The sequence below is a fragment of the Macaca mulatta genome, chromosome 9 (assembly GCF_049350105.2).
Source record: "Macaca mulatta isolate MMU2019108-1 chromosome 9, T2T-MMU8v2.0, whole genome shotgun sequence".
Classification (NCBI taxonomy): Eukaryota; Metazoa; Chordata; class Mammalia; order Primates; family Cercopithecidae; genus Macaca; species Macaca mulatta.
The window spans coordinates 43,882,136-43,954,224 of record NC_133414.1 but is presented as its reverse complement, the minus strand read 5'-3'; positions in this window follow the sequence as shown (position 1 = coordinate 43,954,224).

Below are 72,089 nucleotides of genomic sequence, written 5' to 3'. Positions count from 1 at the left end.
TCAAAGGGATCCGAAATATCTGCTGTCAGATTCCACAGAAATAAGGCTAGCAAAGAGATCCACGAAATACACATGTAACTCTGTGAGATGAATTAACAGAACACTAAGCAGTTTCTCAGAAAGCTTCTTTCCAGATTTCCTGTGAGAATATTTCCTTTTTCACAATAGCCCTCTATGGGCTTCCAAATATCACTTTGCCTATTCCACAAGAACTGTCTTAGCGAAAGGCTTCTTGAGGGGAAAGCTGTAACTCTGTGAGATGATTTCACAGAACACAAAGAAGTTTCTCAGAAAGCTTCTTTCTCTTTGTTATCGGAGGATATTTCTTTTGGCCCTATAGTCTTCAGAGGGATCCGAAATATCTGTTGTCAGATTCCACAGAAATAAGGCTAGCAAAGAGATCCACGAAATACACATGTAACACTGTGAGATGAATTAACAGAACACTAAGCAGTTTCTCAGAAAGCTTCTTTCCAGATTTCATCTGAGGATATTTCCTTTTTCACCATAGCCCTCTAAGTGCTTCCAAATATCACTTTGCCAATTCCACAAGAACTGTCTTAGCGAAAGGCTTCTTGAGGGGAAAGCTGTAACTCTGTGAGCTGATTTCACAGAACAGAAAGAAGTTTCTCAGAAAGTTTCTTTCTCTTTGTTATCGGAGGATATTTCCTTTGTCCCTATAGTCTTCAATGGGATCCGAAATATCTGTTCTCAGATTCCACAGAAATAAGGCTAGCAAAGAGATCAACGAAATACAGATGTAACTCTGTGAGACGAATTTACAGAACACTAAGCAGTTTCTCAGAAAGCTTCTTTCCAGATTTCCTGTGAGGATATTTCCTTTTTCACCATAGCCCTCTATGGGCTTCCAAATATCACTTTGCCAATTCCACAAGAACTGTCTTAGCGAAAGGCTTCTTGAGGGGAAAGCTGTAACTCTGTGAGATGATTTCACAGAACACAAAGAAGTTTCTCAGAAAGCTTCTTTCTCTTTGTTATCGGAGGATATTTCCTTTGGCCCTATAGTCTTCAAAGGGATCCGAAATATCTGCTGTCCGATTCCACAGAAATAAGGCTAGCAAAGAGATCCACGAAATACACATGTAACTCTGTGAGATGAATTAACAGAACACTAAGCAGTTTCTCAGAAAGCTTCTTTCCAGATTTCCTGTGAGAATATTTCCTTTTTCACAATAGCCCTCTATGGGCTTCCAAATATCACTTTGCCTATTCCACAAGAACTGTCTTAGCGAAAGGCTTCTTGAGGGGAAAGCTGTAACTCTGTGAGATGATTTCACAGAACACAAAGAAGTTTCTCAGAAAGCTTCTTTCTCTTTGTTATCGGAGGATATTTCCTTTGGCCCTATAGTCTTCAGAGGGATCCGAAATATCTGTTCTCAGATTCCACAGAAATAAGGCTAGCAAAGAGATCCACGAAATACACATGTTACACTGTGAGATGAATTAACAGAACACTAAGCAGTTTCTCAGAAAGCTTCTTTCCAGATTTCATCTGAGGATATTTCCTTTTTCACCATAGCCCTCTATGTGCTTCCAAATATCACTTTGCCAATTCCACAAGAACTGTCTTAGCGAAAGGCTTCTTAAGGGGAAAGCTGTAACTCTGTGAGATGATTTCACAGAACACAAAGAAATTTCTCAGAAAGCTTCTTTCTCTTTGTTATCGGAGGATATTTCCTTTGGCCCTATAGTCATCAATGGGATCCGAAATATCTGTTCTCAGATTCCACAGAAATAAGGCTAGCAAAGAGATCCACGAAATACACATGTAACTCTGTGAGATGAATTAACAGAACACTAAGCAGTTTCTCAGAAAGCTTCTTTCCCGATTTTCTGTGAGGATATTTCCTTTTTCACCATAGCCCTCTATGGGCTTCCAAATATCACTTTGCCAATTCCACAAAAACTGTGTTAGCGAAAGGCTTCTTGAGGGGAAAGCTGTAACTCTGTGAGATGATTTCACAGAACACAAAGAAGTTTCTCAGAAAGCTTCTTTCTCTTTGTTATGGGAGGATATTTCCTTTGGCCCTATAGTCATCAATGGGATCCGAAATATCTGTTCTCAGATTCCACAGAAATAAGGGTAGCAAAGAGATCCACGAAATACACATGTAACTCTGTGAGATGAATTAACAGAACACTAAGCAGTTTCTCAGAAAGCTTCTTTCCAGATTTCATCGGAGCATATTTCCTTTTTCACCATAGCCCTCTATGGGCTTCCAAATATCACTTTGCCAATTCCACAAGAACTGTCTTAGCGAAAGGCTTCTTGAGGGGAAAGCTGTAACTCGGTGAGATGATTTCACAGAACACAAAGAAGTTTCTCAGAAACCTTCTTTCTCTTTGTTATCGGAGGATATTTCCTTTGGCCCTATAGTCTTCAAAGGGATCCGAAATATCGGTTCTCAGATTCCACAGAAATAAGGCTAGCAACGATATCTACGAAATACACCTGTAACTCTGTGAGATGAATTAACAGAACACTAAGCAGTTTCTCAGAAAGCTTCTTTCCAGGTTTCATCGGAGGACATTTCCTTTTTCACCATATCCCTCTATGGGCTTCCAAATATCACTTTGCCAATTCCACAAGAACTGTCTTAGCGAAAGGCTTCTGGAGTGGAAGCTCTAACTCCTTGAGATGATTTTACAGAACACAAAGAAGTTTGTCAGAAAGCTTCTTTCTCTTTGTTATGGGAGGATATTTCCTTTGGCCCTATAGTCTTCAGAGGGATCCGAAATATCTGTTCTCAGATTCCACAGAAATAAGGCTAGCAAAGAGATCCACGAAATACACATGTAATTCTGTGATATGAATTAACAGAACACTAAGCAGTTTCTCAGAAAACTTCTTTCCAGATTTCATCTGAGGATATTTCCTTTTTGACCATAGCCCTCTATGGGCTTCCAAATATCACTTTGCCAATTCCACAAGAACTGTCTTAGCGAAAGGCTTCTTGAGGGGAAAGCTGTAACTCTATGAGATGATTTCACAGAACACAAAGAAGTTTCTCAGAAAGCTTCTTTCTCTTTGTTATCGGAGGATATTTCCTTTGGCCCTATAGTCATCAATGGGATCCGAAATATCTGTTCTCAGATTCCACAGAAATAAGGCTAGCAAAGAGATCCACGAAATACACATGTAACTCTGTGAGATGAATTAACAGAACACTAAGCAGTTTCTCAGAAAGCTTCTTTCCAGATTTCATCTGAGGATATTTCCTTTTTCACCATAGCCCTCTATGGGCTTCCAAACATCACTTTGCCAATTCCACAAGAACTGTGTTAGCGTAAGGCTTCTTGCGGGAAAGCTGTAACTCTGTGAGATGATTTCACAGAACACAAAGAAGTTTCTCAGAAAGCTTCTTTCTCTTTGTTATCGAAGGATATTTCCTTTGGCCCTGTAGTCTTCAAAGGGATCCGAAATATCTGCTGTCAGATTCCACAGAAATAAGGCTAGCAAAGAGATCCACGAAATACACATGTAACTCTGTGAGATGAATTAACAGAACACTAAGCAGTTTCTCAGAAAGCTTCTTTACAGATTTCCTGTGAGAATATTTCCTTTTTCACAATAGCCCTCTATGGGCTTCCAAATATCACTTTGCCTATTCCACAAGAACTGTCTTAGCGAAAGGCTTCTTGAGGGGAAAGCTGTAACTCTGTGAGATGATTTCACCGAACACAAAGAAGTTTCTCACAAAGCTTCTTTCTCTTTGTTATCGGAGGATATTTCTTTTGGCCCTATAGTCTTCAGAGGGATCCGAAATATCTGTTCTCAGATTCCACAGAAATAAGGCTAGCAAAGAGATCCACGAAATACACATGTAACACTGTGAGATGAATTAACAGAACACTAAGCAGTTTCTCAGAAAGCTTCTTTCCAGATTTCATCTGAGGATATTTCCTTTTTCACCATAGCCCTCTATGTGCTTCCAAATATCACTTTGCCAATTCCACAAGAACTGTCTTAGCGAAAGGCTTCTTAAGGGGAAAGCTGTAACTCTGTGAGATGATTTCACAGAACACAAAGAAATTTCTCAGAAAGCTTCTTTCTCTTTGTTATCGGAGGATATTTCCTTTGGCCCTATAGTCATCAATGGGATCCGAAATATCTGTTCTCAGATTCCACAGAAATAAGGCTAGCAAAGAGATCCACGAAATACACATGTAACTCTGTGAGATGAATTAACAGAACACTAAGCAGTTTCTCAGAAAGCTTCTTTCCAGATTTTCTGTGAGGATATTTCCTTTTTCACCATAGCCCTCTATGGGCTTCCAAATATCACTTTGCCAATTCCACAAAAACTGTCTTAGCGAAAGGCTTCTTGAGGGGAAAGCTGTAACTCTGTGAGATGATTTCACAGAACACAAAGAAGTTTCTCAGAAAGCTTCTTTCTCTTTGTTATGGGAGGATATTTCCTTTGGCCCTATAGTCTTCAGAGGGATCCGAAATATCTGTTCTCAGATTCCACAGAAATAAGGCTAGCAAAGAGATCCATGAAATACACATGTAACTCTGTGAGATGAATTAACAGAACACTAAGCAGTTTCGAAGAAAGCTTCTTTCCAGATTTCATCTGAGGATATTTCCTTTTTCACCGTAGCCCTCTATGTGCTTCCAAATATCACTTTGCCAATTCCACAAGAACTGTCTTAGCGAAAGGCTTCTTGAGGGGAAAGCTGTAACTCTGTGAGCTGATTTCACAGAACAGAAAGAAGTTTCTCAGAAAGTTTCTTTCTCTTTGTTATCGGAGGATATTTCCTTTGTCCCTATAGTCTTCAATGGGATCCGAAATATCTGTTCTCAGATTCCACAGAAATAAGGCTAGCAAAAAGATCCACGAAATACACATGTAACTCTGTGAGGTGAATTAACAGAACACTAAGCAGTTTCTCAGAAAGCTTCTTTCCAGATTTCATCGGAGCATATTTCCTTTTTCACCATAGCCCTCTATGGGCTTCCAAATATCACTTTGCCAATTCCACAAGAACTGTATTAGCGAAAGGCTTCTTGAGGGGAAAGCTGTAACTCTGTGAGATGATTTCACAGAACACAAAGAAGTTTCTCAGAAAGCTTCTTTCTCTTTGTTATAGGAGGATATTTCCTTTGGCCGTATAGTCTTCAAAGGGATCCGAAATATCGGTTCTCAGATTCCACAGAAATAAGGCTAGCAAAGAGATCCACGAAATACACATGTAACTCTGTGAGATGAATTAACAGAACACTAAGCAGTTTCTCAGATAGCTTCTTTCCAGATTTCATTGGAGGATATTTCCTTTTTCACCATAGCCCTCTATGGGCTTCCAAATATCACTTTGCCTATTCCACAAGAACTGTCTTAGCGAAAGGCTTCTTGAGGGGAAAGCTGTAACTCTGTGAGATGATTTCACAGAACACAAAGAAGTTTCTCAGAAAGCTTCTTTCTCTTTGTTATCGGAGGATATTTCCTTTGGCCCTATAGTCTTCAAAGGGATCCGAAATATCGGTTCTCAGATTCCACAGAAATAAGGCTAGCAAAGAGATCCACGAAATACACATGTAACTCTGTGAGATGAATTAAGAGAACACTAAGCAGTTTCTCAGAAAGCTTCTTTCCAGATTTCATTGGAGGATATTTCCTTTTTCACCATAGCCCTCCATGGGCTTCCAAATATCACTTTGCCAATTCCACAAGAACTGTCTTAGCGAAAGGCTTCTTGAGGGGAAAGCTGTAACTCTGTGAGATGATTTCACAGAACACAAAGAAGTTTCTCAGAAAGCTTCTTTCTCTTTGTTATCGGAGGATATTTCCTTTGGCCCTATTGTCATCATGGGATCCGAAATATCTGTTCTCAGATTCCACAGAAAAAAGGCTAGCAAAGAGGTCCACGAAATACACATGTAACTCTGTGAGATGAATTAACGGAACACTAAGCAGTTTCTCTGAAAGCTTCTTTCCAGATTTCATCTGAGGATATTTCCTTTTTCACCATAGCCCTCTCAGGGCTTCCAAATATCACTTTGCCAATTCCACAAGAACTGTCTTAGCGAAAGGCTTCTTGAGGGGAAAGCTGTAACTCTGTGAGATGATTTCACAGAACACAAAGAAGTTTCTCAGAAAGGTTCTTTCTCTTTGTTATGGGAGGATATTTCCTTTGGCCCTATAGTCTTCAAAGGGATCCGAAATATCTGTTCTCAGATTCCACAGAAATAAGGCTAGCAAAGAGATCCACGAAATACACATGTAACTCTGTGAGATGAATTAACAGAACACTAAGCAGTTTCTCAGAAAGCTTCTTTCCAGATTTCATCTGAGGATATTTCCTTTTTCACCATAGCCCTCTATGGGCTTCCAAATATCACTTTGCCTATTCCAGAAGAACTGTCTTAGCGAAAGGCTTCTTGACGGGAAAGCTGTAACTCTGTGAGATGATTTCACAGAACACAAAGAAGTTTCTCAGAAAGCTTCTTTCTCTTTGTTATGGGAGGATATTTCCTTTGGCCCTATAGTCTTCAAAGGGATCAGAAATAGCTGTTCTCAGATTCCACAGAAATAAGGCTAGCAAAGAGATCCACGAAATACACATGTAACTCTGTGAGATGAATTAACAGAACACTAAGCAGTTTCTCAGAAAGCTTCTTTCCAGATTTCATCTGAGGATATTTCCTTTTTCACCATATCCCTCTATGGGCTTCCAAATATCACTTTGCCTATTCCACAAGAACTGTCTTAGCGAAAGGCTTCTTGAGGGGAAAGCTGTAATTCTGTGAGATGATTTCACAGAACACAAAGAAGTTTCTCAGAAAGCTTCTTTCTCTTTGTTATCGGAGGATATTTCCTTTGGCCCTATAGTCTTCAGAGGGATCCGAAATATCTGTTCTCAGATTCCACAGAAATAAGGCTAGCAAAGAGATCCACGAAATACACATGTAACACTGTGAGATGAATTAACAGAACACTAAGCAGTTTCTCAGAAAGCTTCTTTCCAGATTTCATCTGAGGATATTTCCTTTTTCACCATAGCCCTCTATGTGCTTCCAAATATCACTTTGCCAATTCCACAAGAACTGTCTTAGCCAAAGGCTTCTTGAGGGGAAAGCTGTAACTCTGTGAGATGATTTCACAGAACGCAAAGAAATTTCTCAGAAAGCTTCTTTCTCTTTGTTATCGGAGGATATTTCCTTTGGCCCTATAGTCATCAATGGGATCCGAAATATCTGTTCTCAGATTCCACAGAAATAATTCTAGCAAAGAGATCCACGAAATACACATGTAACTCTGTGAGATGAATTAACAGAACACTAAGCAGTTTCTCAGAAAGCTTCTTTCCAGATTTCCTGTGAGGTATTTCCTTTTTCAAAACAGCCCTCTATGGGCTTCCAAATATCACTTTGCCAATTCCACAAGAACTGTCTTAGCGAAAGGCTTCTTGAGGGGAAAGCTGTAACTCTGTGAGATGATTTCACACAACACAAAGAAGTTCCTCAGAAGGCTTCTTTCTTTTGGTATCGGAGGATATATCCTTTGGCCCCATAGTCTTCAAAGGGATCCGAAATATGTGTTCTCAGATTCCACAGAAATAAGGCTAGCAAAGAGATCCACGAAATACACATGTAACTCTGTGAGATGAATTAACAGAACACTAAGCAGTTTCTCAGAAAGCTTCTTGCCAGATTTCATTTGAGGATATTTCCTATTTCACCATAGCCCTCTATGGGCTTCCAAATATCACTTTGCCTATTCCAGAAGAACTGTCTTAGCGAAAGGCTTCTTGAGGGGAAAGCTGTAACTCTGTGAGATGATTTCACAGAACACAAAGAAGTTTCTCAGAAAGCTTCTTTCTCTTTGTTATCGGAGGATATTTCCTTTGGCCCTATAGTCATCAGAGGGATCAGAAATATTTGTTCTCAGATTCCACAGAAATAAGGGTAGCAAAGAGATCCACGAAATACACATGTAACACTGTGAGATGAATTAACAGAACACTAAGCAGTTTCTCAGAAAGCTTCTTTCCAGATTTCATCTGAGGATATTTCCTTTTTCACCACAGCCCTCTATGTGCTTCCAAATATCACTTTGCCAATTCCACAAGAACTGTCTTAGCGAAAGGCTTCTTGAGGGGAAAGCTGTAACTCTGTGAGATGATTTCACAGAACACAAAGAAGTTTCTCAGAAAGCTTCTTTCTCTTTGTTATGGGAGGATATTTCCTTTGGCCCTATAGTCTTCGAAGGGATCCGAAATATCTGTTCTCAGATTCCACAGAAATAAGGCTAGCAAAGAGATCCACGAAATACACATGTAACTCTGTGAGATGAATTAACAGAACACTAAGCAGTTTCTCAGAAAGCTTCTTTCCAGATTTCATCTGAGGATATTTCCTTTTTCACCATAGCCCTCTATGGGCTTCCAAATATCACTTTGCCTATTCCACAAGAACTGTCTTAGCGAAAGGCTTCTTGACGGGAAAGCTGTAACTCTGTGAGATGATTTCACAGAACACAAAGAAGTTTCTCAGAATGCTTCTTTCTCTTTGTTATCGGAGGAAATTTCCTTTGGCCCTATAGTCTTCAAAGGGATCCGAAATATCTGTTCTCAGATTCCACAGAAATAAGGCTAGCAAAGAGATCCACGAAATACACATGTAACTCTGTGAGATGAATTAACAGAACACTAAGCAGTTTCTCAGAAAGCTTCTTTCCAGATTTCATCTGAGGATATTTCCTTTTTCACCATAGCCCTCTATGGGCTTCCAAATATCACTTTGCCTATTCCACAAGAACTGTCTTAGCGAAAGGCTTCTTGAGGGGAAAGCTGTAACTCTGTGAGATGATTTCACAGAACACAAAGAAGTTTCTCAGAAAGCTTCTTTCTCTTTGTTATCGGAGGATATTTCCTTTGGCCCTATAGTCATCAGAGGGATCCGAAATATCTGTTCTCAGATTCCACAGAAATAAGGCTAGCAAAGAGATCCACGAAATACACATGTAACTCTGTGAGATGAATTAACAGAACAGTAAGCAGTTTCTCAGAAAGCTTCTTTCCAGATTTCCTTTGAGGATATTTCCTTTTTCACCATAGCCCTCTATGGGCTTCCAAATATCACTTTGCCAATTCCACAAGAACTGTCTTAGCGAAAGGCTTCTTGAGGGGAAAGCTGTAACTCTGTGAGATGATTTCACAGAAAACAAAGAAGTTTCTCAGAAAGCTTCTTTCTCTTTGTTATCGGAGGATATTTCCTTTGGCCCTATAGTCTTCAGAGGGATCCGAAATATCTGTTCTCATATTCCACAGAAATAAGGCTAGCAAAGAGATCCACGAAATACACATGTAACTCTGTGAGATGAATTAACAGAACACTAAACAGTTTCTCAGAAAGCTTCTTTCCAGATTTCATCTGAGAATATTTCCTTTTTCACCATAGCCCTCTATGGGCTTCCAAATATCACTTTGCCAATTCCACAAGAACTGTCTTAGGGAAAGGCTTCTTGAGGGGAAAGCTGTAACTCTGTGAGATGATTTCACAGAACACAAAGAAGTTTCTCAGAAAGTTTCTTTCTCTTTGTTATCAGAGGATATTTCCTTTGGCCCTATAGTCTTCAATGGGATCCGAAATATCTGTTCTCAGATGCCACAGAAATAAGGCTAGCAAAGAGATCCACGAAATACACATGTAACTCTGTGAGATGAATTAACAGAACACTAAGCAGTTTCTCAGAAAGCTTCTTTCCAGATTTCCTGTGAGGATATTTCCTTTTTCACCATAGCCCTCTATGGGCTTCCAAATATCACTTTGCCAATTCCACAAGAAATGTCTTAGCGAAAGGCTTCTTGAGGGAAAAGCTGTAACTCTGTGAGATGATTTCACAGAACACAAAGAAGTTTCTCAGAAAGCTTCTTTCTCTTTGTTATCGGAGGATATTTCCTTTGGCCCTATAGTCTTCAGAGGGATCGGAAATATCTGTTCTCAGATTCCACAGAAATAAGGCTAGCAAAGAGATCCACGAAATACACATGTAACTCTGTGAGATGAATTAACAGAACACTAAGCAGTTTCTCAGAAAACTTCTTTCCAGATTTCATCTGAGGATATTTCCTTTTTCACCATAGCCCTCTATGGGCTTCCAAATATCACTTTGCCAATTCCACAAGAACTGTCTTAGCGAAAGGGTTCTTGAGGGGAAAGCTGTAACTCTGTGAGATGATTTCACAGAACACAAAGAGGTTTCTCAGAAAGCTTCTTTCTCTTTGTTATCGGAGGGTATTTCCTTTGGCCCTATAGTCTTCAAAGGGATCAGAAATATCTGTTCTCAGATACCACAGAAATAAGGCTAGCAAAGAGATCCACGAAATACACATGTAACTCTGTGAGATGAATTAACAGAACACTAAGCAGTTTCTCAGAAAGCTTCTTTCCAGATTTCATCTGAGGATATTTCCTTTTTCACCATAGCCCTCTATGGGCTTCCAAATATCACTTTGCCTATTCCACAAGAACTGTGTTAGCGAAAGGCTTCTTGAGGGGAAAGCTGTAACTCTGTGAGATGATTTCACAGAACACAAAGAAGTTTCTCAGAAAGCTTCTTTCTCTTTGTTATCGGAGGATATTTCCTCTGGCCCTATAGTCATCAGAGGGATCCGAAATATCTGTTCTCAGATTCCACAGAAATAAGGGTAGCAAAGAGATCCACGAAATACACATGTAACACTGTGAGATGAATTAACAGAACACTAAGCAGTTTCTCAGAAAGCTTCTTTCCAGATTTCATCTGAGGATATTTCCTTTTTCACCACAGCCCTCTATGTGCTTCCAAATATCACTTTGCCAATTCCACAAGAACTGTCTTAGCGAAAGGCTTCTTGAGGGGAAAGCTGTAACTCTGTGAGATGATTTCACAGAACACAAAGAAATTTCTCAGAAAGCTTCTTTCTCTTTGTTATCGGAGGATATTTCCTTTGGCCCTATAGTCATCAATGGGATCCGAAATATCTGTTCTCAGATTCCACAGAAATAAGGCTAGCAAAGAGATCCACGAAATACACATGTAATCTGTGAGATGAATTAACAGAACAGTAAGCAGTTTCTCAGAAAGCTTCTTTCCAGATTTCCTGTGAGGATATTTCCTTTTTCACCATAGCCCTCTATGGGCTTCCAAATATCACTTTGCCAATTCCACAAGAACTGTCTTAGCGAAAGGCTTCTTGAGGGGAAAGCTGTAACTCTGTGAGATGATTTCACAGAACACAAAGAAGTTTCTCAGAAAGCTTCTTTCTCTTTGTTATCGGAGGATATTTCCTTTGGCCCTATAGTCTTCAGAGGGATCCGAAATATCTGTTCTCAGATTCCACAGAAATAAGGCTAGCAAAGAGATCCACGAAATACACATGTAACTCTGTGAGATGAATTAACAGAACACTAAACAGTTTCTCAGAAAGCTTCTTTCCAGATTTCATCTGAGAATATTTCCTTTTTCACCATAGCCCTCTATGGGCTTCCAAATATCACTTTGCCAATTCCACAAGAACTGTCTTAGCGAAAGGCTTCTTGAGGGGAAAGCTGTAACTCTGTGAGATGATTTCACAGAACACAAAGAAGTTTCTCAGAAAGCTTCTTTCTCTTTGTTATCGGAGGATATTTCCTTTGGCCCTATAGTCTTCAGAGGGATCCGAAATATCTGTTCTCAGATTCCACAGAAATAAGGCTAGCAAAGAGATCCACGAAATACACATGTAACTCTGTGAGATGAATTAACAGAACACTAAGCAGTTTCTCAGAAAGCTTCTTTCCAGATTTCATCTGAGGATATTTCCTTTTTCACCATAGCCCTCTATGGGCTTCCAAATATCACATTGCCAATTCCACAAGAACTGTCTTAGCGAAAGGGTTCTTGAGGGGAAAGCTGTAACTCTGTGAGATGATTTCACAGAACACAAAGAAGTTTCTCAGAAAGCTTCTTTCTCTTTGTTATCGGAGGATATTTCCTTTGGCCCTATAGTCTTCAAAGGGATCAGAAATATCTGTTCTCAGATACCACAGAAATAAGGCTAGCAAAGAGATCCACGAAATACACATGTAACTCTGTGAGATGAATTAACAGAACACTAAGCAGTTTCTCAGAAAGCTTCTTTCCAGATTTCCTGTGAGGATATTTCCTTTTTCACCATAGCCCTCTATGGGCTTCCAAATATCACTTTGCCAATTCCACAAAAACTGTCTTAGCGAAAGGCTTCTTGAGGGGAAAGCTGTAACTCTGTGAGATGATTTCACAGAACACAAAGAAGTTTCTCAGAAAGCTTCTTTCTCTTTGTTATCGGAGGATATTTCCTTTGGCCCTATAGTCTTCAAAGGGATCAGAAATATCTGTTCTCAGATACCACAGAAATAAGGCTAGCAAAGAGATCCACGAAATACACATGTAACTCTGTGAGATGAATTAACAGAACACTAAGCAGTTTCTCAGAAAGCTTCTTTCCAGATTTCCTGTGAGGATATTTCCTTTTTCACCATAGCCCTCTATGGGCTTCCAAATATCACTTTGCCAATTCCACAAGAACTGTCTTAGCGAAAGGCTTCTTGAGGGAAAAGCTGTAACTCTGTGAGATGATTTCACAGAACACAAAGAAGTTTCTCAGAAAGCTTCTTTCTCTTTGTTATCGGAGGATATTTCCTTTGGCCCTATAGTCTTCAGAGGGATCCGAAATATCTGTTCTCAGATTCCACAGAAATAAGGCTAGCAAAGAGATCCACGAAATACACATGTAACACTCTGAGATGAATTAACAGAACACTAAGCAGTTTCTCAGAAAGCTTCTTTCCAGATTTCATCTGAGGATATTTCCTTTTTCACCATAGCCCTCTATGGGCTTCCAAATATCACTTTGCCAATTCCACAAGAACTGTCTTAGCGAAAGGCTTCTTGAGGGGAAAGCTGTAACTCTGTGAGATGATTTCACAGAAAACGAAGAAGTTTCTCAGAAAGCTTCTTTCTGTTTGTTATGGGAGGATATTTCCTTTGGCCCTATAGTCTTCAGAGCGATCCGAAATATCTGTTCTCAGATTCCACAGAAATAAGGCTAGCAAAGAGATCCACGAAACACACATGTAACTCTGTGAGATGAATTAACAGAACACTAAGCAGTTTCTCAGAAAGTTTCTTTCCAGATTTCATCTGAGGATATTTCCTTTTTCACCATAGCCCTCTATGGGCTTCCAAATATCACTTTGCCAATTCCACAAGAACTGTCTTAGCGAAAGGCTTCTTGAGGGGAAAGCTGTAACTCTGTGAGATGATTTCACAGAACACAAACAAGTTTCTCAGAAAGCTTCTTTCTCTTTATTATCGGAGGATATTTCCTTTGGCCCTATAGTCTCCAATGGGATCCGAAATATCTGTTCTCAGACTCCACAGAAATAAGGCTAGCATGGAGATCCACGAAATACACATGTAACTCTGTGAGATGAATTAACAGAACACTAAGCAGTTTCTCAGAAAGCTTCTTTCCAGATTTCCTGTGAGGATATTTCCTTTTTCACCATAGCCCTCTATGGGCTTCCAAATATCACTTTGCCAATTCCACAAGAACTGTCTTAGCGAAAGGCTTCTTGAGGGGAAAGCTGTAACTCTGTGAGATGATTTCACAGAACACAAAGAAGTTTCTCAGAAAGCTTCTTTCTCTTTGTTATCGGAGGATATTTCCTTTGGCCCTATAGTCTTCAAAGGGATCCGAAATATCTGCTGTCCGATTCCACAGAAATAAGGCTAGCAAAGAGATCCACGAAATACACATGTAACTCTGTGAGATGAATTAACAGAACACTAAGCAGTTTCTCAGAAAGCTTCTTTCCAGATTTCCTGTGAGAATATTTCCTTTTTCACAATAGCCCTCTATGGGCTTCCAAATATCACTTTGCCTATTCCACAAGAACTGTCTTAGCGAAAGGCTTCTTGAGGGGAAAGCTGTAACTCTGTGAGATGATTTCACAGAACACAAAGAAGTTTCTCAGAAAGCTTCTTTCTCTTTGTTATCGGAGGATATTTCCTTTGGCCCTATAGTCTTCAGAGGGATCCGAAATATCTGTTCTCAGATTCCACAGAAATAAGGCTAGCAAAGAGATCCACGAAATACACATGTTACACTGTGAGATGAATTAACAGAACACTAAGCAGTTTCTCAGAAAGCTTCTTTCCAGATTTCATCTGAGGATATTTCCTTTTTCACCATAGCCCTCTATGTGCTTCCAAATATCACTTTGCCAATTCCACAAGAACTGTCTTAGCGAAAGGCTTCTTAAGGGGAAAGCTGTAACTCTGTGAGATGATTTCACAGAACACAAAGAAATTTCTCAGAAAGCTTCTTTCTCTTTGTTATCGGAGGATATTTCCTTTGGCCCTATAGTCATCAATGGGATCCGAAATATCTGTTCTCAGATTCCACAGAAATAAGGCTAGCAAAGAGATCCACGAAATACACATGTAACTCTGTGAGATGAATTAACAGAACACTAAGCAGTTTCTCAGAAAGCTTCTTTCCCGATTTTCTGTGAGGATATTTCCTTTTTCACCATAGCCCTCTATGGGCTTCCAAATATCACTTTGCCAATTCCACAAAAACTGTGTTAGCGAAAGGCTTCTTGAGGGGAAAGCTGTAACTCTGTGAGATGATTTCACAGAACACAAAGAAGTTTCTCAGAAAGCTTCTTTCTCTTTGTTATGGGAGGATATTTCCTTTGGCCCTATAGTCATCAATGGGATCCGAAATATCTGTTCTCAGATTCCACAGAAATAAGGGTAGCAAAGAGATCCACGAAATACACATGTAACTCTGTGAGATGAATTAACAGAACACTAAGCAGTTTCTCAGAAAGCTTCTTTCCAGATTTCATCGGAGCATATTTCCTTTTTCACCATAGCCCTCTATGGGCTTCCAAATATCACTTTGCCAATTCCACAAGAACTGTCTTAGCGAAAGGCTTCTTGAGGGGAAAGCTGTAACTCGGTGAGATGATTTCACAGAACACAAAGAAGTTTCTCAGAAACCTTCTTTCTCTTTGTTATCGGAGGATATTTCCTTTGGCCCTATAGTCTTCAAAGGGATCCGAAATATCGGTTCTCAGATTCCACAGAAATAAGGCTAGCAACGATATCTACGAAATACACCTGTAACTCTGTGAGATGAATTAACAGAACACTAAGCAGTTTCTCAGAAAGCTTCTTTCCAGGTTTCATCGGAGGACATTTCCTTTTTCACCATATCCCTCTATGGGCTTCCAAATATCACTTTGCCAATTCCACAAGAACTGTCTTAGCGAAAGGCTTCTGGAGTGGAAGCTCTAACTCCTTGAGATGATTTTACAGAACACAAAGAAGTTTGTCAGAAAGCTTCTTTCTCTTTGTTATGGGAGGATATTTCCTTTGGCCCTATAGTCTTCAGAGGGATCCGAAATATCTGTTCTCAGATTCCACAGAAATAAGGCTAGCAAAGAGATCCACGAAATACACATGTAATTCTGTGATATGAATTAACAGAACACTAAGCAGTTTCTCAGAAAACTTCTTTCCAGATTTCATCTGAGGATATTTCCTTTTTGACCATAGCCCTCTATGGGCTTCCAAATATCACTTTGCCAATTCCACAAGAACTGTCTTAGCGAAAGGCTTCTTGAGGGGAAAGCTGTAACTCTATGAGATGATTTCACAGAACACAAAGAAGTTTCTCAGAAAGCTTCTTTCTCTTTGTTATCGGAGGATATTTCCTTTGGCCCTATAGTCATCAATGGGATCCGAAATATCTGTTCTCAGATTCCACAGAAATAAGGCTAGCAAAGAGATCCACGAAATACACATGTAACTCTGTGAGATGAATTAACAGAACACTAAGCAGTTTCTCAGAAAGCTTCTTTCCAGATTTCATCTGAGGATATTTCCTTTTTCACCATAGCCCTCTATGGGCTTCCAAACATCACTTTGCCAATTCCACAAGAACTGTGTTAGCGTAAGGCTTCTTGCGGGAAAGCTGTAACTCTGTGAGATGATTTCACAGAACACAAAGAAGTTTCTCAGAAAGCTTCTTTCTCTTTGTTATCGAAGGATATTTCCTTTGGCCCTGTAGTCTTCAAAGGGATCCGAAATATCTGCTGTCAGATTCCACAGAAATAAGGCTAGCAAAGAGATCCACGAAATACACATGTAACTCTGTGAGATGAATTAACAGAACACTAAGCAGTTTCTCAGAAAGCTTCTTTACAGATTTCCTGTGAGAATATTTCCTTTTTCACAATAGCCCTCTATGGGCTTCCAAATATCACTTTGCCTATTCCACAAGAACTGTCTTAGCGAAAGGCTTCTTGAGGGGAAAGCTGTAACTCTGTGAGATGATTTCACCGAACACAAAGAAGTTTCTCACAAAGCTTCTTTCTCTTTGTTATCGGAGGATATTTCTTTTGGCCCTATAGTCTTCAGAGGGATCCGAAATATCTGTTCTCAGATTCCACAGAAATAAGGCTAGCAAAGAGATCCACGAAATACACATGTAACACTGTGAGATGAATTAACAGAACACTAAGCAGTTTCTCAGAAAGCTTCTTTCCAGATTTCATCTGAGGATATTTCCTTTTTCACCATAGCCCTCTATGTGCTTCCAAATATCACTTTGCCAATTCCACAAGAACTGTCTTAGCGAAAGGCTTCTTAAGGGGAAAGCTGTAACTCTGTGAGATGATTTCACAGAACACAAAGAAATTTCTCAGAAAGCTTCTTTCTCTTTGTTATCGGAGGATATTTCCTTTGGCCCTATAGTCATCAATGGGATCCGAAATATCTGTTCTCAGATTCCACAGAAATAAGGCTAGCAAAGAGATCCACGAAATACACATGTAACTCTGTGAGATGAATTAACAGAACACTAAGCAGTTTCTCAGAAAGCTTCTTTCCAGATTTTCTGTGAGGATATTTCCTTTTTCACCATAGCCCTCTATGGGCTTCCAAATATCACTTTGCCAATTCCACAAAAACTGTCTTAGCGAAAGGCTTCTTGAGGGGAAAGCTGTAACTCTGTGAGATGATTTCACAGAACACAAAGAAGTTTCTCAGAAAGCTTCTTTCTCTTTGTTATGGGAGGATATTTCCTTTGGCCCTATAGTCTTCAGAGGGATCCGAAATATCTGTTCTCAGATTCCACAGAAATAAGGCTAGCAAAGAGATCCATGAAATACACATGTAACTCTGTGAGATGAATTAACAGAACACTAAGCAGTTTCGAAGAAAGCTTCTTTCCAGATTTCATCTGAGGATATTTCCTTTTTCACCGTAGCCCTCTATGTGCTTCCAAATATCACTTTGCCAATTCCACAAGAACTGTCTTAGCGAAAGGCTTCTTGAGGGGAAAGCTGTAACTCTGTGAGCTGATTTCACAGAACAGAAAGAAGTTTCTCAGAAAGTTTCTTTCTCTTTGTTATCGGAGGATATTTCCTTTGTCCCTATAGTCTTCAATGGGATCCGAAATATCTGTTCTCAGATTCCACAGAAATAAGGCTAGCAAAAAGATCCACGAAATACACATGTAACTCTGTGAGGTGAATTAACAGAACACTAAGCAGTTTCTCAGAAAGCTTCTTTCCAGATTTCATCGGAGCATATTTCCTTTTTCACCATAGCCCTCTATGGGCTTCCAAATATCACTTTGCCAATTCCACAAGAACTGTATTAGCGAAAGGCTTCTTGAGGGGAAAGCTGTAACTCTGTGAGATGATTTCACAGAACACAAAGAAGTTTCTCAGAAAGCTTCTTTCTCTTTGTTATAGGAGGATATTTCCTTTGGCCGTATAGTCTTCAAAGGGATCCGAAATATCGGTTCTCAGATTCCACAGAAATAAGGCTAGCAAAGAGATCCACGAAATACACATGTAACTCTGTGAGATGAATTAACAGAACACTAAGCAGTTTCTCAGATAGCTTCTTTCCAGATTTCATTGGAGGATATTTCCTTTTTCACCATAGCCCTCTATGGGCTTCCAAATATCACTTTGCCTATTCCACAAGAACTGTCTTAGCGAAAGGCTTCTTGAGGGGAAAGCTGTAACTCTGTGAGATGATTTCACAGAACACAAAGAAGTTTCTCAGAAAGCTTCTTTCTCTTTGTTATCGGAGGATATTTCCTTTGGCCCTATAGTCTTCAAAGGGATCCGAAATATCGGTTCTCAGATTCCACAGAAATAAGGCTAGCAAAGAGATCCACGAAATACACATGTAACTCTGTGAGATGAATTAAGAGAACACTAAGCAGTTTCTCAGAAAGCTTCTTTCCAGATTTCATTGGAGGATATTTCCTTTTTCACCATAGCCCTCCATGGGCTTCCAAATATCACTTTGCCAATTCCACAAGAACTGTCTTAGCGAAAGGCTTCTTGAGGGGAAAGCTGTAACTCTGTGAGATGATTTCACAGAACACAAAGAAGTTTCTCAGAAAGCTTCTTTCTCTTTGTTATCGGAGGATATTTCCTTTGGCCCTATTGTCATCATGGGATCCGAAATATCTGTTCTCAGATTCCACAGAAAAAAGGCTAGCAAAGAGGTCCACGAAATACACATGTAACTCTGTGAGATGAATTAACGGAACACTAAGCAGTTTCTCTGAAAGCTTCTTTCCAGATTTCATCTGAGGATATTTCCTTTTTCACCATAGCCCTCTCAGGGCTTCCAAATATCACTTTGCCAATTCCACAAGAACTGTCTTAGCGAAAGGCTTCTTGAGGGGAAAGCTGTAACTCTGTGAGATGATTTCACAGAACACAAAGAAGTTTCTCAGAAAGGTTCTTTCTCTTTGTTATGGGAGGATATTTCCTTTGGCCCTATAGTCTTCAAAGGGATCCGAAATATCTGTTCTCAGATTCCACAGAAATAAGGCTAGCAAAGAGATCCACGAAATACACATGTAACTCTGTGAGATGAATTAACAGAACACTAAGCAGTTTCTCAGAAAGCTTCTTTCCAGATTTCATCTGAGGATATTTCCTTTTTCACCATAGCCCTCTATGGGCTTCCAAATATCACTTTGCCTATTCCAGAAGAACTGTCTTAGCGAAAGGCTTCTTGACGGGAAAGCTGTAACTCTGTGAGATGATTTCACAGAACACAAAGAAGTTTCTCAGAAAGCTTCTTTCTCTTTGTTATGGGAGGATATTTCCTTTGGCCCTATAGTCTTCAAAGGGATCAGAAATAGCTGTTCTCAGATTCCACAGAAATAAGGCTAGCAAAGAGATCCACGAAATACACATGTAACTCTGTGAGATGAATTAACAGAACACTAAGCAGTTTCTCAGAAAGCTTCTTTCCAGATTTCATCTGAGGATATTTCCTTTTTCACCATATCCCTCTATGGGCTTCCAAATATCACTTTGCCTATTCCACAAGAACTGTCTTAGCGAAAGGCTTCTTGAGGGGAAAGCTGTAATTCTGTGAGATGATTTCACAGAACACAAAGAAGTTTCTCAGAAAGCTTCTTTCTCTTTGTTATCGGAGGATATTTCCTTTGGCCCTATAGTCTTCAGAGGGATCCGAAATATCTGTTCTCAGATTCCACAGAAATAAGGCTAGCAAAGAGATCCACGAAATACACATGTAACACTGTGAGATGAATTAACAGAACACTAAGCAGTTTCTCAGAAAGCTTCTTTCCAGATTTCATCTGAGGATATTTCCTTTTTCACCATAGCCCTCTATGTGCTTCCAAATATCACTTTGCCAATTCCACAAGAACTGTCTTAGCCAAAGGCTTCTTGAGGGGAAAGCTGTAACTCTGTGAGATGATTTCACAGAACGCAAAGAAATTTCTCAGAAAGCTTCTTTCTCTTTGTTATCGGAGGATATTTCCTTTGGCCCTATAGTCATCAATGGGATCCGAAATATCTGTTCTCAGATTCCACAGAAATAAGGCTAGCAAAGAGATCCACGAAATACACATGTAACTCTGTGAGATGAATTAACAGAACACTAAGCAGTTTCTCAGAAAGCTTCTTTCCAGATTTCCTGTGAGGTATTTCCTTTTTCAAAACAGCCCTCTATGGGCTTCCAAATATCACTTTGCCAATTCCACAAGAACTGTCTTAGCGAAAGGCTTCTTGAGGGGAAAGCTGTAACTCTGTGAGATGATTTCACACAACACAAAGAAGTTCCTCAGAAGGCTTCTTTCTTTTGGTATCGGAGGATATATCCTTTGGCCCCATAGTCTTCAAAGGGATCCGAAATATGTGTTCTCAGATTCCACAGAAATAAGGCTAGCAAAGAGATCCACGAAATACACATGTAACTCTGTGAGATGAATTAACAGAACACTAAGCAGTTTCTCAGAAAGCTTCTTGCCAGATTTCATTTGAGGATATTTCCTATTTCACCATAGCCCTCTATGGGCTTCCAAATATCACTTTGCCTATTCCAGAAGAACTGTCTTAGCGAAAGGCTTCTTGAGGGGAAAGCTGTAACTCTGTGAGATGATTTCACAGAACACAAAGAAGTTTCTCAGAAAGCTTCTTTCTCTTTGTTATCGGAGGATATTTCCTTTGGCCCTATAGTCATCAGAGGGATCAGAAATATTTGTTCTCAGATTCCACAGAAATAAGGGTAGCAAAGAGATCCACGAAATACACATGTAACACTGTGAGATGAATTAACAGAACACTAAGCAGTTTCTCAGAAAGCTTCTTTCCAGATTTCATCTGAGGATATTTCCTTTTTCACCACAGCCCTCTATGTGCTTCCAAATATCACTTTGCCAATTCCACAAGAACTGTCTTAGCGAAAGGCTTCTTGAGGGGAAAGCTGTAACTCTGTGAGATGATTTCACAGAACACAAAGAAGTTTCTCAGAAAGCTTCTTTCTCTTTGTTATGGGAGGATATTTCCTTTGGCCCTATAGTCTTCGAAGGGATCCGAAATATCTGTTCTCAGATTCCACAGAAATAAGGCTAGCAAAGAGATCCACGAAATACACATGTAACTCTGTGAGATGAATTAACAGAACACTAAGCAGTTTCTCAGAAAGCTTCTTTCCAGATTTCATCTGAGGATATTTCCTTTTTCACCATAGCCCTCTATGGGCTTCCAAATATCACTTTGCCTATTCCACAAGAACTGTCTTAGCGAAAGGCTTCTTGACGGGAAAGCTGTAACTCTGTGAGATGATTTCACAGAACACAAAGAAGTTTCTCAGAATGCTTCTTTCTCTTTGTTATCGGAGGAAATTTCCTTTGGCCCTATAGTCTTCAAAGGGATCCGAAATATCTGTTCTCAGATTCCACAGAAATAAGGCTAGCAAAGAGATCCACGAAATACACATGTAACTCTGTGAGATGAATTAACAGAACACTAAGCAGTTTCTCAGAAAGCTTCTTTCCAGATTTCATCTGAGGATATTTCCTTTTTCACCATAGCCCTCTATGGGCTTCCAAATATCACTTTGCCTATTCCACAAGAACTGTCTTAGCGAAAGGCTTCTTGAGGGGAAAGCTGTAACTCTGTGAGATGATTTCACAGAACACAAAGAAGTTTCTCAGAAAGCTTCTTTCTCTTTGTTATCGGAGGATATTTCCTTTGGCCCTATAGTCATCAGAGGGATCCGAAATATCTGTTCTCAGATTCCACAGAAATAAGGCTAGCAAAGAGATCCACGAAATACACATGTAACTCTGTGAGATGAATTAACAGAACAGTAAGCAGTTTCTCAGAAAGCTTCTTTCCAGATTTCCTTTGAGGATATTTCCTTTTTCACCATAGCCCTCTATGGGCTTCCAAATATCACTTTGCCAATTCCACAAGAACTGTCTTAGCGAAAGGCTTCTTGAGGGGAAAGCTGTAACTCTGTGAGATGATTTCACAGAAAACAAAGAAGTTTCTCAGAAAGCTTCTTTCTCTTTGTTATCGGAGGATATTTCCTTTGGCCCTATAGTCTTCAGAGGGATCCGAAATATCTGTTCTCATATTCCACAGAAATAAGGCTAGCAAAGAGATCCACGAAATACACATGTAACTCTGTGAGATGAATTAACAGAACACTAAACAGTTTCTCAGAAAGCTTCTTTCCAGATTTCATCTGAGAATATTTCCTTTTTCACCATAGCCCTCTATGGGCTTCCAAATATCACTTTGCCAATTCCACAAGAACTGTCTTAGGGAAAGGCTTCTTGAGGGGAAAGCTGTAACTCTGTGAGATGATTTCACAGAACACAAAGAAGTTTCTCAGAAAGTTTCTTTCTCTTTGTTATCAGAGGATATTTCCTTTGGCCCTATAGTCTTCAATGGGATCCGAAATATCTGTTCTCAGATGCCACAGAAATAAGGCTAGCAAAGAGATCCACGAAATACACATGTAACTCTGTGAGATGAATTAACAGAACACTAAGCAGTTTCTCAGAAAGCTTCTTTCCAGATTTCCTGTGAGGATATTTCCTTTTTCACCATAGCCCTCTATGGGCTTCCAAATATCACTTTGCCAATTCCACAAGAAATGTCTTAGCGAAAGGCTTCTTGAGGGAAAAGCTGTAACTCTGTGAGATGATTTCACAGAACACAAAGAAGTTTCTCAGAAAGCTTCTTTCTCTTTGTTATCGGAGGATATTTCCTTTGGCCCTATAGTCTTCAGAGGGATCGGAAATATCTGTTCTCAGATTCCACAGAAATAAGGCTAGCAAAGAGATCCACGAAATACACATGTAACTCTGTGAGATGAATTAACAGAACACTAAGCAGTTTCTCAGAAAACTTCTTTCCAGATTTCATCTGAGGATATTTCCTTTTTCACCATAGCCCTCTATGGGCTTCCAAATATCACTTTGCCAATTCCACAAGAACTGTCTTAGCGAAAGGGTTCTTGAGGGGAAAGCTGTAACTCTGTGAGATGATTTCACAGAACACAAAGAGGTTTCTCAGAAAGCTTCTTTCTCTTTGTTATCGGAGGGTATTTCCTTTGGCCCTATAGTCTTCAAAGGGATCAGAAATATCTGTTCTCAGATACCACAGAAATAAGGCTAGCAAAGAGATCCACGAAATACACATGTAACTCTGTGAGATGAATTAACAGAACACTAAGCAGTTTCTCAGAAAGCTTCTTTCCAGATTTCATCTGAGGATATTTCCTTTTTCACCATAGCCCTCTATGGGCTTCCAAATATCACTTTGCCTATTCCACAAGAACTGTGTTAGCGAAAGGCTTCTTGAGGGGAAAGCTGTAACTCTGTGAGATGATTTCACAGAACACAAAGAAGTTTCTCAGAAAGCTTCTTTCTCTTTGTTATCGGAGGATATTTCCTCTGGCCCTATAGTCATCAGAGGGATCCGAAATATCTGTTCTCAGATTCCACAGAAATAAGGGTAGCAAAGAGATCCACGAAATACACATGTAACACTGTGAGATGAATTAACAGAACACTAAGCAGTTTCTCAGAAAGCTTCTTTCCAGATTTCATCTGAGGATATTTCCTTTTTCACCACAGCCCTCTATGTGCTTCCAAATATCACTTTGCCAATTCCACAAGAACTGTCTTAGCGAAAGGCTTCTTGAGGGGAAAGCTGTAACTCTGTGAGATGATTTCACAGAACACAAAGAAATTTCTCAGAAAGCTTCTTTCTCTTTGTTATCGGAGGATATTTCCTTTGGCCCTATAGTCATCAATGGGATCCGAAATATCTGTTCTCAGATTCCACAGAAATAAGGCTAGCAAAGAGATCCACGAAATACACATGTAATCTGTGAGATGAATTAACAGAACAGTAAGCAGTTTCTCAGAAAGCTTCTTTCCAGATTTCCTGTGAGGATATTTCCTTTTTCACCATAGCCCTCTATGGGCTTCCAAATATCACTTTGCCAATTCCACAAGAACTGTCTTAGCGAAAGGCTTCTTGAGGGGAAAGCTGTAACTCTGTGAGATGATTTCACAGAACACAAAGAAGTTTCTCAGAAAGCTTCTTTCTCTTTGTTATCGGAGGATATTTCCTTTGGCCCTATAGTCTTCAGAGGGATCCGAAATATCTGTTCTCAGATTCCACAGAAATAAGGCTAGCAAAGAGATCCACGAAATACACATGTAACTCTGTGAGATGAATTAACAGAACACTAAACAGTTTCTCAGAAAGCTTCTTTCCAGATTTCATCTGAGAATATTTCCTTTTTCACCATAGCCCTCTATGGGCTTCCAAATATCACTTTGCCAATTCCACAAGAACTGTCTTAGCGAAAGGCTTCTTGAGGGGAAAGCTGTAACTCTGTGAGATGATTTCACAGAACACAAAGAAGTTTCTCAGAAAGCTTCTTTCTCTTTGTTATCGGAGGATATTTCCTTTGGCCCTATAGTCTTCAGAGGGATCCGAAATATCTGTTCTCAGATTCCACAGAAATAAGGCTAGCAAAGAGATCCACGAAATACACATGTAACTCTGTGAGATGAATTAACAGAACACTAAGCAGTTTCTCAGAAAGCTTCTTTCCAGATTTCATCTGAGGATATTTCCTTTTTCACCATAGCCCTCTATGGGCTTCCAAATATCACATTGCCAATTCCACAAGAACTGTCTTAGCGAAAGGGTTCTTGAGGGGAAAGCTGTAACTCTGTGAGATGATTTCACAGAACACAAAGAAGTTTCTCAGAAAGCTTCTTTCTCTTTGTTATCGGAGGATATTTCCTTTGGCCCTATAGTCTTCAAAGGGATCAGAAATATCTGTTCTCAGATACCACAGAAATAAGGCTAGCAAAGAGATCCACGAAATACACATGTAACTCTGTGAGATGAATTAACAGAACACTCAGCAGTTTCTCAGAAAGCTTCTTTCCAGATTTCCTGTGAGGATATTTCCTTTTTCACCATAGCCCTCTATGGGCTTCCAAATATCACTTTGCCAATTCCACAAGAACTGTCTTAGCGAAAGGCTTCTTGAGGAGAAAGCTGTAACTCTGTGAGATGATTTCACAGAACACAAAGAAGTTTCTCAGAAAGCTTCTTTCTCTTTGTTATCGGAGGATATTTCCTTTGGCCCTATAGTCTTCAAAGGGATCAGAAATATCTGTTCTCAGATACCACAGAAATAAGGCTAGCAAAGAGATCCACGAAATACACATGTAACTCTGTGAGATGAATTAACAGAACACTAAGCAGTTTCTCAGAAAGCTTCTTTCCAGATTTCCTGTGAGGATATTTCCTTTTTCACCATAGCCCTCTATGGGCTTCCAAATATCACTTTGCCAATTCCACAAGAACTGTCTTAGCGAAAGGCTTCTTGAGGGAAAAGCTGTAACTCTGTGAGATGATTTCACAGAACACAAAGAAGTTTCTCAGAAAGCTTCTTTCTCTTTGTTATCGGAGGATATTTCCTTTGGCCCTATAGTCTTCAGAGGGATCCGAAATATCTGTTCTCAGATTCCACAGAAATAAGGCTAGCAAAGAGATCCACGAAATACACATGTAACACTCTGAGATGAATTAACAGAACACTAAGCAGTTTCTCAGAAAGCTTCTTTCCAGATTTCATCTGAGGATATTTCCTTTTTCACCATAGCCCTCTATGGGCTTCCAAATATCACTTTGCCAATTCCACAAGAACTGTCTTAGCGAAAGGCTTCTTGAGGGGAAAGCTGTAACTCTGTGAGATGATTTCACAGAAAACGAAGAAGTTTCTCAGAAAGCTTCTTTCTGTTTGTTATGGGAGGATATTTCCTTTGGCCCTATAGTCTTCAGAGCGATCCGAAATATCTGTTCTCAGATTCCACAGAAATAAGGCTAGCAAAGAGATCCACGAAACACACATGTAACTCTGTGAGATGAATTAACAGAACACTAAGCAGTTTCTCAGAAAGTTTCTTTCCAGATTTCATCTGAGGATATTTCCTTTTTCACCATAGCCCTCTATGGGCTTCCAAATATCACTTTGCCAATTCCACAAGAACTGTCTTAGCGAAAGGCTTCTTGAGGGGAAAGCTGTAACTCTGTGAGATGATTTCACAGAACACAAACAAGTTTCTCAGAAAGCTTCTTTCTCTTTATTATCGGAGGATATTTCCTTTGGCCCTATAGTCTCCAATGGGATCCGAAATATCTGTTCTCAGACTCCACAGAAATAAGGCTAGCATGGAGATCCACGAAATACACATGTAACTCTGTGAGATGAATTAACAGAACACTAAGCAGTTTCTCAGAAAGCTTCTTTCTAGATTTCATCTGAGGATATTTCCTTTTTCACCATAGCCCTCTATGGGCTTCCAAATATCACTTTGCCAATTCCACAAGAACTGTCTTAGCGAAAGGCTTCTTGAGGGGAAAGCTGTAACTCTGTGACATGATTTCACAGAACACAAAGAAGTTTCTCAGAAAGCTTCTTTCTCTTTGTTATGGGAGGATATTTCCTTTGGCCCCATAGTCTTAAAAGGGATCGGAAATATCTGTTCTCAGATTCCACAGAAATAAGGCTAGCAAAGAGATCCACGAAATACACATGTAACTCTGTGAGATGAATTAACAGAACATTAAGCAGTTTCTCAGAAAGCTTCTTTCCAGATTTCATCTGAGGATATTTCCTTTTTCACCATAGCCCTCTATGGGCTTCCAAATATCACTTTGCCAATTCCACAAGAACTGTCTTAGCGAAAGGCTTCTTGAGGGGAAAGCTGTAACTCTGTGAGATGATTTCACAGAAAACGAAGAAGTTTCTCAGAAAGGTTCTTTCTGTTTGTTATGGGAGGATATTTCCTTTGGCCCTATAGTCTTCAGCGCGATCCGAAATATCTGTTCTCAGATTCCACAGAAATAAGGCTAGCAAAGAGATCCACGAAATACACATGTAAATCTGTGAGATGAATTAACAGAACACTAAGCAGTTTCTCAGAAAGCTTCTTTCCAGATTTCATCTGAGGATATTTCCTTTTTCACCATAGCCCTCTATGGGCTTCCAAATATCACTTTGCCAATTCCACAAGAACTGTCTTAGCGAAATGCTTCTTGAGGGGAAAGCTGTAACTCTGTGAGATGATTTCACAGAACACAAAGAAGTTTCTCAGAAAGCTTCTTTCTCTTTGTTATCGGAGGATATTTCCTTTGGCCCTATAGTTTTCAAAGGGATCCGAAATATCTGTTCTCAGATTCCACAGAAATAAGGCTAGCAAAGAGATCCACGAAACACACATGTAACTCTGTGAGATGAATTAACAGAACACTAAGCAGTTTCTCAGAAAGCTTCTTTCCAGATTTCATCTGAGGATATTTCCTTTTTCACCATAGCCCTCTATGGGCTTCCAAATATCACTTTGCCAATTCCACAAGAACTGTCTTAGCGAAAGGCTTCTTGAGGGGAAAGCTGTAACTCTGTGAGATGATTTCACAGAAAACGAAGAAGTTTCTCAGAAAGCTTCTTTCTGTTTGTTATGGGAGGATATTTCCTTTGGCCCTATAGTCTTCAGAGCGATCCGAAATATCTGTTCTCAGATTCCACAGAAATAAGGCTAGCAAAGAGATCCACGAAATACACATGTAACTCTGTGAGATGAATTAACAGAACACTAAGCAGTTTCTCAGAAAGCTTCTTTCCAGATTTCATCTGAGGATATTTCCTTTTTCACCATAGCCCTCTATGGGCTTCCAAATATCACTTTGCCAATTCCACAAGAACTGTCTTAGCGAAAGGCTTCTTGAGCGGAAAGCTGTAACTCTGTGAGATGATTTCACAGAACACAAAGAAGTTTCTCAGAAAGCTTCTTTCTCTTTGTTATCGGAGGATATTTCCTTTGGCCCTATAGTTTTCAAAGGGATCCGAAATATCTGTTCTCAGATTCCACAGAAATAAGGCTAGCAAAGAGATCCACGAAATACACATGTAACTCTGTGAGATGAATTAACAGAACACTAAGCAGTTTCTCAGAAAGTTTCTTTCCAGATTTCCTGTGAGGATATTTCCTTTTTCACCATAGCCCTCTATGGGCTTCCAAATATCACTTTGCCAATTCCACAAGAACTGTCTTAGCGAAAGGCTTCTTGAGGGGAAAGCTGTAACTCTGTGAGATGATTTCACAGAACACAAAGAAGTTTCTCAGAAAGCTTCTTTCTCTTTGTTATCGGAGGATATTTCCTTTGGCCCTATAGTCTCCAATGGGATCCGAAATATCTGTTCTCAGACTCCACAGAAATAAGGCTAGCAAGGAGATCCACGAAATACACATGTAACTCTGTGAGATGAATTAACAGAACACTAAGCAGTTTCTCAGAAAGCTTCTTTCCAGATTTCATCTGAGGATATTTCCTTTTTCACCATAGCCCTCTATGTGCTTCCAAATATCACTTTGCCAATTCCACAAGAACTGTCTTAGCGAAAGGCTTCTTGAGGGGAAAGCTGTAACTCTGTGAGATGATTTCACAGAACACAAAGAAGTTTCTCAGAAAGCTTCTTTCTCTTTGTTATGGGAGGATATTTCCTTTGGCCCTATAGTCTTCAAAGGGATCGGAAATATCTGTTCTCAGATTCCACAGAAATAAGGCTAGCAAAGAGATCCACGAAATACACATGTAACTCTGTGAGATGAATTAACAGAACACTAAGCAGTTTCTCAGAAAGCTTCTTTCCAGATTTCCTGTGAGGATATTTACTTTTTCACCATAGCCCTCTATGGGCTTCCAAATATCACTTTGCCAATTCCACAAGAACTGTCTTAGCGAAAGGCTTCTTGAGGGGAAAGCTGTAACTCTGTGAGATGATTTCACAGAAAACGAAGAAGTTTCTCAGAAAGCTTCTTTCTGTTTGTTATGGGAGGATATTTCCTTTGGCCCTATAGTCTTCAGAGCGATCCGAAATATCTGTTCTCAGATTCCACAGAAATAAGGCTAGCAAAGAGATCCACGAAATACACATGTAACTCTGTGAGATGAATTAACAGAACACTAAGCAGTTTCTCAGAAAGCTTCTTTCCAGATTTCTTCTGAGGATATTTCCTTTTTCACCATAGCCCTCTATGGGCTTCCAAATATCACTTTGCCAATTCCACAAGAACTGTCTTAGCGAAAGGCTTCCTGAGCGGAAAGCTGTAACTCTGTGAGATGATTTCACAGAAAACGAAGAAGTTTCTCAGAAAGCTTCTTTCTGTTTGTTATGGGAGGATATTTCCTTTGGCCCTATAGTCTTCAGAGCGATCCGAAATATCTGTTCTCAGATTCCACAGAAATAAGGCTAGCAAAGAGATCCACGAAATACACATGTAACTCTGTGAGATGAATTAACAGAACACTAAGCAGTTTCTCAGAAAGCTTCTTTCCAGATTTCATCTGAGGATATTTCCTTTTTCACCATAGCCCTCTATGGGCTTCCAAATATCACTTTGCCAATTCCACAAGAACTGTCTTAGCGAAAGGCTTCTTGAGCGGAAAGCTGTAACTCTGTGAGATGATTTCACAGAACACAAAGAAGTTTCTCAGAAAGCTTCTTTCTCTTTGTTATCGGAGGATATTTCCTTTGGCCCTATAGTTTTCAAAGGGATCCGAAATATCTGTTCTCAGATTCCACAGAAATAAGGCTAGCAAAGAGATCCACGAAATACACATGTAACTCTGTGAGATGAATTAACAGAACACTAAGCAGTTTCTCAGAAAGCTTCTTTCCAGATTTCCTGTGAGGATATTTACTTTTTCACCATAGCCCTCTATGGGCTTCCAAATATCACTTTGCCAATTCCACAAGAACTGTCTTAGCGAAAGGCTTCTTGAGGGGAAAGCTGTAACTCTGTGAGATGATTTCACAGAACACAAAGAAGTTTCTCAGAAAGCTTCTTTCTCTTTGTTATCGGAGGATATTTCCTTTGGCCCTATAGTCTCCAATGGGATCCGAAATATCTGTTCTCAGACTCCACAGAAATAAGGCTAGCAAGGAGATCCACGAAATACACATGTAACTCTGTGAGATGAATTAACAGAACACTAAGCAGTTTCTCAGAAAGCTTCTTTCCAGATTTCATCTGAGGATATTTCCTTTTTCACCATAGCCCTCTATGTGCTTCCAAATATGCCAATTCCACAAGAACTGTCTTAGCGAAAGGCTTCTTGAGGGGAAAGCTGTAACTCTGTGAGATGATTTCACAGAAAACGAAGAAGTTTCTCAGAAAGCTTCTTTCTGTTTGTTATGGGAGGATATTTCCTTTGGCCCTATAGTCTTCAGAGCGATCCGAAATATCTGTTCTCAGATTCCACAGAAATAAGGCTAGCAAAGAGATCCACGAAATACACATGTAACTCTGTGAGATGAATTAACAGAACACTAAGCAGTTTCTCAGAAAGCTTCTTTCCAGATTTCATCTGAGGATATTTCCTTTTTCACCATAGCCCTCTATGGGCTTCCAAATATCACTTTGCCAATTCCACAAGAACTGTCTTAGCGAAAGGCTTCCTGAGCGGAAAGCTGTAACTCTGTGAGATGATTTCACAGAACACAAAGAAGTTTCTCAGAAAGCTTCTTTCTCTTTGTTATCGGAGGATATTTCCTTTGGCCCTATAGTTTTCAAAGGGATCCGAAATATCTGTTCTCAGATTCCACAGAAATAAGGCTAGCAAAGAGATCCACGAAACACACATGTAACTCTGTGAGATGAATTAACAGAACACTAAGCAGTTTCTCAGAAAGCTTCTTTCCAGATTTCCTGTGAGGATATTTCCTTTTTCACCATAGCCCTCTATGGGCTTCCAAATATCACTTTCCCAATTCCACAAGAACTGTCTTAGCGAAAGGCTTCTTGAGGGGAAAGCTGTAACTCTGTGAGATGATTTCACAGAACACAAACAAGTTTCTCAGAAAGCTTCTTTCTCTTTGTTATCGGAGGATATTTCCTTTGGCCCTATAGTCTCCAATGGGATCCGAAATATCTGTTCTCAGACTCCACAGAAATAAGGCTAGCATGGAGATCCACGAAATACACATGTAACTCTGTGAGATGAATTAACAGAACACTAAGCAGTTTCTCAGAAAGCTTCTTTCCAGATTTCATCTGAGGATATTTCCTTTTTCACCATAGCCCTCTATGGGCTTCCAAATATCACTTTGCCAATTCCACAAGAACTGTCTTAGCGAAAGGCTTCCTGAACGGAAAGCTGTAACTCTGTGAGATGATTTCACAGAACACAAAGAAGTTTCTCAGAAAGCTTCTTTCTCTTTGTTATCGGAGGATATTTCCTTTGGCCCTATAGTTTTCAAAGGAATCCGAAATATCTGTTCTCAGATTCCACAGAAATAAGGCTAGCAAAGAGATCCACGAAACACACATGTAACTCTGTGAGATGAATTAACAGAACACTAAGCAGTTTCTCAGAAAGCTTCTTTCCAGATTTCATCTGAGGATATTTCCTTTTTCACCATAGCCCTCTATGGGCTTCCAAATATCACTTTGCCAATTCCTCAAGAACTGTCTTAGCGAAAGGCTTCTTGAGGGGAAAGCTGTAACTCTGTGAGATGATTTCACAGAACACAAACAAGTTTCTCAGAAAGCTTCTTTCTCTTTGTTATCGGAGGATATTTCCTTTGGCCCTATAGTCTCCAATGGGATCCGAAATATCTGTTCTCAGACTCCACAGAAATAAGGCTAGCATGGAGATCCACGAAATACACATGTAACTCTGTGAGATGAATTAACAGAACACTAAGCAGTTTCTCAGAAAGCTTCTTTCCAGATTTCCTGTGAGGATATTTCCTTTTTCACCATAGCCCTCTATGGGCTTCCAAATATCACTTTGCCAATTCCACAAGAACTGTCTTAGCGAAAGGCTTCTTGAGGGGAAAGCTGTAACTCTGTGAGATGATTTCACAGAAAACGAAGAAGTTTCTCAGAAAGCTTCTTTCTCTTTGTTATGGGAGGATATTTCCTTTGGCCCTATATTCTTCAGAGCGATCCGAAATATCTGTTCTCAGATTCCACAGAAATAAGGCTAGCAAAGAGATCCACGAAATACACATGTAACTCTGTGAGATGAATTAACAGAACACTAAGCAGTTTCTCAGAAAGCTTCTTTCCAGATTTCATCTGAGGATATTTCCTTTTTCACCATAGCCCTCTATGGGCTTCCAAATATCACTTTGCCAATTCCACAAGAACTGTCTTAGCGAAAGGCTTCTTGAGGGGAAAGCTGTAACTCTGTGAGATGATTTCACAGAACACAAAGAAGTTTCTCAGAAAGCTTCTTTCTCTTTGTTATCGGAGGATATTTCCTTTGGCCCTATAGTTTTCAAAGGGATCCGAAATATCTGTTCTCAGATTCCACAGAAATAAGGCTAGCAAAGAGATCCACGAAATACACATGTAACTCTGTGAGATGAATTAACAGAACACTAAGCAGTTTCTCAGAAAGCTTCTTTCCAGATTTCCTGTGAGGATATTTCCTTTTTCACCATAGCCCTCTATGGGCTTCCAAATATCACTTTGCCAATTCCACAAGAACTGTCTTAGCGAAAGGCTTCTTGAGGGGAAAGCTGTAACTCTGTGAGATGATTTCACAGAACACAAAGAAGTTTCTCAGAAAGCTTCTTTCTCTTTGTTATCGGAGGATATTTCCTTTGGCCCTATAGTCTCCAGTGGGATCCGAAATATCTGTTCTCAGACTCCACAGAAATAAGGCTAGCAAGGAGATCCACGAAATACACATGTAACTCTGTGAGATGAATTAACAGAACACTAAGCAGTTTCTCAGAAAGCTTCTTTCCAGATTTCATCTGAGGATATTTCCTTTTTCACCATAGCCCTCTATGTGCTTCCAAATATCACTTTGCCAATTCCACAAGAACTGTCTTAGCGAAAGGCTTCTTGAGGGGAAAGCTGTAACTCTGTGAGATGATTTCACAGAACACAAAGAAGTTTCTCAGAAAGCTTCTTTCTCTTTGTTATGGGAGGATATTTCCTTTGGCCCTATAGTCTTCAAAGGGATCGGAAATATCTGTTCTCAGATTCCACAGAAATAAGGCTAGCAAAGAGATCCACGAAATACACATGTAACTCTGTGAGATGAATTAACAGAACACTAAGCAGTTTCTCAGAAAGCTTCTTTCCAGATTTCCTGTGAGGATATTTCCTTTTTCACCATAGCCCTCTATGGACTTCCAAATATCACTTTGCCAATTCCACAAGAACTGTCTTAGCGAAAGGCTTCTTGAGGGGAAAGCTGTAACTCTGTGAGATGATTTCACAGAAAACGAAGAAGTTTCTCAGAAAGCTTCTTTCTGTTTGTTATGGGAGGATATTTCCTTTGGCCCTATAGTCTTCAGAGCGATCCGAAATATCTGTTCTCAGATTCCACAGAAATAAGGCTAGCAAAGAGATCCACGAAATACACATGTAACTCTGTGAGATGAATTAACAGAACACTAAGCAGTTTCTCAGAAAGCTTCTTTCCAGATTTCTTCTGAGGATATTTCCTTTTTCACCATAGCCCTCTATGGGCTTCCAAATATCACTTTGCCAATTCCACAAGAACTGTCTTAGCGAAAGGCTTCCTGAGCGGAAAGCTGTAACTCTGTGAGATGATTTCACAGAACACAAAGAAGTTTCTCAGAAAGCTTCTTTCTCTTTGTTATCGGAGGATATTTCCTTTGGCCCTATAGTTTTCAAAGGGATCCGAAATATCTGTTCTCAGATTCCACAGAAATAAGGCTAGCAAAGAGATCCACGAAACACACATGTAACTCTGTGAGATGAATTAACAGAACACTAAGCAGTTTCTCAGAAAGCTTCTTTCCAGATTTCATCTGAGGATATTTCCTTTTTCACCATAGCCCTCTATGGGCTTCCAAATATCACTTTGCCAATTCCACAAGAACTGTCTTAGCGAAAGGCTTCTTGAGGGGAAAGCTGTAACTCTGTGAGATGATTTCACAGAACACAAACAAGTTTCTCAGAAAGCTTCTTTCTCTTTGTTATGGGAGGATATTTCCTTTGGCCCTATAGTCTCCAATGGGATCCGAAATATCTTTTCTCAGACACCACAGAAATAAGGCTAGCATGGAGATCCACGAAATACACATGTAACTCTGTGAGATGAATTAACAGAACACTAAGCAGTTTCTCAGAAAGCTTCTTTCCAGATTTCATCTGAGGATATTTCCTTTTTCACCATAGCCCTCTATGGGCTTCCAAATATCACTTTGCCAATTCCACAAGAACTGTCTTAGCGAAAGGCTTCTTGAGGGGAAAGCTGTAACTCTGTGACATGATTTCACAGAACACAAAGAAGTTTCTCAGAAAGTTTCTTTCTCTTTGTTATGGGAGGATATTTCCTTTGGCCCTATAGTCTTCAAAGGGATCGGAAATATCTGTTCTCAGATTCCACAGAAATAAGGCTAGCAAAGAGATCCACGAAATACACTTGTAACTCTGTGAGATGAATTAACAGAACACTAAGCAGTTTCTCAGAAAGCTTCTTTCCAGATTTCCTGTGAGGATATTTCCTTTTTCACCATAGCCCTCTATGGGCTTCCAAATATCACTTTGCCAATTCCACAAGAACTGTCTTAGCGAAAGGCTTCTTGAGGGGAAAGCTGTAACTCTGTGAGATGATTTCACAGAAAACGAAGAAGTTTCTCAGAAAGCTTCTTTCTGTTTGTTATGGGAGGATATTTCCTTTGGCCCTATAGTCTTCAGAGCGATCCGAAATATCTGTTCTCAGATTCCACAGAAATAAGGCTAGCAAAGAGATCCACGAAATACACATGTAACGCTGTGAGATGAATTAACAGAACACTAAGCAGTTTCTCAGAAAGCTTCTTTCCAGATTTCATCTGAGGATATTTCCTTTTTCACCGTAGCCCTCTATGGGCTTCCAAATATCACTTTGCCAATTCCACAAGAACTGTCTTAGCGAAAGGCTTCTTGAGCGGAAAGCTGTAACTCTGTGAGATGATTTCACAGAACACAAAGAAGTTTCTCAGAAAGCTTCTTTCTCTTTGTTATCGGAGGATATTTCCTTTGGCCCTATAGTTTTCAAAGGGATCCGAAATATCTGTTCTCAGATTCCACAGAAATAAGGCTAGCAAAGAGATCCACGAAATACACATGTAACTCTGTGAGATGAATTAACAGAACACTAAGCAGTTTCTCAGAAAGCTTCTTTCCAGATTTCCTGTGAGGATATTTCCTTTTTCACCATAGCCCTCTATGGGCTTCCAAATATCACTTTGCCAATTCCACAAGAACTGTCTTAGCGAAAGGCTTCTTGAGGGGAAAGCTGTAACTCTGTGAGATGATTTCACAGAACACAAAGAAGTTTCTCAGAAAGCTTCTTTCTCTTTGTTATCGGAGGATATTTCCTTTGGCCCTATAGTCTCCAATGGGATCCGAAATATCTGTTCTCAGACTCCACAGAAATAAGGCTAGCAAGGAGATCCACGAAATACACATGTAACTCTGTGAGATGAATTAACAGAACACTAAGCAGTTTCTCAGAAAGCTTCTTTCCAGATTTCCTGTGAGGATATTTCCTTTTTCACCATAGCCCTCTATGTGCTTCCAAATATGCCAATTCCACAAGAACTGTTTTAGCGAAAGGCTTCTTGAGGGGAAAGCTGTAACTCTGTGAGATGATTTCACAGAAAACGAAGAAGTTTCTCAGAAAGCTTCTTTCTGTTTGTTATGGGAGGATATTTCCTTTGGCCCTATAGTCTTCAGAGCGATCCGAAATATCTGTTCTCAGATTCCACAGAAATAAGGCTAGCAAAGAGATCCACGAAATACACATGTAACTCTGTGAGATGAATTAACAGAACACTAAGCAGTTTCTCAGAAAGCTTCTTTCCAGATTTCATCTGAGGATATTTCCTTTTTCACCATAGCCCTCTATGGGCTTCCAAATATCACTTTGCCAATTCCACAAGAACTGTCTTAGCGAAAGGCTTCCTGAGCGGAAAGCTGTAACTCTGTGAGATGATTTCACAGAACACAAAGAAGTTTCTCAGAAAGCTTCTTTCTCTTTGTTATCGGAGGATATTTCCTTTGGCCCTATAGTTTTCAAAGTGATCCGAAATATCTGTTCTCAGATTCCACAGAAATAAGGCTAGCAAAGTGATCCACGAAACACACATGTAACTCTGTGAGATGAATTAACAGAACACTAAGCAGTTTCTCAGAAAGCTTCTTTCCAGATTTCATCTGAGGATATTTCCTTTTTCACCATAGCCCTCTATGGGCTTCCAAATATCACTTTCCCAATTCCACAAGAACTGTCTTAGCGAAAGGCTTCCTGAGCGGAAAGCTGTAACTCTGTGAGATGATTTCACAGAACACAAAGAAGTTTCTCAGAAAGCTTCTTTCTCTTTGTTATCGGAGGATATTTCCTTTGGCCCTATAGTTTTCAAAGGGATCCGAAATATCTGTTCTCAGATTCCACAGAAATAAGGCTAGCAAAGAGATCCACGAAACACACATGTAACTCTGTGAGATGAATTAACAGAACACTAAGCAGTTTCTCAGAAAGCTTCTTTCCAGATTTCATCTGAGGATATTTCCTTTTTCACCATAGCCCTCTATGGGCTTCCAAATATCACTTTCCCAATTCCACAAGAACTGTCTTAGCGAAAGGCTTCTTCAGGGGAAAGCTGTAACTCTGTGAGATGATTTCACAGAACACAAACAAGTTTCTCAGAAAGCTTCTTTCTCTTTGTTATCGGAGGATATTTCCTTTGGCCCTATAGTCTCCAATGGGATCCGAAATATCTGTTCTCAGACTCCACAGAAATAAGGCTAGCATGGAGATCCACGAAATACACATGTAACTCTGTGAGATGAATTAACAGAACACTAAGCAGTTTCTCAGAAAGCTTCTTTCCAGATTTCATCTGAGGATATTTCCTTTTTCACCATAGCCCTCTAGGGGCTTCCAAATATCACTTTGCCAATTCCACAAGAACTGTCTTAGCGAAAGGCTTCCTGAGCGGAAAGCTGTAACTCTGTGAGATGATTTCACAGAACACAAAGAAGTTTCTCAGAAAGCTTCTTTCTCTTTGTTATCGGAGGATATTTCCTTTGGCCCTATAGTTTTCAAAGGAATCCGAAATATCTGTTCTCAGATTCCACAGAAATAAGGCTAGCAAAGAGATCCACGAAACACACATGTAACTCTGTGAGATGAAGTAACAGAACACTAAGCAGTTTCTCAGAAAGCTTCTTTCCAGATTTCATCTGAGGATATTTCCTTTTTCACCCTAGCCCTCTATGGGCTTCCAAATATCACTTTGCCAATTCCACAAGAACTGTCTTAGCGAAAGGCTTCTTGAGGGGAAAGCTGTAACTCTGTGAGATGATTTCACAGAACACAAACAAGTTTCTCAGAAAGCTTCTTTCTCTTTGTTATCGGAGGATATTTCCTTTGGCCCTATAGTCTCCAATGGGATCCGAAATATCTGTTCTCAGACTCCACAGAAATAAGGCTAGCATGGAGATCCACGAAATACACATGTAACTCTGTGAGATGAATTAACAGAACACTAAGCAGTTTCTCAGAAAGCTTCTTTCCAGATTTCCTGTGAGGATATTTCCTTTTTCACCATAGCCCTCTATGGGCTTCCAAATATCACTTTGCCAATTCCACAAGAACTGTCTTAGCGAAAGGCTTCTTGAGGGGAAAGCTGTAACTCTGTGAGATGATTTCACAGAAAACGAAGAAGTTTCTCAGAAAGCTTCTTTCTGTTTGTTATGGGAGGATATTTCCTTTGGCCCTATATTCTTCAGAGCGATCCGAAATATCTGTTCTCAGATTCCACAGAAATAAGGCTAGCAAAGAGATCCACGAAATACACATGTAACTCTGTGAGATGAATTAACAGAACACTAAGCAGTTTCTCAGAAAGCTTCTTTCCAGATTTCATCTGAGGATATTTCCTTTTTCACCATAGCCCTCTATGGGCTTCCAAATATCACTTTGCCAATTCCACAAGAACTGTCTTAGCGAAAGGCTTCTTGAGGGGAAAGCTGTAACTCTGTGAGATGATTTCACAGAACACAAAGAGGTTTCTCAGAAAGCTTCTTTCTCTTTGTTATCGGAGGATATTTCCTTTGGCCCTATAGTCTCCAGTGGGATCCGAAATATCTGTTCTCAGACTCCACAGAAATAAGGCTAGCAAGGAGATCCACGAAATACACATGTAACTCTGTGAGATGAATTAACAGAACACTAAGCAGTTTCTCAGAAAGCTTCTTTCCAGATTTCATCTGAGGATATTTCCTTTTTCACCATAGCCCTCTATGTGCTTCCAAATATCACTTTGCCAATTCCACAAGAACTGTCTTAGCGAAAGGCTTCTTGAGGGGAAAGCTGTAACTCTGTGAGATGATTTCACAGAAAACGAAGAAGTTTCTCAGAAAGCTTCTTTCTGTTTGTTATGGGAGGATATTTCCTTTGTCCCTATAGTCTTCAGAGCGATCCGAAATATCTGTTCTCAGATTCCACAGAAATAAGGCTAGCAAAGAGATCCACGAAATACACATGTAACTCTGTGAGATGAATTAACAGAACACTAAGCAGTTTCTCAGAAAGCTTCTTTCCAGATTTCATCTGAGGATATTTCCTTTTTCACCATAGCCCTCTATGGGCTTCCAAATATCACTTTGCCAATTCCACAAGAACTGTCTTAGCGAAAGGCTTCCTGAGCGGAAAGCTGTAACTCTGTGAGATGATTTCACAGAACACAAAGAAGTTTCTCAGAAAGCTTCTTTCTCTTTGTTATCGGAGGATATTTCCTTTGGCCCTATAGTTTTCAAAGTGATCCGAAATATCTGTTCTCAGATTCCACAGAAATAAGGCTAGCAAAGAGATCCACGAAACACACATGTAACTCTGTGAGATGAATTAACAGAACACTAAGCAGTTTCTCAGAAAGCTTCTTTCCAGATTTCATCTGAGGATATTTCCTTTTTCACCATAGCCCTCTATGGGCTTCCAAATATCACTTTCCCAATTCCACAAGAACTGTCTTAGCGAAAGGCTTCTTGAGGGGAAAGCTGTAACTCTGTGAGATGATTTCACAGAACACAAACAAGTTTCTCAGAAAGCTTCTTTCTCTTTGTTATCGGAGGATATTTCCTTTGGCCCTATAGTCTCCAATGGGATCCGAAATATCTGTTCTCAGACTCCACAGAAATAAGGCTAGCATGGAGATCCACGAAATACACATGTAACTCTGTGAGATGAATTAACAGAACACTAAGCAGTTTCTCAGAAAGCTTCTTTCCAGATTTCATCTGACGATATTTCCTTTTTCACCATAGCCCTCTATGGGCTTCCAAATATCACTTTGCCAATTCCACAAGAACTGTCTTAGCGAAAGGCTTCCTGAGCGGAAAGCTGTAACTCTGTGAGATGATTTCACAGAACACAAAGAAGTTTCTCAGAAAGCTTCTTTCTCTTTGTTATCGGAGGATATTTCCTTTGGCCCTATAGTTTTCAAAGGAATCCGAAATATCTGTTCTCAGATTCCACAGAAATAAGGCTAGCAAAGAGATCCACGAAACACACATGTAACTCTGTGAGATGAATTAACAGAACACTAAGCAGTTTCTCAGAAAGCTTCTTTCCAGATTTCATCTGAGGATATTTCCTTTTTCACCATAGCCCTCTATGGGCTTCCAAATATCACTTTGCCAATTCCACAAGAACTGTCTTAGCGAAAGGCTTCTTGAGCGGAAAGCTGTAACTCTGTGAGATGATTTCACAGAACACAAACAAGTTTCTCAGAAAGCTTCTTTCTCTTTGTTATCGGAGGATATTTCTTTTGGCCCTATAGTCTTCAGAGCGATCCGAAATATCTGTTCTCAGACTCCACAGAAATAAGGCTAGCATGGAGATCCACGAAATACACATGTAACTCTGTGAGATGAATTAACAGAACACTAAGCAGTTTCTCAGAAAGCTTCTTTCCAGATTTCCTGTGAGGATATTTCCTTTTTCACCATAGCCCTCTATGGGCTTCCAAATATCACTTTGCCAATTCCACAAGAACTGTCTTAGCGAAAGGCTTCTTGAGGGGAAAGCTGTAACTCTGTGAGATGATTTCACAGAAAACGAAGAAGTTTCTCAGAAAGCTTCTTTCTGTTTGTTATGGGAGGATATTTCCTTTGGCCCTATAGTCTTCAGAGCGATCCGAAATATCTGTTCTCAGATTCCACAGAAATAAGGCTAGCAAAGAGATCCACGAAATACACATGTAACTCTGTGAGATGAATTAACAGAACACTAAGCAGTTTCTCAGAAAGCTTCTTTCCAGATTTCATCTGAGGATATTTCCTTTTTCACCATAGCCCTCTATGGGCTTCCAAATATCACTTTGCCAATTCCACAAGAACTGTCTTAGCGAAAGGCTTCTTGAGCGGAAAGCTGTAACTCTGTGAGATGATTTCACAGAACACAAAGAAGTTTCTCAGAAAGCTTCTTTCTCTTTGTTATCGGAGGATATTTCCTTTGGCCCTATAGTTTTCAAAGGGATCCGAAATATCTGTTCTCAGATTCCACAGAAATAAGGCTAGCAAAGAGATCCACGAAATACACATGTAACTCTGTGAGATGAATTAACAGAACACTAAGCAGTTTCTCAGAAAGCTTCTTTCCAGATTTCCTGTGAGGATATTTCCTTTTTCACCATAGCCCTCTATGGGCTTCCAAATATCACTTTGCCAATTCCACAAGAACTGTCTTAGCGAAAGGCTTCTTGAGGGGAAAGCTGTAACTCTGTGAGATGATTTCACAGAACACAAAGAAGTTTCTCAGAAAGCTTCTTTCTCTTTGTTATCGGAGGATATTTCCTTTGGCCCTATAGTCTCCAGTGGGATCCGAAATATCTGTTCTCAGACTCCACAGAAATAAGGCTAGCAAGGAGATCCACGAAATACACATGTAACTCTGTGAGATGAATTAACAGAACACTAAGCAGTTTCTCAGAAAGCTTCTTTCCAGATTTCATCTGAGGATATTTCCTTTTTCACCATAGCCCTCTATGTGCTTCCAAATATCACTTTGCCAATTCCACAAGAACTGTCTTAGCGAAAGGCTTCTTGAGGGGAAAGCTGTAACTCTGTGAGATGATTTCACAGAACACAAAGAAGTTTCTCAGAAAGCTTCTTTCTCTTTGTTATGGGAGGATATTTCCTTTGGCCCTATAGTCTTCAAAGGGATCGGAAATATCTGTTCTCAGATTCCACAGAAATAAGGCTAGCAAAGAGATCCACGAAATACACATGTAACTCTGTGAGATGAATTAACAGAACACTAAGCAGTTTCTCAGAAAGCTTCTTTCCAGATTTCCTGTGAGGATATTTCCTTTTTCACCATAGCCCTCTATGGGCTTCCAAATATCACTTTGCCAATTCCACAAGAACTGTCTTAGCGAAAGGCTTCTTGAGGGGAAAGCTGTAACTCTGTGAGATGATTTCACAGAAAACGAAGAAGTTTCTCAGAAAGCTTCTTTCTGTTTGTTATGGGAGGATATTTCCTTTGGCCCTATAGTCTTCAGAGCGATCCGAAATATCTGTTCTCAGATTCCACAGAAATAAGGCTAGCAAAGAGATCCACGAAATACACATGTAACTCTGTGAGATGAATTAACAGAACACTAAGCAGTTTCTCAGAAAGCTTCTTTCCAGATTTCTTCTGAGGATATTTCCTTTTTCACCATAGCCCTCTATGGGCTTCCAAATATCACTTTGCCAATTCCACAAGAACTGTCTTAGCGAAAGGCTTCCTGAGCGGAAAGCTGTAACTCTGTGAGATGATTTCACAGAACACAAAGAAGTTTCTCAGCAAGCTTCTTTCTCTTTGTTATCGGAGGATATTTCCTTTGGCCCTATAGTTTTCAAAGGGATCCGAAATATCTGTTCTCAGATTCCACAGAAATAAGGCTAGCAAAGAGATCCACGAAACACACATGTAACTCTGTGAGATGAATTAACAGAACACTAAGCAGTTTCTCAGAAAGCTTCTTTCCAGATTTCATCTGAGGATATTTCCTTTTTCACCATAGCCCTCTATGGGCTTCCAAATATCACTTTGCCAATTCCACAAGAACTGTCTTAGCGAAAGGCTTCTTGAGGGGAAAGCTGTAACTCTGTGAGATGATTTCACAGAACACAAACAAGTTTCTCAGAAAGCTTCTTTCTCTTTGTAATCGGAGGATATTTCCTTTGGCCCTATAGTCTCCAAAGGGATCCGAAATATCTGTTCTCAGACACCACAGAAATAAGGCTAGCATGGAGATCCAAGAAATACACATGTAACTCTGTGAGATGAATTAACAGAACACTAAGCAGTTTCTCAGAAAGCTTCTTTCCAGATTTCATCTGAGGATATTTCCTTTTTCACCATAGCCCTCTATGGGCTTCCAAATATCACTTTGCCAATTCCACAAGAACTGTCTTAGCGAAAGGCTTCTTGAGGGGAAAGCTGTAACTCTGTGACATGATTTCACAGAACACAAAGAAGTTTCTCAGAAAGTTTCTTTCTCTTTGTTATGGGAGGATATTTCCTTTGGCCCTATAGTCTTCAAAGGGATCGGAAATATCTGTTCTCAGATTCCACAGAAATAAGGCTAGCAAAGAGATCCATGAAATACACATGTAACTCTGTGAGATGAATTAACAGAACACTAAGCAGTTTCTCAGAAAGCTTCTTTCCAGATTTCCTGTGAGGATATTTCCTTTTTCACCATAGCCCTCTATGGGCTTCCAAATATCACTTTGCCAATTCCACAAGAACTGTCTTAGCGAAAGGCTTATTGAGGGGAAAGCTGTAACTCTGTGAGATGATTTCACAGAAAACGAAGAAGTTTCTCAGAAAGCTTCTTTCTGTTTGTTATGGGAGGATATTTCCTTTGGCCCTATAGTCTTCAGAGCGATCCGAAATATCTGTTCTCAGATTCCACAGAAATAAGGCTAGCAAAGAGATCCACGAAATACACATGTAACTCTGTGAGATGAATTAACAGAACACTAAGCAGTTTCTCAGAAAGCTTCTTTCCAGATTTCCTGTGAGGATATTTCCTTTTTCACCATAGCCCTCTATGGGCTTCCAAATATCACTTTGCCAATTCCACAAGAACTGTCTTAGCGAAAGGCTTCTTGAGCGGAAAGCTGTAACTCTGTGAGATGATTTCACAGAACACAAAGAAGTTTCTCAGAAAGCTTCTTTCTCTTTGTTATCGGAGGATATTTCCTTTGGCCCTATAGTTTTCAAAGGGATCCGAAATATCTGTTCTCAGATTCCACAGAAATAAGGCTAGCAAAGAGATCCACGAAATACACATGTAACTCTGTGAGATGAATTAACAGAACACTAAGCAGTTTCTCAGAAAGCTTCTTTCCAGATTTCCTGTGAGGATATTTCCTTTTTCACCATAGCCCTCTATGGGCTTCCAAATATCACTTTGCCAATTCCACCAGAACTGTCTTAGCGAAAGGCTTCTTGAGGGGAAAGCTGTAACTCTGTGAGATGATTTCACAGAACACAAAGAAGTTTCTCAGAAAGCTTCTTTCTCTTTGTTATGGGAGGATATTTCCTTTGGCCCTATAGTCTCCAATGGGATCCGAAATATCTGTTCTCAGACTCCACAGAAATAAGGCTAGCAAGGAGATCCACGAAATACACATGTAACTCTGTGAGATGAATTAACAGAACACTAAGCAGTTTCTCAGAAAGCTTCTTTCCAGATTTCATCTGAGGATATTTCCTTTTTCACCATAGCCCTCTATGTGCTTCCAAATATGCCAATTCCACAAGAACTGTCTTAGCGAAAGGCTTCTTGAGGGGAAAGCTGTAACTCTGTGAGATGATTTCACAGAAAACGAAGAAGTTTCTCAGAAAGCTTCTTTCTGTTTGTTATGGGAGGATATTTCCTTTGGCCCTATAGTCTTCAGAGCGATCCGAAATATCTGTTCTCAGATTCCACAGAAATAAGGCTAGCAAAGAGATCCACGAAATACACATGTAACTCTGTGAGATGAATTAACAGAACACTAAGCAGTTTCTCAGAAAGCTTCTTTCCAGATTTCATCTGAGGATATTTCCTTTTTCACCATAGCCCTCTATGGGCTTCCAAATATCACTTTGCCAATTCCACAAGAACTGTCTTAGCGAAAGGCTTCCTGAGCGGAAAGCTGTAACTCTGTGAGATGATTTCACAGAACACAAAGAAGTTTCTCAGAAAGCTTCTTTCTCTTTGTTATCGGAGGATATTTCCTTTGGCCCTATAGTTTTCAAAGGGATCCGAAATATCTGTTCTCAGATTCCACAGAAATAAGGCTAGCAAAGAGATCCACGAAACACACATGTAACTCTGTGAGATGAATTAACAGAACACTAAGCAGTTTCTCAGAAAGCTTCTTTCCAGATTTCATCTGAGGATATTTCCTTTTTCACCATAGCCCTCTATGGGCTTCCAAATATCACTTTCCCAATTCCACAAGAACTGTCTTAGCGAAAGGCTTCTTGAGGGGAAAGCTGTAACTCTGTGAGATGATTTCACAGAACACAAACAAGTTTCTCAGAAAGCTTCTTTCTCTTTGTTATCGGAGGATATTTCCTTTGGCCCTATAGTCTCCAATGGGATCCGAAATATCTGTTCTCAGACTCCACAGAAATAAGGCTAGCATGGAGATCCACGAAATACACATGTAACTCTGTGAGATGAATTAACAGAACACTAAGCAGTTTCTCAGAAAGCTTCTTTCCAGATTTCATCTGAGGATATTTCCTTTTTCACCATAGCCCTCTATGGGCTTCCAAATATCACTTTGCCAATTCCACAAGAACTGTCTTAGCGAAAGGCTTCTTGAGGGGAAAGCTGTAACTCTGTGAGATGATTTCACAGAACACAAACAAGTTTCTCAGAAAGCTTCTTTCTCTTTGTTATCGGAGGATATTTCCTTTGGCCCTATAGTCTCCAATGGGATCCGAAATATCTGTTCTCAGACTCCACAGAAATAAGGCTAGCATGGAGATCCACGAAATACACATGTAACTCTGTGAGATGAATTAACAGAACACTAAGCAGTTTCTCAGAAAGCTTCTTTCCAGATTTCCTGTGAGGATATTTCCTTTTTCACCATAGCCCTCTATGGGCTTCCAAATATCCCTTTGCCAATTCCACAAGAACTGTCTTAGCGAAAGGCTTCTTGAGGGGAAAGCTGTAACTCTGTGAGATGATTTCACAGAAAACGAAGAAGTTTCTCAGAAAGCTTCTTTCTGTTTGTTATGTGAGGATATTTCCTTTGGCCCTATAGTCTTCAGAGCGATCCGAAATATCTGTTCTCAGATTCCACAGAAATAAGGCTAGCAAAGAGATCCACGAAATACACATGTAACTCTGTGAGATGAATTAACAGAACACTAAGCAGTTTCTCAGAAAGCTTCTTTCCAGATTTCATCTGAGGATATTTCCTTTTTCACCATAGCCCTCTATGGGCTTCCAAATATCACTTTGCCAATTCCACAAGAACTGTCTTAGCGAAAGGCTTCTTGAGCGGAAAGCTGTAACTCTGTGAGATGATTTCACAGAACACAAAGAAGTTTCTCAGAAACCTTCTTTCTCTTTGTTATCGGAGGATATTTCCTTTGGCCCTATAGTTTTCAAAGGGATCCGAAATATCTGTTCTCAGATTCCACAGAAATAAGGCTAGCAAAGAGATCCACGAAATACACATGTAACTCTGTGAGATGAATTAACAGAACACTAAGCAGTTTCTCAGAAAGCTTCTTTCCAGATTTCCTGAGAGGATATTTCCTTTTTCACCATAGCCCTCTATGGGCTTCCAAATATCACTTTGCCAATTCCACAAGAACTGTCTTAGCGAAAGGCTTCTTGAGGGGAAAGCTATAACTCTGTGAGATGATTTCACAGAAAACAAAGAAGTTTCTCAGAAAGCTTCTTTCTCTTTGTTATCGGAGGATATTTCCTTTGGCCCTATAGTCTCCAATGGGATCCGAAATATCTGTTCTCAGACTCCACAGAAATAAGGCTAGCAAGGAGATCCACGAAATACACATGTAACTCTGTGAGATGAATTAACAGAACACTAAGCAGTTTCTCAGAAAGCTTCTTTCCAGATTTCATCTGAGGATATTTCCTTTTTCACCATAGCCCTCTATGTGCTTCCAAATATCACTTTGCCAATTCCACAAGAACTGTCTTAGCGAAAGGCTTCTTGAGGGGAAAGCTGTAACTCTGTGAGATGATTTCACAGAACACAAAGAAGTTTCTCAGAAAGCTTCTTTCTCTTTGTTATGGGAGGATATTTCCTTTGGCCCTATATTCTTCAAAGGGATCGGAAATATCTGTTCTCAGATTCCACAGAAATAAGGCTAGCAAAGAGATCCACGAAATACACATGTAACTCTGTGAGATGAATTAACAGAACACTAAGCAGTTTCTCAGAAAGCTTCTTTCCAGATTTCATCTGAGGATATTTCCTTTTTCACCATAGCACTCTATGGGCTTCCAAATATCACTTTGCCAATTCCACAAGAACTGTCTTAGAGAAAGGCTTCTTGAGGGGAAAGCTGTAACTCTGTGAGATGATTTCACAGAAAACGAAGAAGTTTCTCAGAAAGCTTCTTTCTGTTTGTTATGGGAGGATATTTCCTTTGGCCCTATAGTCTTCAGAGCGATCCGAAATATCTGTTCTCAGATTCCACAGAAATAAGGCTAGCAAAGTGATCCACGAAATACACATGTAACTCTGTGAGATGAATTAACAGAACACTAAGCAGTTTCTCAGAAAGCTTCTTTCCAGATTTCATCTGAGGATATTTCCTTTTTCACCATAGCCCTCTATGGGCTTCCAAATATCACTTTGCCAATTCCACAAGAACTGTCTTAGCGAAAGGCTTCTTGAGGGGAAAGCTGTAACTCTGTGACATGATTTCACAGAACACAAAGAAGTTTCTCAGAAAGTTTCTTTCTCTTTGTTATGGGAGGATATTTCCTTTGGCCCTATAGTCTTCAAAGGGATCGGAAATATCTGTTCTCAGATTCCACAGAAATAAGGCTAGCAAAGAGATCCACGAAATACACATGTAACTCTGTGTGATGAATTAACAGAACACTAAGCAGTTTCTCAGAAAGCTTCTTTCCAGATTTCATCGGAGGATATTTCCTTTTTCACCATAGCCCTCTATGGGCTTCCAAATATCACTTTGCCAATTCCACAAGAACTGTCTTAGCGAAAGGCTTCTTGAGGGGAAAGCTGTAACTCTGTGAGATGATTTCACAGAACACAAAGAAGTTTCTCAGAAAGCTTCTTTCTCTTTGTTATGGGAGGATATTTCCTTTGGCCCTATAGTCTTCAAAGGGATCGGAAATATCTGTTCTCAGATTCCACAGAAATGAGGCTAGCAAAGAGATCCACGAAATACACATGTAACTCTGTGAGATGAATTAACAGAACACTAAGCAGTTTCGAAGAAAGCTTCTTTCCAGATTTCATCTGAGGATATTTCCTGTTTCACCATAGCCCTCTATGGGCTTCCAAATATCACTTTGCCAATTCCACAAGAACTGTCTCAGCGAAAGGCTTCCTGAGCGGAAAGCTGTAACTCTGTGAGATGATTTCACAGAACACAAAGAAGTTTCTCAGAAAGCTTCTTTCTGTTTGTTATGGGAGGATATTTCCTTTGGCCCTATAGTCTTCAGAGCGATCCGAAATATCAGTTCTCAGATTCCACAGAAATAAGGCTAGCAAAGAGATCCACGAAATACACATGTAACTCTGTGAGATGAATTAACAGAACACTAAGCAGTTTCTCAGAAAGCTTCTTTCCAGATTTCATCTGAGGATATTTCCTTTTTCACCATAGCCCTCTATGGGCTTCCAAATATCACTTTGCCAATTCCACAAGAACTGTCTTAGCGAAAGGCTTCTTGAGCGGAAAGCTGTAACTCTGTGAGATGATTTCAGAGAACACAAAGAAGTTTCTCAGAAAGCTTCTTTCTCTTTGTTATCGGAGGATATTTCCTTTGGCCCTATAGTTTTCAAAGGGATCCGAAATATCTGTTCTCAGATTCCACAGAAATAAGGCTAGCATGGAGATCCACGAAATACACATGTAACTCTGTGAGATGAATTAACAGAACACTAAGCAGTTTCTCAGAAAGATTCTTTCCAGATTTCATCTGAGGATATTTCCTTTTTCACCATAGCCCTCTATGGGCTTCCAAATATCACTTTGCCAATTCCACAAGAACTGTCTTAGCGAAAGGCTTCTTGAGGGGAAAGCTGTAACTCTGTGACATGATTTCACAGAACACAAAGAAGTTTCTCAGAAAGCTTCTTTCTCTTTGTTATGGGAGGATATTTCCTTTGGCCCTATAGTCTTCAAAGGGATCGGAAATATCTGTTCTCAGATTCCACAGAAATAAGGCTAGCAAAGAGATCCACGAAATACACATGTAACTCTGTGAGATGAATTAACAGAACACTAAGCAGTTTCTCAGAAAGCTTCTTTCCAGATTTCATCGGAGGATATTTCCTTTTTCACCATAGCCCTCTATGGGCTTCCAAATATCACTTTGCCAATTCCACAAGAACTGTCTTAGCGAAAGGCTTCTTGAGGGGAAAGCTGTAACTCTGTGAGATGATTTCACAGAACACAAAGAAGTTTCTCAGAAAGCTTCTTTCTCTTTGTTATCGGAGGATATTTCCTTTGGCCCTATAGTCTCCAAAGGGATCCGAAATATCTGTTCTCAGACTCCACAGAAATAAGGCTAGCAAGGAGATCCACGAAATACCCATGTAACTCTGTGAGATGAATTAACAGAACACTAAGCAGTTTCTCAGAAAGCTTCTTTCCAGATTTCATCTGAGGATATTTCCTTTTTCACCATAGCCCTCTATGTGCTTCCAAATATGCCAATTCCACAAGAACTGTCTTAGTGAAAGGCTTCTTGAGGGGAAAGCTGTAACTCTGTGAGATGATTTCACAGAACACAAAGAAGTTTCTCAGAAAGCTTCTTTCTCTTTGTTATGGGAGGATATTTCCTTTGGCCCTATAGTCTTCAAAGGGATCGGAAATATCTGTTCTCAGATTCCACAGAAAAAAGGCTAGCAAAGAGATCCACGAAATACACATGTAACTCTGTGAGATGAATTAACAGAACACTAAGCAGTTTCTCAGAAAGCTTCTTTCCAGATTTCATCTGAGGATATTTCCTTTTTCACCATAGCCCTCTATGGGCTTCCAAATATCACTTTGCCAATTCCACAAGAACTGTCTTAGCGAAAGGCTTCCTGAGCGGAAAGCTGTAACTCTGTGAGATGATTTCACAGAACACAAAGAAGTTTCTCAGAAAGCTTCTTTCTGTTTGTTATCGGAGGATATTTCCTTTGGCCCTATGGTTTTCAAAGGGATCCGAAATATCTGTTCTCAGATTCCACAGAAATAAGGCTAGCAAAGAGATCCACGAAACACACATGTAACTCTGTGAGATGAATTAACAGAACACTAAGCAGTTTCTCAGAAAGCTTCATTCCAGATTTCCTGTGAGGATATTTCCTTTTTCACCATAGCCCTCTATGGGCTTCCAAATATCACTTTGCCAATTCCACAAGAACTGTCTTAGCGAAAGGCTTCTTGAGGGGAAAGCTGTAACTCTGTGAGATGATTTCACAGAACACAAACAAGTTTCTCAGAAAGCTTCTTTCTCTTTGTTATCGGAGGATATTTCCTTTGGCCCTATAGTCTCCAATGGGATCCGAAATATCTGTTCTCAGACTCCACAGAAATAAGGCTAGCATGGAGATCCACGAAATACACATGTAACTCTGTGAGATGAATTAACAGAACACTAAGCAGTTTCTCAGAAAGCTTCTTTCCAGATTTCATCTGAGGATATTTCCTTTTTCACCACAGCCCTCTATGGGCTTCCAAATATCACTTTGCCAATTCCACAAGAACTGTCTTAGCGAAAGGCTTCTTGAGGGGAAAGCTGTAACTCTGTGAGATTATTTCACAGAACACAAACAAGTTTCTCAGAAAGCTTCTTTCTCTTTGTTATGGGAGGATATTTCCTTTGGCCCTATAGTCTCCAATGGGATCCGAAATATCTGTTCTCAGACTCCACAGAAATAAGGCTAGCAAGGAGATCCACGAAATACACATGTAACTCTGTGAGATGAATTAACAGAACACTAAGCAGTTTCTCAGAAAGCTTCTTTCCAGATTTCATCTGAGGATATTTCCTTTTACACCATAGCCCTCTATGGGCTTCCAAATACCACTTTGCCAATTCCACAAGAACTGTCTTAGCGAAAGGCTTCTTGAGGGGAAAGCTGTAACTCTGTGAGATGATTTCACAGAACACAAAGAAGTTTCTCAGAAAGCTTCTTTCTCTTTGTTATGGGAGGATATTTCCTTTGGCCCTATAGTCTTCAAAGGGATCGGAAATATCTGTTCTCAGATTCCACAGAAATGAGGCTAGCAAAGAGATCCACGAAATACACATGTAACTCTGTGAGATGAATTAACAGAACACTAAGCAGTTTCTCAGAAAGCTTCTTTCCAGATTTCATCTGAGGATATTTCCTTTTTCACCATAGCCCTCTATGGGCTTCCAAATATCACTTTGCCAATTCCACAAGAACTGTCTTAGCGAAAGGCTTCTTGAGGGGAAAGCTGTAACTCTGTGAGATGATTTCACAGAAAACGAAGAAGTTTCTCAGAAAGCTTCTTTCTGTTTGCTATGGGAGGATATTTCCTTTGGCCCTATAGTCTTCAGAGCGATCCGAAATATCTGTTCTCAGATTCCACAGAAATAAGGCTAGCAAAGAGATCCACGAAATACACATGTAACTCTGTGAGATGAATTAACAGAACACTAAGCAGTTTCTCAGAAAGCTTCTTTAGAGATTTCATCTGAGGATATTTCCTTTTTCACCATAGCCCTCTATGGGCTTCCAAATATCACTTTGCCAATTCCACAAGAACTGTCTTAGCGAAATGCTTCTTGAGGGGAAAGCTGTAACTCTGTGAGATGATTTCACAGAACACAAAGAAGTTTCTCAGAAAGCTTCTTTCTCTTTGTTATCGGAGGAAATTTCCTTTGGCCCTATAGTTTTCAAAGGGATCCGAAATATCTGTTCTCAGATTCCACAGAAATAAGGCTAGCAAAGAGATCCACGAAACACACATGTAACTCTGTGAGATGAATTAACAGAACACTAAGCAGTTTCTCAGAAAGCTTCTTTCCAGATTTCATCTGAGGATATTTCCTTTTTCACCATAGCCCTCTATGGGCATCCAAATATCACTTTGCCAATTCCACAAGAACTGTCTTAGCGAAAGGCTTCTTGAGGGGAAAGGTGTAACTCTGTGAGATGATTTCAGAGAACACAAACAAGTTTCTCAGAAAGCTTCTTTCTCTTTGTTATCGGAGGATATTTCCTTTGGCCCTATAGTCTCCAATGGGATCCGAAATATCTGTTCTCAGACTCCACAGAAATAAGGCTAGCATGGAGATCCACGAAATACACATGTAACTCTGTGAGATGAATTAACAGAACACTAAGCAGTTTCTCAGAAAGCTTCTTTCCAGATTTCATCTGAGGATATTTCCTTTTTCACCATAGCCCTCTATGGGCTTCCAAATATCACTTTGCCAATTCCACAAGAACTGTCTTTGCGAAAGGCTTCTTGAGGGGAAAGCTGTAACTCTGTGACATGATTTCACAGAACACAAAGAAGTTTCTCAGAAAGTTTCTTTCTCTTTGTTATGGGAGGATATTTCCTTTGGCCCTATAGTCTTCAAAGGGATCGGAAATATCTGTTCTCAGATTCCACAGAAATAAGGCTAGCAAAGAGATCCACGAAATACACATGTAACTCTGTGAGATGAATTAACAGAACACTAAGCAGTTTCTCAGAAAGCTTCTTTCCAGATTTCATCTGAGGATATTTCCTTTTTCACCATAGCCCTCTATGGGCTTCCAAATATCACTTTGCCAATTCCACAAGAACTGTCTTAGCGAAAGGCTTCTTGAGGGGAAAGCTGTAACTCTGTGAGATGATTTCACAGAAAACGAAGAAGTTTCTCAGAAAGCTACTTTCTGTTTGTTATGGGAGGATATTTCCTTTGGCCCTATAGTCTTCAGAGCGATCCGAAATATCTGTTCTCAGATTCCACAGAAATAAGGCTAGCAAAGAGATCCACGAAATACACATGTAACTCTGTGAGATGAATTAACAGAACACTAAGCAGTTTCTCAGAAAGCTTCTTTCCAGATTTCATCTGAGGATATTTCCTTTTTCACCATAGCCCTCTATGGGCTTCCAAATATCACTTTGCCAATTCCACAAGAACTGTCTTAGCGAAAGGCTTCTTGAGCGGAAAGCTGTAACTCTGTGAGATGATTTCACAGAACGCAAAGAAGTTTCTCAGAAAGCTTCTTTCTCTTTGTTATCGGAGGATATTTCCTTTGGCCCTATAGTTTTCAAAGGGATCCGAAATATCTGTTCTCAGATTCCACAGAAATAAGGCTAGCAAAGAGATCCACGAAATACACATGTAACTCTGTGAGATGAATTAACAGAACAGTAAGCAGTTTCTCAGAAAGCTTCTTTCCAGATTTCATCTGAGGATATTTCCTTTTTCACCATAGCCCTCTATGGGCTTCCAAATATCACTTTGCCAATTCCACAAGAACTGTCTTAGCGAAATGCTTCTTGAGGGGAAAGCTGTAACTCTGTGAGATGATTTCACAGAACACAAAGAAGTTTCTCAGAAAGCTTCTTTCTCTTTGTTATCGGAGGATATTTCCTTTGGCCCTATAGTCTTCAAAGGGATCCGAAATATCTGTTCTCAGATTCCACAGAAATAAGGCTAGCAAAGAGATCCACGAAACACACATGTAACTCTGTGAGATGAATTAACAGAACACTAAGCAGTTTCTCAGAAAGCTTCTTTCCAGATTTCATCTGAGGATATTTCCTTTTTCACCATAGCCCTCTATGGGCTTCCAAATATCACTTTGCCAATTCCACAAGAACTGTCTTAGCGAAAGGCTTCTTGAGGGGAAAGCTGTAACTCTGTGAGATGATTTCACAGAACACAAACAAGTTTCTCAGAAAGCTTCTTTCTCTTTGTTATCGGAGGATATTTCCTTTGGCCCTATAGTCTCCAATGGGATCCGAAATATCTGTTCTCAGACTCCACAGAAATAAGGCTAGCAAGGAGATCCACGAAATACACATGTAACTCTGTGAGATGAATTAACTGAACACTAAGCAGTTTCTCAGAAAGCTTCTTTCCAGATTTCATCTGAGGATATTTCCTTTTTCACCATAGCCCTCTATGGGCTTCCAAATATCACTTTGCCAATTCCACAAGAACTGTCTTAGCGAAAGGCTTCTTGAGGGGAAAGCTGTAACTCTGTGACATGATTTCACAGAACACAAAGAAGTTTCTCAGAAAGTTTCTTTCTCTTTGTTATGGGAGGATATTTCCTTTGGCCCTATAGTCTTCAAAGGGATCGGAAATATCTGTTCTCAGATTCCACAGAAATAAGGCTAGCAAAGAGATCCACGAAATACACATGTAACTCTGTGAGATGAATTAACAGAACACTAAGCAGTTTCTCAGAAAGCTTCTTTCCAGATTTCATCTGAGGATATTTCCTTTTTCACCATAGCCCTCTATGGGCTTCCAAATATCACTTTGCCAATTCCACAAGAACTGTCTTAGCGAAAGGCTTCTTGAGGGGAAAGCTGTAACTCTGTGAGATGATTTCACAGAAAACGAAGAAGTTTCTCAGAAAGCTTCTTTCTGTTTGTTATGGGAGGATATTTCCTTTGGCCCTATAGTCTTCAGAGCGATCCGAAATATCTGTTCTCAGATTCCACAGAAATAAGGCTAGCAAAGAGATCCACGAAATACACATGTAACTCTGTGAGATGAATTAACAGAACACTAAGCAGTTTCTCAGAAAGCTTCTTTCCAGATTTCATCTGAGGATATTTCCTTTTTCACCATAGCCCTCTATGGGCTTCCAAATATCACTTTGCCAATTCCACAAGAACTGTCTTAGCGAAAGGCTTCTTGAGCGGAAAGCTGTAACTCTGTGAGATGATTTCACAGAACGCAAAGAAGTTTCTCAGAAAGCTTCTTTCTCTTTGTTATCGGAGGATATTTCCTTTGGCCCTATAGTTTTCAAAGGGATCCGAAATATCTGTTCTCAGATTCCACAGAAATAAGGCTAGCAAAGAGATCCACGAAATACACATGTAACTCTGTGAGATGAATTAACAGAACACTAAGCAGTTTCTCAGAAAGCTTCTTTCCAGATTTCCTGTGAGGATATTTCCTTTTTCACCATAGCCCTCTATGGGCTTCCAAATATCACTTTGCCAATTCCATAAGAACTGTCTTAGCGAAAGGTTTCTTGAGGGGAAAGCTGTAACTCTGTGAGATGATTTCACAGAACACAAAGAAGTTTCTCAGAAAGCTTCTTTCTGTTTGTTATCGGAGGATATTTCCTTTGGCCCTATGGTTTTCAAAGGGATCCGAAATATCTGTTCTCAGATTCCACAGAAATAAGGCTAGCAAAGAGATCCACGAAACACACATGTAACTCTGTGAGATGAATTAACAGAACACTAAGCAGTTTCTCAGAAAGCTTCTTTCCAGATTTCATCTGAGGATATTTCCTTTTTCACCATAGCCCTCTATGGGCTTCCAAATATCACTTTGCCAATTCCACAAGAACTGTCTTAGCGAAAGGCTTCTTGAGGGGAAAGCTGTAACTCTGTGAGATGATTTCACAGAACACAAAGAAGTTTCTCAGAAAGCTTCTTTCTCTTTGTTATGGGAGGATATTTCCTTTGGCCCTATAGTCTTCAAAGGGATCGGAAATATCTGTTCTCAGATTCCACAGAAATGAGGCTAGCAAAGAGATCCACGAAATACACATATAACTCTGTGAGATGAATTAACAGAACACTAAGCTGTTTCGAAGAAAGCTTCTTTCCAGATTTCATCTGAGGATATTTCCTGTTTCACCATAGCCCTCTATGGGCTTCCAAATATCACTTTGCCAATTCCACAAGAACTGTCTCAGCGAAAGGCTTCCTGAGCGGAAAGCTGTAACTCTGTGAGATGATTTCACAGAACACAAAGAAGTTTCTCAGAAAGCTTCTTTCTGTTTGTTATGGGAGGATATTTCCTTTGGCCCTATAGTCTTCAGAGCGATCCGAAATATCAGTTCTCAGATTCCACAGAAATAAGGCTAGCAAAGAGATCCACGAAATACACATGTAACTCTGTGAGATGAATTAACAGAACACTAAGCAGTTTCTCAGAAAGCTTCTTTCCAGATTTCATCTGAGGATATTTCCTTTTTCACCATAGCCCTCTATGGGCTTCCAAATATCACTTTGCCAATTCCACAAGAACTGTCTTAGCGAAAGGCTTCTTGACGGGAAAGCTGTAACTCTGTGAGATGATTTCACAGAACACAAACAAGTTTCTCAGAAAGCTTCTTTCTCTTTGTTATCGGAGGATATTTCCTTTGGCCCTATAGTCTCCAATGGGATCCGAAATATCTGTTCTCAGACTCCACAGAAATAAGGCTAGCATGGAGATCCACGAAATACACATGTAACTCTGTGAGATGAATTAACAGAACACTAAGCAGTTTCTCAGAAAGCTTCTTTCCAGATTTCATCTGAGGATATTTCCTTTTTCACCATAGCCCTCTATGGGCTTCCAAATATCACTTTGCCAATTCCACAAGAACTGTCTTAGCGAAAGGCTTCCTGAGGGGAAAGCTGTAACTCTGTGACATGATTTCACAGAACACAAAGAAGTTTCTCAGAAAGCTTCTTTCGCTTTGTATTGGGAGGATATTTCCTTTGGCCCTATAGTCTTCAAAGGGATCGGAAATATCTGTTCTCAGATTCCACAGAAATAAGCCTAGCAAAGAGATCCACGAAATACACATGTAACTCTGTGAGATGAATTAACAGAACACTAAGCAGTTTCTCAGAAAGCTTCTTTCCAGATTTCATCGGAGGATATTTCCTTTTTCACCATAGCCCTCTATGGGCTTCCAAATATCACTTTGCCAATTCCACAAGAACTGTCTTAGCGAAAGGCTTCTTGAGGGGAAAGCTGTAACTCTGTGAGATGATTTCACAGAAAACGAAGAAGTTTCCCAGAAAGCTTCTTTCTGTTTGTTATGGGAGGATATTTCCTTTGGCCCTATAGTCTTCAGAGCGATCCGAAATATCTGTTCTCAGATTCCACAGAAATAAGGCTAGCAAAGAGATCCACGAAATACACATGTAACTCTGTGAGATGAATTAACAGAACACTAAGCAGTTTCTCAGAAAGCTTCTTTCCAGATTTCATCTGAGGATATTTCCTTTTTCACCATAGCCCTCTATGGGCTTCCAAATATCACTTTGCCAATTCCACAAGAACTGTCTTAGCGAAAGGCTTCCTGAGCGGAAAGCTGTAACTCTGTGAGATGATTTCACAGAACACAAAGGAGTTTCTCAGAAAGCTTCTTTCTCTTTGTTATCGGAGGATATTTCCTTTGGCCCTATAGTCTCCAAAGGGATCCGAAATATCTGTTCTCAGACTCCACAGAAATAAGGCTAGCAAGGAGATCCACGAAATACACATGTAACTCTGTGAGATGAATTAACAGAACACTAAGCAGTTTCTCAGAAAGCTTCTTTCCAGATTTCATCTGAGGATATTTCCTTTTTCACCATAGCCCTCTATGGGCTTCCAAATATGCCAATTCCACAAGAACTGTCTTAGCGAAAGGCTTCTTGAGGGGAAAGCTGTAACTCTGTGAGATGATTTCACAGAACACAAAGAAGTTTCTCAGAAAGCTTCTTTCTCTTTGTTATGGGAGGATATTTCCTTTGGCCCTATAGTCTTCAAAGGGATCGGAAATATCTGTTCTCAGATTCCACAGAAATAAGGCTAGCAAAGAGATCCACGAAATACACATGTAACTCTGTGAGATGAATTAACAGAACACTAAGCAGTTTCTCAGAAAGCTTCTTTCCAGATTTCCTGTGAGGATATTTCCTTTTTCACCATAGCCCTCTATGGGCTTCCAAATATCACTTTGCCAATTCCACAAGAACTGTCTTAGCGAAAGGCTTCTTGAGGGGAAAGCTGTAACTCTGTGAGATGATTTCACAGACAACGAAGAAGTTTCTCAGAAAGCTTCTTTCTGTTTGTTATGGGAGGATATTTCCTTTGGCCCTATAGTCTTCAGAGCGATCCGAAATATCTGTTCTCAGATTCCACAGAAATAAGGCTAGCAAAGAGATCCACGAAATACACATGAAACTCTGTGAGATGAATTAAAAGAACACTAAGCAGTTTCTCAGAAAGCTTCTTTCCAGATTTCATCTGAGGATATTTCCTTTTTCACCATAGCCCTCTATGGGCTTCCAAATATCACTTTGCCAATTCCACAAGAACTGTCTTAGCGAAAGGCTTCCTGAGCGGAAAGCTGTAACTCTGTGAGATGATTTCACAGAACACAAAGAAGTTTCTCAGAAAGCTTCTTTCTCTTTGTTATCGGAGGATATTTCCTTTGGCCCTATAGTTTTCAAAGGGATCCGAAATATCTGTTCTCAGATTCCACAGAAATAAGGCTAGCAAAGAGATCCACGAAACACACATGTAACTCTGTGAGATGAATTAACAGAACACTAAGCAGTTTCTCAGAAAGCTTCTTTCCAGATTTCATCTGAGGATATTTCCTTTTTCACCATAGCCCTCTATGGGCTTCCAAATATCACTTTGCCAATTCCACAAGAACTGTCTTAGCGAAAGGCTTCTTGAGGGGAAAGCTGTAACTCTGTGAGATGATTTCACAGAACACAAACAAGTTTCTCAGAAAGCTTCTTTCTCTTTGTTATCGGAGGATATTTCCTTTGGCCCTATAGTCTCCAATGGGATCCGAAATATCTGTTCTCAGACTCCACAGAAATAAGGCTAGCATGGAGATCCACGAAATACACATGTAACTCTGTGAGATGAATTAACAGAACACTAAGCAGTTTCTCAGAAAGCTTCTTTCCAGATTTCATCTGAGGATATTTCCTTTTTCACCATAGCCCTCTATGGGCTTCCAAATATCACTTTGCCAATTCCACAAGAACTGTCTTAGCGAAAGGCTTCTTGAGGGGAAAGCTGTAACTCTGTGACATGATTTCACAGAACACAAAGAAGTTTCTCAGAAAGCTTCTTTCTCTTTGTTATGGGAGGATATTTCCTTTGGCCCTATAGTCTTCAAAGGGATCGGAAATATCTGTTCTCAGATTCCACAGAAATAAGGCTAGCAAAGAGATCCACGAAATACACATGTAACTCTGTGAGATGAATTAACAGAACACTAAGCAGTTTCTCAGAAAGCTTCTTTCCAGATTTCATCTGAGGATATTTCCTTTTTCACCATAGCCCTCTATGGGCTTCCAAATATCACTTTGCCAATTCCACAAGAACTGTCTTAGCGAAAGGCTTCTTGAGGGGAAAGCTGTAACTCTGTGAGATGATTTCACAGAAAACGAAGAAGTTTCTCAGAAAGCTTCTTTCTGTTTGTTATGGGAGGATATTTCCTTTGGCCCTATAGTCTTCAGAGCGATCCGAAATATCTGTTCTCAGATTCCACAGAAATAAGGCTAGCAAAGAGATCCACGAAATACACATGTAACTCTGTGAGATGAATTAACAGAACACTAAGCAGTTTCTCAGAAAGCTTCTTTCCAGATTTCATCTGAGGATATTTCCTTTTTCACCATAGCCCTCTATGGGCTTCCAAATATCACTTTGCCAATTCCACAAGAACTGTCTTAGCGAAAGGCTTCTTGAGCGGAAAGCTGTAACTCTGTGAGATGATTTCACAGAACACAAAGAAGTTTCTCAGAAAGCTTCTTTCTCTTTGTTATCGGAGGATATTTCCTTTGGCCCTATAGTTTTCAAAGGGATCCGAAATATCTGTTCTCAGATTCCACAGAAATAAGGCTAGCAAAGAGATCCACGAAATACACATGTAACTCTGTGAGATGAATTAACAGAACACTAAGCAGTTTCTCAGAAAGCTTCTTTCCAGATTTCCTGTGAGGATATTTCCTTTTTCACCATAGCCCTCTATGGGCTTCCAAATATCACTTTGCCAATTCCATAAGAACTGTCTTAGCGAAAGGCTTCTTGAGGGGAAAGCTGTAACTCTGTGAGATGATTTCACAGAACACAAAGACGTTTCTCAGAAAGCTTCTTTCTGTTTGTTATCGGAGGATATTTCCTTTGGCCCTATGGTTTTCAAAGGGATCCGAAATATCTGTTCTCAGATTCCACAGAAATAAGGCTAGCAAAGAGATCCACGAAACACACATGTAACTCTGTGAGATGAATTAACAGAACACTAAGCAGTTTCTCAGAAAGCTTCTTTCCAGATTTCATCTGAGGATATTTCCTTTTTCACCATAGCCCTCTATGGGCTTCCAAATATCACTTTGCCAATTCCACAAGAACTGTCTTAGCGAAAGGCTTCCTGAGGGGAAAGCTGTAACTCTGTGACATGATTTCACAGAACACAAAGAAGTTTCTCAGAAAGCTTCTTTCGCTTTGTTATGGGAGGATATTTCCTTTGGCCCTATAGTCTTCAAAGGGATCGGAAATATCTGTTCTCAGATTCCACAGAAATAAGCCTAGCAAAGAGATCCACGAAATACACATGTAACTCTGTGAGATGAATTAACAGAACACTAAGCAGTTTCTCAGAAAGCTTCTTTCCAGATTTCATCGGAGGATATTTCCTTTTTCACCATAGCCCTCTATGGGCTTCCAAATATCACTTTGCCAATTCCACAAGAACTGTCTTAGCGAAAGGCTTCTTGAGGGGAAAGCTGTAACTCTGTGAGATGATTTCACAGAAAACGAAGAAGTTTCCCAGAAAGCTTCTTTCTGTTTGTTATGGGAGGATATTTCCTTTGGCCCTATAGTCTTCAGAGCGATCCGAAATATCTGTTCTCAGATTCCACAGAAATAAGGCTAGCAAAGAGATCCACGAAATACACATGTAACTCTGTGAGATGAATTAACAGAACACTAAGCAGTTTCTCAGAAAGCTTCTTTCCAGATTTCATCTGAGGATATTTCCTTTTTCACCATAGCCCTCTATGGGCTTCCAAATATCACTTTGCCAATTCCACAAGAACTGTCTTAGCGAAAGGCTTCCTGAGCGGAAAGCTGTAACTCTGTGAGATGATTTCACAGAACACAAAGGAGTTTCTCAGAAAGCTTCTTTCTCTTTGTTATCGGAGGATATTTCCTTTGGCCCTATAGTCTCCAAAGGGATCCGAAATATCTGTTCTCAGACTCCACAGAAATAAGGCTAGCAAGGAGATCCACGAAATACACATGTAACTCTGTGAGATGAATTAACAGAACACTAAGCAGTTTCTCAGAAAGCTTCTTTCCAGATTTCATCTGAGGATATTTCCTTTTTCACCATAGCCCTCTATGGGCTTCCAAATATGCCAATTCCACAAGAACTGTCTTAGCGAAAGGCTTCTTGAGGGGAAAGCTGTAACTCTGTGAGATGATTTCACAGAACACAAAGAAGTTTCTCAGAAAGCTTCTTTCTCTTTGTTATGGGAGGATATTTCCTTTGGCCCTATAGTCTTCAAAGGGATCGGAAATATCTGTTCTCAGATTCCACAGAAATAAGGCTAGCAAAGAGATCCACGAAATACACATGTAACTCTGTGAGATGAATTAACAGAACACTAAGCAGTTTCTCAGAAAGCTTCTTTCCAGATTTCCTGTGAGGATATTTCCTTTTTCACCATAGCCCTCTATGGGCTTCCAAATATCACTTTGCCAATTCCACAAGAACTGTCTTAGCGAAAGGCTTCTTGAGGGGAAAGCTGTAACTCTGTGAGATGATTTCACAGACAACGAAGAAGTTTCTCAGAAAGCTTCTTTCTGTTTGTTATGGGAGGATATTTCCTTTGGCCCTATAGTCTTCAGAGCGATCCGAAATATCTGTTCTCAGATTCCACAGAAATAAGGCTAGCAAAGAGATCCACGAAATACACATGAAACTCTGTGAGATGAATTAAAAGAACACTAAGCAGTTTCTCAGAAAGCTTCTTTCCAGATTTCATCTGAGGATATTTCCTTTTTCACCATAGCCCTCTATGGGCTTCCAAATATCACTTTGCCAATTCCACAAGAACTGTCTTAGCGAAAGGCTTCCTGAGCGGAAAGCTGTAACTCTGTGAGATGATTTCACAGAACACAAAGAAGTTTCTCAGAAAGCTTCTTTCTCTTTGTTATCGGAGGATATTTCCTTTGGCCCTATAGTTTTCAAAGGGATCCGAAATATCTGTTCTCAGATTCCACAGAAATAAGGCTAGCAAAGAGATCCACGAAACACACATGTAACTCTGTGAGATGAATTAACAGAACACTAAGCAGTTTCTCAGAAAGCTTCTTTCCAGATTTCATCTGAGGATATTTCCTTTTTCACCATAGCCCTCTATGGGCTTCCAAATATCACTTTGCCAATTCCACAAGAACTGTCTTAGCGAAAGGCTTCTTGAGGGGAAAGCTGTAACTCTGTGAGATGATTTCACAGAACACAAACAAGTTTCTCAGAAAGCTTCTTTCTCTTTGTTATCGGAGGATATTTCCTTTGGCCCTATAGTCTCCAATGGGATCCGAAATATCTGTTCTCAGACTCCACAGAAATAAGGCTAGCATGGAGATCCACGAAATACACATGTAACTCTGTGAGATGAATTAACAGAACACTAAGCAGTTTCTCAGAAAGCTTCTTTCCAGATTTCATCTGAGGATATTTCCTTTTTCACCATAGCCCTCTATGGGCTTCCAAATATCACTTTGCCAATTCCACAAGAACTGTCTTAGCGAAAGGCTTCTTGAGGGGAAAGCTGTAACTCTGTGACATGATTTCACAGAACACAAAGAAGTTTCTCAGAAAGCTTCTTTCTCTTTGTTATGGGAGGATATTTCCTTTGGCCCTATAGTCTTCAAAGGGATCGGAAATATCTGTTCTCAGATTCCACAGAAATAAGGCTAGCAAAGAGATCCACGAAATACACATGTAACTCTGTGAGATGAATTAACAGAACACTAAGCAGTTTCTCAGAAAGCTTCTTTCCAGATTTCATCTGAGGATATTTCCTTTTTCACCATAGCCCTCTATGGGCTTCCAAATATCACTTTGCCAATTCCACAAGAACTGTCTTAGCGAAAGGCTTCTTGAGGGGAAAGCTGTAACTCTGTGAGATGATTTCACAGAAAACGAAGAAGTTTCTCAGAAAGCTTCTTTCTGTTTGTTATGGGAGGATATTTCCTTTGGCCCTATAGTCTTCAGAGCGATCCGAAATATCTGTTCTCAGATTCCACAGAAATAAGGCTAGCAAAGAGATCCACGAAATACACATGTAACTCTGTGAGATGAATTAACAGAACACTAAGCAGTTTCTCAGAAAGCTTCTTTCCAGATTTCATCTGAGGATATTTCCTTTTTCACCATAGCCCTCTATGGGCTTCCAAATATCACTTTGCCAATTCCACAAGAACTGTCTTAGCGAAAGGCTTCTTGAGCGGAAAGCTGTAACTCTGTGAGATGATTTCACAGAACACAAAGAAGTTTCTCAGAAAGCTTCTTTCTCTTTGTTATCGGAGGATATTTCCTTTGGCCCTATAGTTTTCAAAGGGATCCGAAATATCTGTTCTCAGATTCCACAGAAATAAGGCTAGCAAAGAGATCCACGAAATACACATGTAACTCTGTGAGATGAATTAACAGAACACTAAGCAGTTTCTCAGAAAGCTTCTTTCCAGATTTCCTGTGAGGATATTTCCTTTTTCACCATAGCCCTCTATGGGCTTCCAAATATCACTTTGCCAATTCCATAAGAACTGTCTTAGCGAAAGGCTTCTTGAGGGGAAAGCTGTAACTCTGTGAGATGATTTCACAGAACACAAAGACGTTTCTCAGAAAGCTTCTTTCTGTTTGTTATCGGAGGATATTTCCTTTGGCCCTATGGTTTTCAAAGGGATCCGAAATATCTGTTCTCAGATTCCACAGAAATAAGGCTAGCAAAGAGATCCACGAAACACACATGTAACTCTGTGAGATGAATTAACAGAACACTAAGCAGTTTCTCAGAAAGCTTCTTTCCAGATTTCATCTGAGGATATTTCCTTTTTCACCATAGCCCTCTATGGGCTTCCAAATATCACTTTGCCAATTCCACAAGAACTGTCTTAGCGAAAGGCTTCTTGAGGGGAAAGCTGTAACTCTGAGAGATGATTTCACAGAACACAAAGAAGTTTCTCAGAAAGCTTCTTTCTGTTTGTTATCGGAGGATATTTCCTTTGGCCCTATGGTTTTCAAAGGGATCCGAAATATCTGTTCTCAGATTCCACAGAAATAAGGCTAGCAAAGAGATCCACGAAACACACATGTAACTCTGTGAGATGAATTAACAGAACACTAAGCAGTTTCTCAGAAAGCTTCTTTCCAGATTTCATCTGACGATATTTCCTTTTTCACCATAGCCCTCTAAGGGCTTCCAAATATCACTTTGCCAATTCCACAAGAACTGTCTTAGCGAAAGGCTTCTTGAGGGGAAAGCTGTAACTCTGTGAGATGATTTCACAGAACACAAACAAGTTTCTCAGAAAGCTTCTTTCTCTTTGTTATGGGAGGATATTTCCTTTGGCCCTATAGTCTCCAATGGGATCCGAAATATCTGTTCTCAGACTCCACAGAAATAAGGCTAGCAAGGAGATCCACGAAATACACATGTAACTCTGTGAGATGAATTAACAGAACACTAAGCAGTTTCTCAGAAAGCTTCTTTCCAGATTTCATCTGAGGATATTTCCTTTTACACCATAGCCCTCTTTGGGCTTCCAAATATCACTTTGCCAATTCCACAAGAACTGTCTTAGCGAAAGGCTTCTTGAGGGGAAAGCTGTAACTCTGTGAGATGATTTCACAGAACACAAAGAAGTTTCTCAGAAAGCTTCTTTCTCTTTGTTATGGGAGGATATTTCCTTTGGCCCTATAGTCTTCAAAGGGATCGGAAATATCTGTTCTCAGATTCCACAGAAATGAGGCTAGCAAAGAGATCCACGAAATACACATGTAACTCTGTGAGATGAATTAACAGAACACTAAGCAGTTCCTCAGAAAGCTTCTTTCCAGATTTCATCTGAGGATATTTCCTTTTTCACCATAGCCCTCTATGGGCTTCCAAATATCACTTTGCCAATTCCACAAGAACTGTCTTAGCGAAAGGCTTCTTGAGGGGAAAGCTGTAACTCTGTGAGATGATTTCACAGAAAACGAAGAAGTTTCTCAGAAAGCTTCTTTCTGTTTGCTATGGGAGGATATTTCCTTTGGCCCTATAGTCTTCAGAGCGATCCGAAATATCTGTTCTCAGATTCCACAGAAATAAGGCTAGCAAAGAGATCCACGAAATACACATGTAACTCTGTGAGATGAATTAACAGAACACTAAGCAGTTTCTCAGAAAGCTTCTTTCCAGATTTCATCTGAGGATATTTCCTTTTTCACCATAGCCCTCTATGGGCTTCCAAATATCACTTTGCCAATTCCACAAGAACTGTCTTAGCGAAATGCTTCTTGAGGGGAAAGCTGTAACTCTGTGAGATGATTTCACAGAACACAAAGAAGTTTCTCAGAAAGCTTCTTTCTCTTTGTTATCGGAGGATATTTCCTTTGGCCCTATAGTTTTCAAAGGGATCCGAAATATCTGTTCTCAGATTCCACAGAAATAAGGCTAGCAAAGAGATCCACGAAACACACATGTAACTCTGTGAGATGAATTAACAGAACACTAAGCAGTTTCTCAGAAAGCTTCTTTCCAGATTTCATCTGAGGATATTTCCTTTTTCACCATAGCCCTCTATGGGCTTCCAAATATCACTTTGCCAATTCCACAAGAACTGTCTTAGCGAAAGGCTTCTTGAGGGGAAAGCTGTAACTCTGTGAGATGATTTCACAGAACACAAACAAGTTTCTCAGAAAGCTTCTTTCTCTTTGTTATCGGAGGATATTTCCTTTGGCCCTATAGTCTCCAATGGGATCCGAAATATCTGTTCTCAGACTCCACAGAAATAAGGCTAGCATGGAGATCCACGAAATACACATGTAACTCTGTGAGATGAATTAACAGAACACTAAGCAGTTTCTCAGAAAGCTTCTTTCCAGATTTCATCTGAGGATATTTCCTTTTTCACCATAGCCCTCTATGGGCTTCCAAATATCACTTTGCCAATTCCACAAGAACTGTCTTAGCGAAAGGCTTCTTGAGGGGAAAGCTGTAACTCTGTGACATGATTTCACAGAACACAAAGAAGTTTCTCAGAAAGTTTCTTTCTCTTTGTTATGGGAGGATATTTCCTTTGGCCCTATAGTCTTCAAAGGGATCGGAAATATCTGTTCTCAGATTCCACAGAAATAAGGCTAGCAAAGAGATCCACGAAATACACATGTAACTCTGTGAGATGAATTAACAGAACACTAAGCAGTTTCTCAGAAAGCTTCTTTCCAGATTTCATCTGAGGATATTTCCTTTTTCACCATAGCCCTCTATGGGCTTCCAAATATCACTTTGCCAATTCCACAAGAACTGTCTTAGCGAAAGGCTTCTTGAGGGGAAAGCTGTAACTCTGTGAGATGATTTCACAGAAAACGAAGAAGTTTCTCAGAAAGCTTCTTTCTGTTTGTTATGGGAGGATATTTACTTTGGCCCTATAGTCTTCAGAGCGATCCGAAATATCTGTTCTCAGATTCCACAGAAATAAGGCTAGCAAAGAGATCCACGAAATACACATGTAACTCTGTGAGATGAATTAACAGAACACTAAGCAGTTTCTCAGAAAGCTTCTTTCCAGATTTCATCTGAGGATATTTACTTTTTCACCATAGCCCTCTATGGGCTTCCAAATATCACTTTGCCAATTCCACAAGAACTGTCTTAGCGAAAGGCTTCTTGAGCGGAAAGCTGTAACTCTGTGAGATGATTTCACAGAACGCAAAGAAGTTTCTCAGAAAGCTTCTTTCTCTTTGTTATCGGAGGATATTTCCTTTGGCCCTATAGTTTTCAAAGGGATCCGAAATATCTGTTCTCAGATTCCACAGAAATAAGGCTAGCAAAGAGATCCACGAAATACACATATAACTCTGTGAGATGAATTAACAGAACACTAAGCAGTTTCTCAGAAAGCTTCTTTCCAGATTTCCTGTGAGGATATTTCCTTTTTCACCATAGCCCTCTATGGGCTTCCAAATATCACTTTGCCAATTCCATAAGAACTGTCTTAGCGAAAGGCTTCTTGAGGGGAAAGCTGTAACTCTGTGAGATGATTTCACAGAACACAAAGAAGTTTCTCAGAAAGCTTCTTTCTGTTTGTTATCGGAGGATATTTCCTTTGGCCCTATGGTTTTCAAAGGGATCCGAAATATCTGTTCTCAGATTCCACAGAAATAAGGCTAGCAAAGAGATCCACGAAACACACATGTAACGCTGTGAGATGAATTAACAGAACACTAAGCAGTTTCTCAGAAAGCTTCTTTCCAGATTTCATCTGAGGATATTTCCTTTTTCACCATAGCCCTCTATGGGCTTCCAAATATCACTTTGCCAATTCCACAAGAACTGTCTTAGCGAAAGGCTTCTTGAGGGGAAAGCTGTAACTCTGTGAGATGATTTCACAGAACACAAAGAAGTTTCTCAGAAAGCTTCTTTCTGTTTGTTATCGGAGGATATTTCCTTTGGCCCTATGGTTTTCAAAGGGATCCGAAATATCTGTTCTCAGATTCCACAGAAATAAGGCTAGCAAAGAGATCCACGAAACACACATGTAACTCTGTGAGATGAATTAACAGAACACTAAGCAGTTTCTCAGAAAGCTTCTTTCCAGATTTCATCTGAGGATATTTCCTTTTACACCATAGCCCTCTATGGGCTTCCAAATATCACTTTGCCAATTCCACAAGAACTGTCTTAGCGAAAGGCTTCTTGAGGGGAAAGCTGTAACTCTGTGAGATGATTTCACAGAACACAAAGAAGTTTCTCAGAAAGCTTCTTTCTCTTTGTTATGGGAGGATATTTCCTTTGGCCCTATAGTCTTCAAAGGGATCGGAAATATCTGTTCTCAGATTCCACAGAAATGAGGCTAGCAAAGAGATCCACGAAATACACATGTAACTCTGTGAGATGAATTAACAGAACACTAAGCAGTTTCGAAGAAAGCTTCTTTCCAGATTTCATCTGAGGATATTTCCTTTTTCACCATAGCCCTCTATGGGCTTCCAAATATCACTTTGCCAATTCCACAAGAACTGTCTCAGCGAAAGGCTTCCTGAGCGGAAAGCTGTAACTCTGTGAGATGATTTCACAGAACACAAAGAAGTTTCTCAGAAAGCTTCTTTCTGTTTGTTATGGGAGGATATTTCCTTTGGCCCTATAGTCTTCAGAGCGATCCGAAATATCTGTTCTCAGATTCCACAGAAATAAGGCTAGCAAAGAGATCCACGAAATACACATGTAACTCTGTGAGATGAATTAACAGAACACTAAGCAGTTTCTCAGAAAGATTCTTTCCAGATTTCATCTGAGGATATTTCCTTTTTCACCATAGCCCTCTATGGGCTTCCAAATATCACTTTGCCAATTCCACAAGAACTGTCTTAGCGAAAGGCTTCTTGAGGGGAAAGCTGTAACTCTGTGACATGATTTCACAGAACACAAAGAAGTTTCTCAGAAAGCTTCTTTCTCTTTGTTATGGGAGGATATTTCCTTTGGCCCTATAGTCTTCAAAGGGATCGGAAATATCTGTTCTCAGATTCCACAGAAATAAGGCTAGCAAAGAGATCCACGAAATACACATGTAACTCTGTGAGATGAATTAACAGAACACTAAGCAGTTTCTCAGAAAGCTTCTTTCCAGATTTCATCTGAGGATATTTCCTTTTTCACCATAGCCCTCTATGGGCTTCCAAATATCACTTTGCCAATTCCACAAGAACTGTCGTAGCGAAAGGCTTCTTGAGGGGAAAGCTGTAACTCTGTGAGATGATTTCACAGAAAACGAAGAAGTTTCTCAGAAAGCTTCTTTCTGTTTGTTATGGGAGGATATTTCCTTTGGCCCTATAGTCTTCAGAGCGATCCGAAATATCTGTTCTCAGATTCCACAGAAATAAGGCTAGCAAAGAGATCCACGAAATACACATGTAACTCTGTGAGATGAATTAACAGAACACTAAGCAGTTTCTCAGAAAGCTTCTTTCCAGATTTCATCTGAGGATATTTCCTTTTTCACCATAGCCCTCTATGGGCTTCCAAATATCACTTTGCCAATTCCACAAGAACTGTCTTAGAGAAAGGCTTCTTGAGCGGAAAGCTGTAACTCTGTGAGATGATTTCACAGAACACAAAGAAGTTTCTCAGAAAGCTTCTTTCTCTTTGTTATCGGAGGATATTTCCTTTGGCCCTATAGTTTTCAAAGGGATCCGAAATATCTGTTCTCAGATTCCACAGAAATAAGGCTAGCAAAGAGATCCACGAAATACACATGTAACTCTGTGAGATGAATTAACAGAACACTAAGCAGTTTCTCAGAAAGCTTCTTTCCAGATTTCCTGTGAGGATATTTCCTTTTTCACCATAGCCCTCTATGGGCTTCCAAATATCACTTTGCCAATTCCATAAGAACTGTCTTAGCGAAAGGCTTCTTGAGGGGAAAGCTGTAACTCTGTGAGATGATTTCACAGAACACAAAGAAGTTTCTCAGAAAGCTTCTTTCTGTTTGTTATCGGAGGATATTTCCTTTGGCCCTATGGTTTTCAAAGGGATCCGAAATATCTGTTCTCAGATTCCACAGAAATAAGGCTAGCAAAGAGATCCACGAAACACACATGTAACTCTGTGAGATGAATTAACAGAACACTAAGCAGTTTCTCAGAAAGCTTCTTTCCAGATTTCATCTGAGGATATTTCCTTTTTCACCATAGCCCTCTATGGGCTTCCAAATATCACTTTGCCAATTCCACAAGAACTGTCTTAGCGAAAGGCTTCTTGAGGGGAAAGCTGTAACTCTGTGAGATGATTTCACAGAACACAAAGAAGTTTCTCAGAAAGCTTCTTTCTGTTTGTTATCGGAGGATATTTCCTTTGGCCCTATGGTTTTCAAAGGGATCCGAAATATCTGTTCTCAGATTCCACAGAAATAAGGCTAGCAAAGAGATCCACGAAACACAGATGTAACTCTGTGAGATGAATTAACAGAACACTAAGCAGTTTCTCAGAAAGCTTCTTTCCAGATTTCATCTGAGGATATTTCCTTTTTCACCATAGCCCTCTATGGGCTTCCAAATATCACTTTGCCAATTCCATAAGAACTGTCTTAGCGAAAGGCTTCTTGAGGGGAAAGCTGTAACTCTGTGAGATGATTTCACAGAACACAAACAAGTTTCTCAGAAAGCTTCTTTCTGTTTGTTATCGGAGGATATTTCCTTTGGCCCTATGGTTTTCAAAGGGATCCGAAATATCTGTTCTCAGATTCCACAGAAATAAGGCTAGCAAAGAGATCCACGAAACACACATGTAACGCTGTGAGATGAATTAACAGAACACTAAGCAGTTTCTCAGAAAGCTTCTTTCCAGATTTCATCTGAGGATATTTCCTTTTTCACCATAGCCCTCTATGGGCTTCCAAATATCACTTTGCCAATTCCACAAGAACTGTCTTAGCGAAAGGCTTCTTGAGGGGAAAGCTGTAACTCTGTGAGATGATTTCACAGAACACAAAGAAGTTTCTCAGAAAGCTTCTTTCTGTTTGTTATCGGAGGATATTTCCTTTGGCCCTATGGTTTTCAAAGGGATCCGAAATATCTGTTCTCAGATTCCACAGAAATAAGGCTAGCAAAGAGATCCACGAAACACACATGTAACTCTGTGAGATGAATTAACAGAACACTAAGCAGTTTCTCAGAAAGCTTCTTTCCAGATTTCATCTGAGGATATTTCCTTTTACACCATAGCCCTCTATGGGCTTCCAAATATCACTTTGCCAATTCCACAAGAACTGTCTTAGCGAAAGGCTTCTTGAGGGGAAAGCTGTAACTCTGTGAGATGATTTCACAGAACACAAAGAAGTTTCTCAGAAAGCTTCTTTCTCTTTGTTATGGGAGGATATTTCCTTTGGCCCTATAGTCTTCAAAGGGATCGGAAATATCTGTTCTCAGATTCCACAGAAATGAGGCTAGCAAAGAGATCCACGAAATACACATGTAACACTGTGAGATGAATTAACAGAACACTAAGCAGTTTCGAAGAAAGCTTCTTTCCAGATTTCATCTGAGGATATTTCCTTTTTCACCATAGCCCTCTATGGGCTTCCAAATATCACTTTGCCAATTCCACAAGAACTGTCTCAGCGAAAGTCTTCCTGAGCGGAAAGCTGTAACTCTGTGAGATGATTTCACAGAACACAAAGAAGTTTCTCAGAAAGCTTCTTTCTGTTTGTTATGGGAGGATATTTCCTTTGGCCCTGTAGTCTTCAGAGCGATCCGAAATATCTGTTCTCAGATTCCACAGAAATAAGGCTAGCAAAGAGATCCACGAAATACACATGTAACTCTGTGAGATGAATTAACAGAACACTAAGCAGTTTCTCAGAAAGATTCTTTCCAGATTTCATCTGAGGATATTTCCTTTTTCACCATAGCCCTCTATGGGCTTCCAAATATCACTTTGCCAATTCCACAAGAACTGTCTTAGCGAAAGGCTTCTTGAGGGGAAAGCTGTAACTCTGTGACATGATTTCACAGAACACAAAGAAGTTTCTCAGAAAGCTTCTTTCTCTTTGTTATGGGAGGATATTTCCTTTGGCCCTATAGTCTTCAAAGGGATCGGAAATATCTGTTCTCAGATTCCACAGAAATAAGGCTAGCAAAGAGATCCACGAAATACACATGTAACTCTGTGAGATGAATTAACAGAACACTAAGCAGTTTCTCAGAAAGCTTCTTTCCAGATTTCATCTGAGGATATTTCCTTTTTCACCATAGCCCTCTATGGGCTTCCAAATATCACTTTGCCAATTCCACAAGAACTGTCGTAGCGAAAGGCTTCTTGAGGGGAAAGCTGTAACTCTGTGAGATGATTTCACAGAAAACGAAGAAGTTTCTCAGAAAGCTTCTTTCTGTTTGTTATGGGAGGATATTTCCTTTGGCCCTATAGTCTTCAGAGCGATCCGAAATATCTGTTCTCAGATTCCACAGAAATAAGGCTAGCAAAGAGATCCACGAAATACACATGTAACTCTGTGAGATGAATTAACAGAACACTAAGCAGTTTCTCAGAAAGCTTCTTTACAGATTTCCTGTGAGGATATTTCCTTTTTCACCATAGCCCTCTATGGGCTTCCAAATATCACTTTGCCAATTCCATAAGAACTGTCTTAGCGAAAGGCTTCTTGAGGGGAAAGCTGTAACTCTGTGAGATGATTTCACAGAACACAAAGAAGTTTCTCAGAAAGCTTCTTTCTGTTTGTTATCGGAGGATATTTCCTTTGGCCCTATGGTTTTCAAAGGGATCCGAAATATCTGTTCTCAGATTCCACAGAAATAAGGCTAGCAAAGAGATCCACGAAACACACATGTAACTCTGTGAGATGAATTAACAGAACACTAAGCAGTTTCTCAGAAAGCTTCTTTCCAGATTTCATCTGAGGATATTTCCTTTTTCACCATAGCCCTCTATGGGCTTCCAAATATCACTTTGCCAATTCCACAAGAACTGTCTTAGCGAAAGGCTTCTTGAGGGGAAAGCTGTAACTCTGTGAGATGATTTCACAGAACACAAAGAAGTTTCTCAGAAAGCTTCTTTCTGTTTGTTATCGGAGGATATTTCCTTTGGCCCTATGGTTTTCAAAGGGATCCGAAATATCTGTTCTCAGATTCCACAGAAATAAGGCTAGCAAAGAGATCCACGAAACACACATGTAACTCTGTGAGATGAATTAACAGAACACTAA